General features: G+C 34.5%; 2 protein-coding genes, 1 long non-coding RNA gene and 1 pseudogene across 8 annotated transcripts; 2 read left to right on the top strand and 2 right to left on the bottom strand.

Annotated features, from left to right (window-relative positions):
- Positions 1-20,768: 20,768 nt before the first annotated feature.
- On the top strand, positions 20,769-28,633 carry LOC132184094 (Eukaryotic translation initiation factor eIF2A family protein). Of its 4 annotated transcripts, none has more exons than XM_059597605.2 (15): positions 20,769-20,858; positions 21,003-21,170; positions 22,012-22,089; positions 22,160-22,514; positions 22,736-22,922; positions 24,204-24,438; positions 24,518-24,586; positions 25,226-25,327; positions 25,504-25,544; positions 26,414-26,547; positions 27,247-27,310; positions 27,395-27,491; positions 27,592-27,710; positions 27,999-28,021; positions 28,127-28,633. In XM_059597605.2, exons 3-15 carry the CDS (start codon positions 22,050-22,052, stop codon positions 28,212-28,214), a joined length of 1,554 nt encoding a protein of 517 aa, XP_059453588.2. In that variant the 5' UTR covers positions 20,769-20,858; positions 21,003-21,170; positions 22,012-22,049; the 3' UTR covers positions 28,215-28,633. The 4 variants fall into 4 exon arrangements, with proteins under 4 accessions (XP_059453588.2, XP_059453572.2, XP_059453580.2 ...); XM_059597589.2 differs by having other exon boundaries at positions 21,997-22,089; XM_059597597.2 differs by lacking the exon at positions 21,003-21,170 and having other exon boundaries at positions 21,997-22,089.
- A 2,671-nt stretch (positions 28,634-31,304) lies between these two features.
- Positions 31,305-44,669, bottom strand: EMB2777 (Sas10/U3 ribonucleoprotein (Utp) family protein). Of its 3 annotated transcripts, XM_088513932.1 has the most exons (18): positions 44,626-44,652; positions 44,555-44,590; positions 44,336-44,453; positions 43,873-43,961; positions 43,389-43,488; positions 41,821-41,969; positions 41,462-41,617; positions 41,112-41,239; positions 37,691-37,778; positions 36,699-36,878; positions 35,366-35,536; positions 35,164-35,241; positions 34,897-35,036; positions 34,675-34,813; positions 32,456-32,709; positions 31,949-32,009; positions 31,788-31,856; positions 31,305-31,700 (listed from the first exon to the last, which is right to left on the bottom strand). In XM_088513932.1, exons 3-18 carry the CDS (start codon positions 44,439-44,441, stop codon positions 31,569-31,571), a joined length of 2,040 nt encoding a protein of 679 aa, XP_088370058.1. In that variant the 5' UTR covers positions 44,442-44,453; positions 44,555-44,590; positions 44,626-44,652; the 3' UTR covers positions 31,305-31,568. The 3 variants fall into 3 exon arrangements, with proteins under 3 accessions (XP_088370058.1, XP_059434763.2, XP_059434762.2); XM_059578780.2 differs by having other exon boundaries at positions 44,336-44,474; positions 44,555-44,669; XM_059578779.2 differs by having other exon boundaries at positions 44,555-44,669.
- Positions 44,670-45,761: 1,092 nt separating this feature from the next.
- LOC132167593 (uncharacterized) lies at positions 45,762-47,722 on the top strand. The gene is made up of 2 exons (XR_009438693.2): positions 45,762-45,901; positions 47,439-47,722. It is a non-coding gene; the product is annotated as an uncharacterized LOC132167593 (long non-coding RNA).
- Positions 47,723-57,349: 9,627 nt separating this feature from the next.
- LOC148587676 (uncharacterized) lies at positions 57,350-61,588 on the bottom strand (annotated as a pseudogene).
- Positions 61,589-72,089: the final 10,501 nt, after the last annotated feature.

The raw sequence follows: 72,089 nt of genomic DNA, 5'->3' as shown, positions 1-72,089 counted from the left end.
GAAAAAAATGACCTATGGAAAAAGGAAGGACCCACGAGTGGGATCATGATAAGTGTTGAATGTTACACATTCAAGCCCCTTAATCCGCATATGTTAATCTCTTAATTTTGTTATAAGTTGATGTTTTGTGTTGTTTTTGTGTTTTCTTGCATTTTTAGGATTTTGAAGAAAATCAAGCATTTCTGACAAGTTCCATACTTAAAAGATAATTTGGGAAAAAGCTGAAGGAGGTGTGCTTGATCGCCCAAGCCATTGGGATCGAGCGCAGTCATACGCTCGACCGCCCAAGCTAGTGGGATCGAGCGCAGTAATGCGATCGAGCACCCAATCCTATGATCAAGCGCAGCCATGCACTGGAGTAGCAATGAAGTTGGCAGACACGGTTTGGCACGGTTTGGAAGTCTATAATCCAACTCCAACTCGATTTTTGATTTGTTAGGCTGCACAAAAATGTCTAGGGTTGTTCCAAACTCTATAAATACTCCATCAATTCATCCAAATTGGAGGGGAGAAGAGAGAGAAGCAGACACAAGCCTGGGAGAAGAATTGAAGGCTAGATCAAGAAGAATTTTCAGTTTTTCTTTTTTTCCTTATTATTTTCTTATGAAGATGATTTTCATCTGAATTATGTTCAGCTAATACCTTAGTTAGGGCTCGATTGAAGCCCTAATCATGTCTCTTTAGGATTTCAATATTGGCGCATTTGCTACAACTCATATTTTGGATATTTAACTTGATTATTTCCGGTTTAATTGAATTCCTCACATGAATGTGCTTAATCATCATATGCATGTGGTATGAATTTGTTATTTAAGTCAATTTGGATGATCGAGTCTTGAGCTTATTAGAATGACAGAAGAACCTCATCACATGTTCTTGGATTAATCAACATGGAGAACTGATAAGTGCTAAAATATTCATATTTTCAACCCTTAACTTGCATGTTTTAATCCTTTGGTTTTGATAAATTAGGTCATTTTAATTCCTTTTTGTGTTTTTCATACTTTTGTAGGCTTTTGGAAAAAAAAAATGAAGTAAATCTAGATGATTTGGGCTCAAAATAGAGAATATGAAAAATTGGGAGCTCTCTAACACTGCGATCGATCACAAGGTACCTGCGATCAAGCGTAGTACCCGAGAAGACAAAGCACAATCCAGGCCAGGAGCGATCAAGCGCATGCCAGAAGAAGATCGATCGTAGACCTGCGATCGAGCGCATTTGGGTTGCGATCGATCACACCCGTGCGCAGGAGACATATCAAGTGGCGGTTCAAATGACTTACAAAATGTGTCATGAGCAAGACGTCTTACGCTTTCGTAAATACATTGCTAATACTAAATAAACCCCATAAGTATCTTGACGAACTCACTAAGGCATCCTCGAGTTGTTGCTTGATTTGCATGGGCTCAAAGGATTTTCAACATGTAGATTGGGGCATTTTGACGTATATCGGCAAGCCTTGTTTGCAAGGTCGTCGGCAGCCCGTCTGAACGAGCCTCAACCTAAGATCCTTTTCTATAAGCTCGTCCAGAGACCGTCCGAACGCCTATGTTATTTTTGTGTTTTACTAAAATTGGCATCTGATGACTTTTAATAAAAAGGTCAAATCTAGCGTTTTAGACCTCTGATTGGAGTAAGCTTTACGGCACTAGAAAGCTAACTCAAAGATCTACAAAGTCATGTTTCACGAGATTTGACTAATTTCGAAGTTTACTATGTCAAAACGAGCTGCAAAGGGAATATTGGAAAGCTGGACGACGCTATGTTTAATTTTTGCACTTTTATTTGCCCGTCCGGATGGGCCTCGTAGAATTATAAAACTGAATCTATTTCGTATTATTTTTAGGTTTAGGGTTTGGGGGCCTATAAATACATGTTTTATAGACCCTAGAACGCAGTTGTTGATTATATTTGAGTTTGTTTAATAAGAATTACTCAGAGTTGAGTTTCTTCTCGATTTTCCTTCAAAACATATAGAGTATTTAGCGTATTAAAAAAGATTTCTTAAATCATTTGATAGAATCAATATCTAGAAATACCTATCCATTTTATATTGTTGTTATTCGCTGCAGCTCACTAAGTCACGCTACTTCACATTTATCTTTACTTTTTATAAGGATCATTAATCATGATTGGTTGGAGTGTTGAAGCCATTAGAGTCATTCCTATACGTTGTCCTTAGGTTCCTTTGTTTTCATTGTGTGCTAAGATAAAATTATTGTTGTGAGCTTCGGTTGTTAAATCTTTTGGAGAGTTTTTCTTTAAACCACCCTATCCTATTCACCATCAACAATCTCAATCTAATCGGAGTTCCGGTTAAGGAAAATCAAGTAGAAGAATTATTCAAAGATTCTAAAAGAACTATTGCAGTAAACAAGCAAGCAAGTCACTTGTTCAGTGCAATAGAGGCTCATCTACAAAAGTTTTGTAAGTATGGTTGTTATAAACTTCACATTCTTATATAGTTAATTGAATTATTGGATTTGATTGTCTGAAATGTTTTACCTTTAAAGACTTATTTAAAGGGTTTCACTTTGTCACTTGTGCTGATTGTGTGAATATTGATTTTTTTTTTTTTTTTTTTTTGGTAGTTTGATTATTTGAAATATTGTGCTACTAATTTTAAAATTGTCATTGTTATTGCACATCACATATTTACTCCCCACCATATTATTTTGGGGTCAAAACTCGTTTTTTTGATCAACCTAGTAAAAGAAAATAATTATTTCAATTTCAAATAAAATGAATAGTATCCAATTAATATATTTTAGAAGGATAAAATTGTCTAAAAAATTAAAATAACAATTTTGTCTCTTAAAATACAGTTTCAATGTTCCCATTTTGCAAGACAAAAATGCCCATAATTTTATATATATATATATATATATATATATATATATATATATATATAAAGACATTAAAATATTGAGGAAAAAAAAAATGACCTTACCAAACCCATGAAGTTGTTGTGGTTCACCAGATGACCCACGGGCTCACGGCACTACCATAGTTCACTAGATGACACACGGCATTGTGGGTTAGTTAGTTATTTGTATTTAATGTTTTTTGCTTCTTCTTTTTTTATGAGTATTTTTGTCCTTTACTTTTATGAGCAAAAGGGAAACATTACAATCTTAATGATAAATTAGTTATATATATATATATATATATATATATATATATATATTAAGAAAAATGTTAAGTGTTCTTCCAACTGTGATGTGACTTTTAAAATCACCAATAGATTAAGTCAATAATAATAATCTCAAATTCAACAATAATTTTAAAAGGCACATTAAAGTTGGGAGGACACCAGAAGAATACTAAAAGAACATTTAACATTTTCTTTTTTTTAACGTCAAAGTAAAATCTAAAGCGGGTGGTATGCGCAATTAGCAAGTTGTCTCACTCAATGAAATATGAATCAATAGGCAATTAGGCAAAGCATATGTGTTTTTTTTTTCGAGGCCATAGGCAAGCAAGTTTTTTTTTTTCTCTATTTTTTTTTAAAAAAATTTCATTTCGCAAGCAATATGCATGGCAAATTAATTGGATTAAGAGTGTGTTTGACATTGCGATTTTATAGGCAAAAAAAAAAAAGAAGGTGATTTTAAACAAAATCACATAAAATAAATTGTTTGGAATTGCGATTTGAAAACACAAAAAAATCTGGATTTTCAAATCGCAAATAAGGATTTTTTTTTATTTTTAAAACTCACAATTTTAAATACTAAATTTCAATTTTAAAGATTAAACAAAAATTTTGCTAAATCCTTAACTCATACATTCTAAAAATATTTATTTTTAAATTACATTTTTTAAAATCGTAAACGGCTCTAATTACGTTTTCTTACATTGTTTTTGACTTATTTTCCATATTTCGTAGGCTTTGAGTATATTCTCGTACAATTATTCTCTCTGTATTTGAGAGACATTGTGATTATTTGGTTGATACGCAACCCATTTATCAAAAAAAGCAGTGATGAGTTGTCCTATTCATCATAGGACCATCAGTTAGCTACAATATTGACAACACAATACTGTACTTTCAATAAGGAAATTATAAAGGGTTGAAAATTAATTACTTTTGAAAATTTAAAAAAAAAACAAAGGACACGCTTTTGACAATTGAAAACTAATTACTTTTGACAATCGGTGCCTCTACCAATAAAATAGAAACATAATTTAATAAAAAGACTTCTTTGTTAGTTTTGTCAGTGAGAAAAAGAACTTTCTTTTTGACAAAATTGGTCGGAATTTGTATTTTGTCACACAAAGTTGAGCATCTCTCTTCTTTCTTTCTTTATTTTTCTCCGTTATTTTTGCCTTTTTGATTGCTTTGAGCAAAAGCATATTCTTCTACCACTCATCACATTTTTGTTAAAAAAAAAAAAAAAAAAAAAAAGAAAAAAAGAAAAGAGGAGAAACATGTAAATATATGAAAAGTATAGATATTGTAAGGTTGAGAGTTTTGGATTTGGAGTAATGGAAAATATTCAACTCTGATTATACTTTTATTTTATTTTGGCTAACGTGATAGTGTCTATCAGTTCTTAGATTAGCTTTTATTAAAATAAAATAAAATAAAAAGCAATTGAAGAGTGAAATAAGAGGTGGGTATTATATAATTACCCTTAAATTCAACTATAGTAATAAATATTAATATAAAATATAATATAATATGAACTACTTAATCTTCGAACAGTAATTTAGATCAGAAAAAATTACTAGACAGGATATTATGAGAATCTTAAGATGCTATTTGTTTGTAACATAAAAGCTAAATCGCCTTTAATTACAAGTTGCAGCAAATTGACTTGCATAGAATGAATGCCCAATGAGACATCTCACCCGGGCTCATCTTCGGTCTGCATCATAAATCGACATGTGCGGTTCCTTTTTTGGCTTCTAGTCCAATAAACATCAATGATTTATAAACACAATAATGTGTAATTAAGGGTCTGATTGAGATTGTGTTTGATGAGTTTAAAAATGCTTTTAACATTTAAAAAGTTCGTTTTTTTTTTTTAAAAAAAAGTACTCGTTTGGTAAAAAAAATTAAAATGCTTTTAAGGGTCCAAAAAGCTTAAAAATAACTAAAAAATGTTTTTGGCAAAATCTTAAAAATAAAGCATTTGCCATGAATTAAAAGCTTCATTTTTCAAACGCAATCCCAAACAAACTCTAAGTCTGACGTTGTTTTCTTATTAGTTGGAACTGAACTTTATAATTGATTGTATAAATGTTTAAACTGACTAATTATTTTGAAGTAATAACGCAGATGTAATTAATGTTTTTCTTGTATTATATTTAAAGATGTTAAGTTGTAACATCACTGTTACAAAAAAAAAAAAAAAAAAAAAGTTGTAACATCACGAATTGAAATTGAGAATACCGAATTTTCTTGAGTCGTTACAATTGGAGGTTTGCAATTATTGTGAAAAAATAGTGTCTATCTTTGGAGAAATAATTCAATCAATCAGCTGACGTGGAAGAAGAAGAAACAAAAAATAATTCAAGGAATCAATCAATGGATTAAACCCCTTTCACACTTATTTCATAATTTTCCTCAAAAGGTTCACTCAAATTTCTCCTTCCAAATTCCACAATTTAGGCTTGTTGTCCAAGCGGCGCGCTGGCTCCAAGTGAGTTTGAGCCGAGACTCGAACCCTGCAGTGCCTTTGGCTCCAACTTCCCTTTTGTTTTTTTCTATTTTGTTTTTTTGTTTTTGTTTTTTTTCTTTAAAAAATGTTTGTCTGCTTTTTGGCGGGAAATCACTGTCAGAGCAGTTTCCGCATTCAGGTGGGCGGTTTTCTGACATTGGGTCCCACCGGACCCCACCATCTGCCTCACCTTTGATTCGCCAAATTCCCCACAACCTTTTCCACTGGCCCTTATAACGTACCCGTGAATTTGAATTTATCGTAACAGGAGTTTCTGACGATCTACTCGCTGCCTGCAGCCTCCACGTGTCAAACTCAGCACGTGCCATTATCAGGAGGTGCACGTGCCAAGTCACAGTCTAAGGATCGGGAGTAGAAATTAGTTGGGGGAGATTTTGTGGGCGTGGGGTCCACACTACACTGCGGCCGTGCGCGCAAAAGTCCACGGGTGGCGGATTTTGTCATCGATGGGACCCACGCGGTTTTGATCTTCGTCCTTTTGGGAGTAGTTCCTCCGTAGGAGACTATATTGTACCTGACACATGGTATGGGCTCCTGCATATAAATTATAATAAAACAAATGCTATATTTTAAAATAATAATAATAACGACACTATTCTCCTACATGAATGAGAGAAAAATGAAATGAAAAAATAGCACTCCTCGAATTGTTATATTAGTTTGGAAAATGTTACATTTTTTTTTTTTAAGTTAATTTTATAAAAGCTCCCTAAACTTTCATGCGTTAGAGAAGAATTTCTTTCACGTGTTTAGAGAAGAATTTTAAAAGTTCAAAAATTTTTAATTTCACATCTTGAGCTTCTAATTTGATGTAATCTACCACATCTGTTAGGATTTGTCTTTAAATCCTAACCGATACTATGAAAAATATCAAAATACCCTAGACTTTTCTTCTTTTTTTTATTATTTTAATTTGAAAATTAACGATAAATTTGAAATTTTGTAAAATTTTCAAGAGTATAAATGTCATTTCATCAATTTTAACATCGGTTTAACGTCAAAAGCTAAAATAGTAGATTGCATCAAATTAAAAGTTTAAGAGGTAAAATTTAGAGTTTTTAAACTTTATGGAATCTTCTCAAAACTCGTGGAAGTTCGGGGACATTTGTAAAGTTTCTCCTTATTTTTTCATTCTCCCACTTTTCAAAATCATCATTGGATATGTAGGGTCCATGTGTCACACGAATCCAATAGTAATTTTGAAAAATAAAAGGATGAGAGAAGAACCTTGAAACCATTCACTCAATGTAATAGTATTATCTTAATTTTAACTTTTTAAGTAAAATGGAAAGTAACTATTTTGCCACTCATATTTTATTTTGTTATATCTAGCCATATATATAGTGTAACGATATTTAAAAAATTTAAATGTTATAACAATTTGTTTATCATATGGTAATATATACATTATTAGATATGTAAAATCTAATATGGATTATGAAATGGTTCTCAGAACTCGCTCAATAAATTTTGAGACCCCAAGTGATTAAGACATTTTCTTATATTTAAAAAATTAATTAAATATTATTTATTATAATTTCTATATTATAATTTTCTTTTTCTTTTAAAATCTATTATTCTCGTTTTATGCTATGCAAAATGAGAAGTGTTAGGAAGTCAAACAAATGACGAATTAAGTTTTTCACTTGTTTGGCTCCTAGCACTCCCATGCAAAATTACTAATTAAGTTTTTGTTTGGTTAAATTGTTGTAGACTTTAAATTTCCCACAAGTAAAAATAAACTGCTAAAATTAAAAGTTGTCACACAAAGAGAATGCATAAGCTTGAAGTGTGGAAATTCCTACACGAGGAAAGACAAAATGTACTCACAATTTTCACTTGCTAATATTTGAAAGCCTTTTTTTTTTTTTTTTTTTTTCTTTTTTGTTAAGTTTCTTCTATGACAATAGGCTAGATGGGAAACAAATTAAGCCGATCATGATTATTCAAATGGAAAGGATGCTAATCCTCTCCACTTAAAATTTTAATTATTCCCTTAAAAATAATAACCCACCTATGTAGTTGTGATGCCCCAAGATTTCAAACCCTAATAAGAGCTTATCACCGTTTATAAAATACTCTCTCGAAATTAAGGAGCTTTAAAACATTTTCTTTAAGAAAAAACTTTTATTTAAAAGGAGTAGCCCAAGCCTAGTTTTCAGCCTCTGGCTGAACGTTCAATGGGGGACCACCAAACGTTCGAGCCCAACCTTTAGTGGAAACGTTCGACAAGGGACCACCCCAAACGCTCGTTGACCCATTTGAGAATCCTTAGGTATTGACCAAATGTTCGACTTGCAACCCTAGAGCCACTGTGAAATAGTACACCGAACATTCGACCATAATATTGAACAGTCGGTGACAGTCTGAAAAGTAATTTTAACTAATTCTCCACCTTTTTCAAACCAATCTACGCCCCTTTCCCTATAAATACCACCCTCCTCGCCCCAAACTCCACCCCTACACCATAAACTCTAACCCTAGAGTGAGAAGAGATTATTAAAGAGAAAATGAGGAGATTTTAAAGTGGGAGACCATCTTTAAGGTAAACTCTTTTGTCCTCAATTAGTTTTCATGTTATTCTTGTGATTTTCATACTTCTTACAAGTCTTGAAGATACTATGATGAGTTTGTGTTATTATTCTTTTTAAAAAGTGAAAGGGTTTTCAAGCGTTTTAAAAACACCTATTATTTTCCCAAGTTTTCATGATGTCATAGTATATTATGATTGCATGTACTCATTAAAAGCCAAAGATGAGATTTGTTACGTAGTGGTTTGAGGATAGAAGCCCTGAATGCATTCTAGCATCTGATCGAATGTTAGACTTAGACCTCGAGCCCAAATGTTTGACCAATATACAGAATGAGTGGAATTAGGGTTTATGACATTTTAGCTAGATTGCTTGTCGATTAGGACCTTATGTGTTTATAATAGGTTATCTAGTACTGCATATAACGATAAGCTATTTTTCGTTATAGAAAGGGTTCGAAATGTCTGAGGAATCAAGTGAACGTATAAGGTAAGTAAATACTTACGACTGTTTTTCTTAAAAACGTGTGATATGTCAGCTGACTGAACACGCGTATGTTATGAGCATATTTTGGGTTAGGAAGTGTTAGATGACAGTTTGTAGCCTTGGAACCAGCTTAGGACTGCTTAAGATATCGTTGGACCAAATGAGGTTCTACTTGAGTCTCTTTAGCCGAACGCTCGGCATCGAGCCCGAGCGCTTGCCCAGGAGCGATTTCATGGGAACGACATTTTGGCCAGTCGCTCTATAGCCATTGTTTTCGTGTTCTAGGTTCGTGCTAGCTTGAACTTAAGATTAATGATAGGTTTTTCACAGATTTAGGGAGCTCGGACCCTTTGAATGAGTTTCCGGAGGATTTGTACGACCTAGGTGAGTACAAAATCACATAATACTAGCCAATACTTTTCCTGCATTGCACGACTATTTTGTGTACCAAACATGTATTTTACAACTCTTATGAAATATATTTTTAGTTGCATTATGAACTCTACTATTTGTGAAATATATGCTATTAAACAAGATAATGAGATGATGAGATTTTGTAATAGCATGCATGTAAAATACGGATAAAACTAATTGCAGCACATGGTACACTGGTACATGTGGAATAACGGACATGGGCTTACTATACATATTAACTCTATGGTCAAATGTGTATGTGTGTGGATATGATATATAAGCCTTGGATCAAATGGTTATTTCGTGACTAGAACAGCCTTAACGAGCGGGTTATCACAAGATGTACATCATTAGTAGCGTAGGCCATTTGAGGTTGGACTCTATCGTGCTGCTAGTGTTATGGACGGTAACGTACAATGATCAGGGCACCGGCATTTTATTACAGGTCCCTCGGGACAGCGCCGACCCTGCTGAGAATGGGTAATATCTCGAGTAGACCATACTATTGAATTATCACTGATTCTCATGATTATAGCATATACTATGTCTATATTGCATTCATGAACAATTATCATACCTGAAATGTTGCATACTTTACCAAATGAAGTTCATCACTAAATGGCATGGGTATTATGTGCATTATTTCTCACTAAGTCTTTGAACGTACCACTTTTATTCCCCCCTCCATTATGTATAATTGCACGGTTTAGCTAGCATAAAGGAGGATGGATACAGACAACCAATTAGTGGTGGACAAGGACCTGATTTGGGTCATTTTTTAGGACATGGACCCAATTTAGCTCAAGTCCATGTGGGATGATGGAGGATCCATTCGGGCGGAGATGATTGAGATTGTCATCATGCTAGCACTATTTAAACTTAGGCGTTGATCTCGGTATCTTTTTTTAGACAATTATCACGGGTTGTAATATATTTGATGATCGGCCTTTGACTAGCACATTTGAGGATCTATTTATGCTATGATGTTTTATCGTTACTCTGGTTGTTATGATTGTGGTATTTAGTTATCACTTTCTTATTCCTGCGGTTGAAAGTCTTCCGTTGTATTCTCTCTTTAGGATAGATTACAATCACTAAGTTTTGTTCTGTGAGTGACAAGGCTCGGAGGCGAACCATAAAGTCAATTACTAGTTAATTAATTTCTACAGGGCGTTACAGTTGGGGAGGAGGAGGAAAGAAACAAAGTTATTCTCTCCTCCTAGAATGTCCATTTTGAGTGGAGTTGGTTTTTCCTATTTTGTAAAATCAAAAACTTTGACATGAAGATATTCCATAAGATACAAATAAATTTTCGTCTACTGTAAACAAACGAATAAATAATAAATTGTGTAGGTTCAATTTAGCTCAGTTGTCTTTTGCCTATTATTTCAGGCACACGGCCACAAATTTTAAATTTTTTTGGGAGACAAACAAATATATCATTTTTTAAATATTGTGGTTATTCCGTAGGAATATTATGGATATTTATAAAATAAATTAAAGGAAAAATTGCAGTTTACCCCTCCAAAGTTGCCAACGTTTTTCAATTCAAACACCAAAGTTTCAATTTTTTTTTCAATTCGACTAATATTATCCCAAAATTCTCATATTGCCCCTAATTTTTATTTTTTATTTCTATTTTTTATATAAAATAAAATAAAATTAAAAAAAAAAACCAAACAAATATGGGAGTGCAAAAATGGCGAGATGGCCAAGCCACCTCGAAATTTTTTTTTTCTTTTTATAAAAAATAAAAATTAGGGGCAATATGAGAAGTTTTGGATACAATTGGTCAAATTGCAAAAATTTGGAACTTTGGGGGGTGGATTGCAAAAATTGAAACTTTGGTGTTCAAATTGAAAAACGCTATCAACTTTGGGGGGAGTAAATTGTAATTTTTCCTAAATTAAATATAGATTTGGGGTTTATGTCTTTTTTTTTTTTTTTTTTTTTTTTTTTTTTTTTTTTTAAGTGAGGTTAATGTTTGTTAGTGTGTTCAAGTAGGTGTTTTGTTTTAGTTCGATAACAAAAAAATGTTTTTACGTGACATAAAAGTGAGAAAATATTGGACTAACATTTGATAAAATATTTTCTATGAGATACAGTTACTCATTTGGGTTAATAACCTTTTTAGTACCTAGGTTTTAATTCATATCACTGATGATACCTTATGGGTAAATACCGATTTAGTACCTTTATAACCATTCTCTCAATCAAACTAACGGATTGACATGTGTCGTAACAAAAACATTCCATGTGTCATAACCAAAAAAAAAATCATAAAAATAATCAAAATAATTAAAAAAATATATATCAAAACTTAAAATTAAAAAAATTATAAAATAATTATAAAAAAAAAAAAGACAATTATGGGGTGGCCCAGCCACCCCATTTTGGCCAATGAGGGTGCCTGGCCACCCCCATTTTGGCCATTGAGGGTGGCTGAGTCACCACAAGACCGGAATGGGGTAGTCGAAATCAATTCGGCTGGCAAAATGTGACAAAGGTACTAATTGGTTTTTACCTATAAGTCAAGTATTATTTGTGATACGATTTGAAACATAGGTGGGAAAAAAATAAAAAAGTGAAAACCTAGGTACTGAAAAGGTTATTAACCGTACTTATTTTGAAAAAACTGTACATTAAAATATATACACAATACATTTATCATTTTGTTTCTTTTACATATAGTGTACATCAAATGCTTACAAGCTTAACTCTTGAGTCGAGCGCACTAGCTAGGCAAAAGGTGGGGTAGTATTCCGAATAGTTGAGGGTTAAGTGGGGGAGTATACTTAACAAATCAACCATTAGGTTAGGGAGTATGCCGAATGACCGAGTGTTAAGTGAGAGAGTACACTTAACAAAACTACAAATTAAACTAATAAAGTAAAGGTACAATAAAGTAAATATTTAGTTAAAGAATATGTTTTCAGATTTTGAATATATATTGTTCCATGCGCATAATCTAATTTTAATAATGTTTTTCTCATTATTATCGGTTAGCAGATGAATTGAGATATATAAACATATTATGCTTCGATATGATTATGAACAAGAAAATGTTTAGGATTTCTAGTTTTAGAATCTAATACAAAAGAAAATTCTCTCTTTTATGTAGGATTTAAGAAATGAATTTTACATTAACGTTTGGCAAAGGTGCGTTGTCACGATAGTTTTTCTAAAACTTTGCATCTATTTTGAAAGAAAAAGTTTACCTTGATTTTGAGAACCAACTTTTATTATAGCTTTGATAAGTAAAGAGAGAATTTTTAAAGTAAATAGGGGCTCACGTGTAGTGACCCAAAGCTTAGACAGCTTGATTAGAAGGTTCATTTAGAGTTTGGGTCACTAGGGACACCTGGAGGGGCATTTTTGTAATTTTGGAGTTTGTGAGCTATAGTACACTAACGCTCAGGGGGACCACACGAGCGCTCGTGTGGGGACTAGGTTGAGCGCTCGTTGACATTTTGTTAACTGCTAGTTTTTGTCTGCGCATGCCGCTTGTAACAAAAAAACCATTGGATAAAAAGTACACGAGCGCTCAACACTGTAGTAAACAAGTGCTCGCACCTTTTTAGGATTTCTCTTGCAGCGCCCTCAGCTTTGTTTTTTCCCCTATTTAAACCCACCCCCATATGACCATCAACCTTCATTTCAGCCCCTATTGCCGTAGAGAAACTCTATTGGTTTGATTTTTGAGAGCTTATGAGGTTGTGGGTGTTCTTGAAGAAGAAGGAGGTCATCTTGGAGAGCTTGCTGTGTTGAGGTAACCACTGTCTTTCCTTGGTGATTTTGTTAGGTTATTATGTTAGTTTCTTGTTTACAGTAGCTTAGTCATTAGCATTTAGAGGCTTAAGCGTTAATCTTGTTATAAGCTTTTCCATTCCATTAGACTTAATCATTGTTACTTGGAGACATTGTTTCGGTTAGGAGATGTTAGAAACCCTTTTTGTAGCCTTAGGACCAGTCGAGAAGGCTAGGGATTACGTTGGACCAAATAAGGTTCTACCTGAACCTCACTGGCCGAACGCTCGCCCAGAGATGTTCCAAGAACCATCATCTCGGCCCAACATTCTACCACCCCTGTTTTCGCATCTTAGGTTTGTTTTAGTTGGACTTAGGACTAATAGTAGGTTTTCCAAATATTTGGAGAACCTAGATCACTTGGAGGAGTACTCGGAGAGTTTATTCGACCCTGGTGAGTTCTAACTCACATAATAATCGCCATTTATTTTCTTGCATTGTACGACTATTTTGTTTACCAAACATGCATATTTACAACTCTCACGATATATTCCTTGCTGCACCATGAACTGTATCATTTGCGAAAAGTGCTACTTAACAAGATAATAACATTAAGATTTGTAAAAACATGTATGTAAAATACGAACAAGACTAATTGCATTGTATAACATGGTACACCGATACGTGAGGGATACCGACTATGGGCTTTACTATACATGTTAACTTTATGGTCAAATGTGTATGTTGTTATATGAGCCTTAGATCCAATGGTTATTTCATGACCAGCGCAGTCTTAACGGGCGATTACCACAGGACGTACATAATTAGCAATGTGGGCCACCCGAGATCGAACTCGGTTGAGCTGCTAGTATTATGGATGGTAGTGTACAGTATCCGAGGCACTGATATTGTATTACATATCCCTCGGGACAGCGCCAACCTTGCTGAAAATGGGTAATATCTCGGGTAGACCATACTATTAAACTATCACTGATTCTCATGATTATAGCATGTACTATATCTATATTGCATTCATAGATAACTGTCATACTTGAAATGTTGAATACTTTACCAAACATAGTTCATGTAACGACTTAGGGAAAAGCGTTAGCCACATCTACGCTATCACCCTAAAATGACTAGTCAATTTGGAGTTTTCCTATAATTCATTAGAAAACCTAGTTTCACCTAATAACTAGGCAATGTGGGGTTTAATACTCATGACTATCTTTACAAACCACCCACTCTATGTGGGCTTTTTTTCTTCTTCTCATTTTTCTAATATAGGACCATGGTGTTACAAACTCCCCCTCTTAAATTCTTGACGTTCTCGTCAGGGCCACGTCATGCAGCACTCCAATACCACATGACCTGGCGTTACTAGGTGGCTCTAATACCATTTGTAACGACCCAAGGAAAAGCGCTAGCTACATCTGTACTATCACCCCAAAATGACTAGTCAATTTGGAGCTTCCCTAGATTTCATTATAAAGCTCAGTTTCACCTAGTAATTAGACAATGTAAAACTTAGCACTCATAACTATCTTTATAAATCACTCACTTTATATGGGCTTTTTTTCTCATCTTCCCAATATGGGACCAGGGTGTTACAATTCATCATTAAATGGCACAGGTATTATGTGTATTATTTCTCACTAAGTCTTTGGACTTACCCGTTTTATTTTTCCCCTCCATTATGTATAATTGCACGGTTTAGCTAGCATAGAGGATGATGCATTCGGACCGAATCATGGTGGTTGCTCAGCACTTGATTCAGGTCATTTTTGAATATATAGACCCAGTATGGCTGAAGTTCACGTGGGATGAGGGAGGAACTATACGAGGGCAGAGATGATCGAGATTGTTATCATGTTAGCACTACTCAAGATTTGGCGTTGATCTTATTATCTTATTTTCAGACAATTATCTTTTGGTCAGTAGTATGTATATTTTGATGACGGGTCTGTTGACCAGTGCATTTGAGGATTTATCTATGTGATGGTATTTATCTTTACTCTGGTGATTATACTTGTGGTGTTTAGTTATTACTTTCTATTCATGTAGTTTAAAGTCTTCCGCTGTATTCTTTCATTTAGGAGAGGTTAAGATCCCTAAGTCTTGTCCTGTGGGGGATGTAGGCTAGGAGACAAACCATGGAGTCAATTATCAGTTAATTGATTTTCATGCGGCGTTATATCACGTCACACACAAGAATTCGTTGAACTATTTTTCTTACTGATTTGTGGACTCACCATTGCCACCAGTAAAAATTACTTAATTTTACATATATAGCTTATGTGGGCGAGAAGGAGCCCTATGGTCATATAAAATAAGTACTACCCTTAGGGTTTGGGAAATATTTTAGCTTTTTAGGCAAGTTGGGCTTTTGTGGAGAATCCCGAATTTGGGGCTTTACCATTAGTAACAACCCTTTTTTTGAAGGACAAAGTTTTCCTCCAAATTCGGTTGGAGGAACTTCCTTCAACCAATTCAATAAAAGTAGCATGTGTCCAATTTTTTAATAATATATGAAATGCACATGAGTTTTTAATAAAATTTATTCCAACTTTGTTCATACTATTAAAAAAATTTGTGCATTTCATATCTTTAAGGGACACGTGTCATTTTTATAGACTAGGTTCAAGAAAATTTCTCTAACCTATTTTGGAGGAAAATTTTATCATTTTTTGAATATGCATAAAGTACTAGCCATTTAAGGAACAATATAATGTTAATAGTATATTATATATTTGAAAAGTGTTTTATGTTTTGAGTTATTTATTAATGTGTTTGAGAAAAATGTGTTTATCAACTTGAGAATTAAACAGTTGGAGATTACGTTGGCAAACATGCATAGCATGTACTTTTTTCGAATTTTATGTTTCAAACTTGAATTTTCAATTTGGCTAATTTACTACATGAGTTTACAAATATTTTAATTCTAAATTTTTTTGCTCATTTTTTTCTCAAATAAATAACAAAAATAACTTGAAAAAATTATTATACCCTTTTCATTATTTTTTTCTTTTATATATATATATATAACAGTGACGGACCAGGGATAAAGAGGTGGCACCCCTGACCCAACTAACGGGTTGGCTTCAAGAGAGGGGTGGCTCAATAGAAGTAGTAGCTTTTAACCACTCCCAATTGAGGGGTGGCTAGTAGCCCTTAGCTTTTTCTAAAAAAACTTATTATTATTATTATTATTTTTTTTTTAAAAAAAAAAAAACTTTTTTTTTTTAATGAGAATGGTAATAGTTTTTCTTGTTATTTTAGATATCTTAAATTTATTTATTTATTTGTAAACTTAGCTATTAAATCGTCTAATTAAAAACTTAAGTCTAAAACATAATTTTTTATAAAAAATATTTGAGATAAATGAAAAGCAACCTGTAGCTATTAAGAATATTTGGAAATTGGAACCTAAACACCTACTAATGGCGTCATGCTTAACTCATAAAAAGTGACCAAACAACAGACATCCTGCGAATCCCCCTACTTCTTGCAGGGGTTGAGAATATATGAGCATGATGGTCACTTCAATGGAATTTGTTTTGAAACTTTACCTTTTAAAATAGGGAGGGTAGCTTTTTACATTTTTTCCAACAATTGACTCTTCCTTTTTACCCACCCATCTTTCATCTCCACTATTTTTTTTTAGAGGTTCTTATATATTTTGCCAAAAGATTGTTAGAGAATTTGAGTCTTCTAGAAGCATCTCCTAAAAGACTAATAATAGTTATATTTAGTAATAATTAATCAGCAATTTTTTTCTTTGTCTCTAGCAGAATAGTCATTCTGACTATAACACATTCTATAATTATTTTAATCACTATTCTCTAGCAGAATAGTCCTTATTGTTAACTAAAATAGTCACTATTGATGAATATACTCTTATCTAAAAAAAAAACTCTCTTAAATTTATTATCTGAATTGCTAAAAATCAAAACAATAAAAAGACAAAGGATGGTTTGAACCCAACTTCATATGCTTTTTAAGAGTGAATTCTAGCTATCTTTAGATTATATTTATATATGAAAAATATTTATTTTAATTTGTATTTTATTGAGAACTTACGCTTGGTAGGTGGTCAGTCTCATTTGACCTATAGGGCCTCCTGGAATTAAGCCAGAAAACTGGGTTTCAAGGCCTTGTATATTGGATTGAAAAAGACATCAAATCTTGAGGTTTGCATGGTTTAAGATTCAATGATGGGGAACTCATTACATTAATATAATCATGAAACATGCATATAACACAATCCATAAACAAATATATTAACCTTGAATGGTCAAACAAATTAACCTTCATTTTCAACCCATTTGGTGGAGCATTTATTTTTCTTTTTTGAATTTGTTGAAGTATGATGAACCCTTTTTTTTTTTTTATTATTTTTTTAATTAAATGGACTTCAGATCTATGTATCATATGTTTATCAAAAGTAATGACCAGATCAAATCAAATCAAATCAACAGATCATCTTTTCATTTTCTCTTGTGGTCGTTTGATTGCAAGAGAATGTGGAACTTGGTCCCCATCTAAAAATTGGGTGATGCTAAACATCACGCCCGGCGTGTTGCACGCCGGGGTGATTTATTATTTTAATTATTTAAAAAAAAAAGAAAGAAGAAGAAAGAAGCCTGGCATGCATGAACAGTCATGCACGCTGGCGTTCTTAGAATCATGACCCCTAAAAATTATATGAGATTATATTAGGATGAAGAATTTGAAATTTTCAAAATTTAAATTGATATGAATTTCAATCTATTCGATTTAAATTTCTATTAGTTGGATGAAATATATTTTTATATTAAGAAATTTGAGTACTATAATAATTATTAATGAGAGAAGGACTTAATGATGGTGTTGACCGTTGATAGTACAATGACAGTAATATTGGTGGGAATAAAATGGATTGAAATTGAGGGGAGCCTGTTAGACAAAAAAAAAATGTTAAAATTAAGACAAAATTGTTGTTGTCTTTCAAAATTAAGATAATTTTGTCTCAATTTTTTGCCTAACCGGACCGGGTTAATATTGGTGATGATGGAGGTAACAATTTGTGGCTACAAAAAGAGAAATACTATGGGTCAATAAGTTCTCTATATTTGATTTATATTTTCTTATAAATTCAATAAACCAACTATTAGATTTGTGGTTGATTTATAAAATAAGATGGGCCAAATATGTGTTAGGTGGTCTTGGACCTCTCTCACCCTAAAAGTTAGCTCAAGAGGTAATGTTTTCCTTCACACTTATACAGTAACCACCAGTCCCTTCCACAACCGATGTGGGATAACTCCTAACAATCTCCTCCTCACACATTGGGCCTTGAGTCGGAGGAACGATAATCTGTTTCTCCCGTGGATTGTTGGACTGAGACTTATTGGTAAATCTGGGCTTTGATACCAGTGTTGGATGGTCTTGGGCCTCTCTCAACCCTAAAAACTAGTTCAAGATATGAGACTTTTCCCTATACTTATAAAGTGACCACCAGACCTTTCTACAATCGAAGTGGAATAACCACAACAATATAGAAAAAATATTGACCCCTAACATTTTTGGGGATAAAAATGCTAGTGGTAATGTGAAAATGATAACATTAATGTAATTTGTATAATGACACATTCTTTATAGAATTTGAATTTAGGATTTGGGTGTTGTAAATCTTAAAAGATCTATTATGCCCTTGCGTTTACTTAAACAAGTGAAATAAATATTAAATATTTTAAAATTAGAAATTTAAACAAAATCTTTCCTCAAATTCTTTTTCATCTAAATACCACATTATATTAAATTGAGGGAAAGTTTTTTTTTTTTAAAAAAAAAAGTATAAATTAGAATTTCCATGATTCAATGCAACTGGTAAATAATGTAAAAAGGTTGGTGGGGTCAACATCTCCCTTCGGTGAGTTCAAAAAGGCTTCTTGGAGGTGCAAAATCATTGTCAAGGTACGTTGGCTTTTCACAAAGAAAACAACCGACACCCATTTGTTCTTTTTTTCATTTTCTTAATGATGTGATGAGATATACATTCAAGAGAATCACTATTCTATAACTTTTTCTAAATAAAAAAACATTTTTTTTTTCTTTTCAAATGACAATATTAGCGGCGGATTACGTTGATGCTTTTTATTTTGTCGGAAGATATTCTGCTAATTTTGTTTAATACAAATATCTTTGGTGGACAATAAAAGGTACTTATTAAAATAAATGCCTTATCTTGTTTGAGGGAAAGTTCCATCAATCAAGCTAGCTATCTTATCCTTGACAAAGAACGCCAACATATTATATTTTCACCACAGTTTTACAATAACTGGTTAGTTTTACTGGTTATCAAGGGATCAGAACAAGTTACGCGTGGTAATTTGTATTTACGTGTTAAATTTACATTGTATCGAGGTATGAATAACATTATAGCGACACATTTAATTAAATGGACAAAATTCTTCAACTTTGATTCGCTAATTTCGTATTAGGTTTGTGTCAAAAATTACTCACCTTAAATGTCACATGTAGGGTTCAATTGTGTTGAGGCATATGTCAACTTTAACTCGGCCTATTTAATAAAACAAGTCAGATTCTTCAACCATAATCTACTATTTTTGTGTTAAATTCGTAGATCATTTCAAAAATTGATAGTCCTACAATGAGTGAGAATGCTTCCAAAATACCAATAAGAAGCGGCCTATTTGGCAATTTTTTTTTTTACAATGCCCATTGGCAATTTGGTGTCCCTATAATTAGCACATCTTGATATTTTAGTAGCTTGCAATACATGTATGAAATGATCGGGTAAATGTGCCCAAATAACTAGCTATCTTATGGGCAAAATGACCACCATCGAGTCACCTAAGATAAATTTTTTTTTTTCGGAAGGACACATGTCATTTTTATAAATTAGATTTTAGGATTTTCTTTCAACCCAGTTTATAAAAAAACTTTGTCCACTACAAAATTACGTATAGTAGCTAGCAATTCCAGCCAAAAATATTGCCGGATCCATGAATCGACAACTGTTTGACACTGTCACAAGCTCTCACGTGCCAAAACTACCCTCCATAAACAGGAATATGATCCTCTCCATTTCATTTGATATAGAGACTATCAATTTCGTGTAAAATGAGGGGTACTATTGTAAATATTGTCTTTCAATTTAATGTTAAGACAATACTACCCGTAATTTTACATTAAATAGATACTTTCCATTTTAAGCCCAAAACACCAAGAGTTACTAACTACCTTATATAAAAAATCAAATACCAAACTAACATAAATAATTATTTGTCAAGAAGCCACAAATATATCCTGCTTCCACACTTTGTGGTTTCAACTTTCAAGCCCATATTAATTTCTCTCAACTACAGCACCCTTGTTCCATTGTCTTAGCCAATGAAAATGATTGGAAAGAAAAGAAAGTCTCTAATTAATATGAGAAATGATATTTAGTAGACTTTCATGCGACTACTATATAACTATGATGATGTGATATTGAATATCAGCTATTAATTTTTATTTTTACAAGCTTTTGTCGATTCAAGTGTTGATTTTTACCACCACATCATCATAGTTGTATGAAAATCGTATAAGAGTCTACCAAATGGCCTGTTAATCACGTTAGAGAACTTAAAAAGCTGTGCCAAACAAAAATTTAGATGTTTAGTAAAAAAAATTCAAAAGTATTTTTTTTTTTTTTTTACTTTTTTATTCAAAAAATGGCCAAAATGCACTTTTGAAAAAAGCTTAAACATGAAGATTTTGCAAAAAATATTTTTTGACTTAAAAACTTTATTTTTCAAACGTAATCCAAACATGCCCTAATGCGTTTGCTTGTCGACCTTATTCTTTTCTTTGGGTACTGGGCTGCCTTCTTTCCAGGTTTGAAGCCCAATCCATACACCGCCCATTTATAGGTCCGCCTACCCGAACACGCCCAACTCGCAGATCGCTTCTATTTGGGCGACATTTTCTCCGGCTACATCCTCCGACCCGGTAACTCTCTCTCTCTCTCTCTCTCTCTCTCTCTCTTAACCCTTGATGTTCAACTTCTAATGATTAAGCTCCGTTTGGTTGCCGAGAAAACGTACGAAAAGAAAAAAGACTAAAAAGTTTGCATATTGAACATTTCATTTTCAGTACCCGAGGATTGAAAAGCTCAAAAGTGATACCATTGAACCCTTTTAGCACAGTTCATTGTTTGCTTGTCTATTAATTAGAATGATGTCAATTAATCTATTAGTAGCTGAGAGATAGCACTGGCAGATTCCGTGTGATTTTACGAGCAATAACATAGAATCCCAACAGGTATATCTGCTTCCTTGTTGTTTGTATTTAAAGGATTGTTTTGACGCTGAATGTAAGTTACTTGTCTGATGCTTTGTTTTTCTATGTTGTTTTATGCAAAATTGTGCTCATCAGATAATTGAGAAGGTATTTAGATTATAGTGGGCGTAAAACAAAAAGAAGACCAAACAAACGATGACATAAATCTTAATGCATACTTATCAATCTAGATTTTACAGCTGGGAAATGTGTCACTTTTGCTGTTTGAGACACTGCAACTTTACTCGAGAGAAGTTGCATCATATGTCTTTGAAGCTCGGAGATGGCAGTATATCACAATGAGCTTTAGCTCTAGGATAAAAATTAGGGTTAAATGCCTTTTTGATACTTGGGTTTTAGCAACTTTATTTTTTCTTACTTAGGTTTTGTTTTGTATCATAGATGGTATATGTCTTATGGATAAATACGGAGATAGTACCTTTGCTCAAGCCACCCCTCAATTTTTTTTTTTTTTGTTGACATGGAGATCCTGTAGTTTCATGGACGGAATATAGACGGAGGTACTATCTCCGTATTTACCCATAAGATATGTACCATCTATGATACAAAACAAAATCTAGGTGGAAAAAAATAAAGTCGTTAAAATCCAAGTATCAAAAGGGCATTTAACCCTAAAAATGGAAAGAACGAATAATCCCTTCACAGGATAATACCCAGAAATTTAAAGGCATTATAATTTATCTAGCATTTGTTTGTGGGCTTAAGTACTTCAGTGGCAAGCTTTCTAGTATTATCTTGCTGAAGCAAAATTGTTCTTGTAAAGATCCGTCCTAACACTCTTTTGCAGTCATTTTATGAACAGGGTAGCCTATCCTTCACATATACCTCTGTCAGCCTGCTATGGCGGCCATTGACCCCTCACCATCTTTGGAGATCTTAGGTACCTAATTGTAGTTTTCTGTATTATCAACTGTATATTATCTCTCTTATTTTTCTTTCTCCTCTCGCAGTTCGGGGACCAGAAGGGTTCTCACTATGGAACGGGCCTCCATTCAGCAATGGTCAACCTGGTATTAAGATTGAAAAGGTTCCTTGCTCGAATGCAAAGTTCAGTGAAGATGGATCCAGACTCATGGTGATGAAATCTGACAATGTGCTTAGCATATATGATTGCAGCAGCTCCAAGGAAATCAGATCTTTTCAACTCCCCAATCTAGCTGCAGCTTCCTTGTCCCCATGTGGGAATTTTATTCAAACCTTTCAAAAAGCTTCAACACCACAGGAAAAAAATTTGATCGTATGGAAGACGGAGACTGGTGATGCTGTCTATCATCAATTCCAAAAGAACATGACAAAAGCCACATGGTATGTCTAGTAATTTTCAAGGCCTCATATTTTGGTAAATTTGAAATTTTTTGACTAGTTTTGACCCTTTCCTCGTAAATAATTTATAGTATACAAGATGATTATAATATGATGCCTAATAGAGAATTTAAGCTCAATTGTCTGGAAAAACAGAGGTTTATACATGTTTTAATGGAGGTTCTTTTTTTTTTGCATTTTTAATTGTTGGTTGTTCTGCTCAGGCCCTCAATTCAGTTTAGCTCTGATGAAACTGTTGCATGTCGGCTGGCAACTAATGAGATCCAATTTTTTGATGCTGGGGATTTCTCCAAAGGAGTTGTCCATCGGATTAGAGTTCCTGGAGTGGCTGCAATTGAGCTTTCTAAAGCCCCTGGGTCCCACGTGGCAGCATTTGTTCCAGAATCTAAGGTTTGTGCTCCACAGACCCTGGCTGATTCTGGGGACTGGTTTGTGTTTTTGATATAAGAAGTGATAGCTTGGAATTACATGGGAATGTTGGTTGCTGTTTAATTGTGTCCCAAGTTTATAACATTCTGCATATCCCAGAGATGTGGGTTGCAGACCAGACTTACTGGATCCCCTTACCCACTCTACAAATCCAGGACCAGATCATGCATCCTGAATTATGGTACTTTGACGTTCCAATTCTCCAAAAATAGCTACCCCAATGTACTAGGCCTGTTAATCCTTTTGAATAAAGAAGGGATATTTGGCTAAAACGTCATTACATAAGTTTTTTGGTTAGGTGTTTTTCTTGTCTACTTCCTGTTTGCTTGGGTAGTGCCCTTTCACTTTTTAATGAATTTCTATATCTTATAAGAAAAACTTCATTACATAGGTTGTAGTATATGTTGATGATAAAGAGAAAAAAGGACATGTTACTAATAAATTTTCCGTGTTTATAAATGTATATGAATGTACGTACATAAGATTCCGTGTTTGTAAATATATATGAATGTACGTACATAAGATTCTATTCAGATAGTTGTATATAGGTATGCATATATGTACAAATCATGCCAAAGCAAGCCAAATAAGCTTTATGATGTGAACCACAACCTCAAATAGCATATCAATGAAGCCTAGCCCGAACATAATATATAGATGGTTTAGGAACCTATCATGTCCTCATACCCATACGGTAAGCCCCAACGCACCACATTCTAGGCAACTTTGTTGCAGACTAGAGTTTTCCATTTTTATTTCACTTCAAAAAGTTTTGACTTCTGTCTCTTTTGATCACAACAGAAATTGAGATAATACCCGATTGCTTGGCAGACCCATGTATTTGGGGTTAAGGATTGGTTGAGTTGTTTTTTCGAAATTTTGTGAAAGAGAAGGTCAGAATTGGTAGAATCTTTGAAATGCAGAAAATATTGAAATTAAATTCATTTGATTCATGCGATCAATCATATGTAATTGTGTTATCTACTTGGGAGTATCATACACAGTTACGAATTTGTTTGACTAATTTGTCAACATAAGTAGTGGTTGGAGGTTCAGCAGATCCAATGGGTGGCCTAGCGTCCATTTAGGCTAGAGACATGAATTCATTTTCTGATAACATACAGGCATCTAGAAATTCGACTGATGTTCAATTTTCATATTCAAGGTTTTCTTATTAGTTCATGTTCAAGGTTTTTCGTTCATTATTAGTTTGTTCCGATGATGAACATTCTACCTATGTAGGGGGTTCCTGCCAGTGTCCAGATATTTGCCTGTGGAAAAGATTCACAGAGTCAACCTATTGCTCGTCGGAGTTTTTTCCGATGTTCAACAGTGCAATTGAATTGGAATCATGGCTCTACTGGGCTTCTAGTTGTGGTGCAGTCTGATGTTGATAAAACCAACCAAAGTTACTATGGAGAATCAAAGTTAATCTACTTGACAACAGATGGGACCTATGAAGGAGTCGTGTCTCTTCGTATGTTCTAAATTTTTATTGTAAATCAAATATTGGTGTTACCTGCCTGTGAGCAACTGATTGTTGAATAAACTGGCAGGTAAAGAGGGGCCTGTTCATGATGTTCAGTGGTCATCTTCCGGTTCAGAATTTGCAGTTGTTTATGGATGTATCCTTTTTCTCCGTTGCATTACATATTTCAGGGAGACAACTGCCCAAATAAGCAGATGTTTCTAATGGTGACTCGTGTTATTAGGATAAGCGTAACCTAGGGACAATATCCTGGATTTCTGGAATATATTTCACAAGCATCTATATCTGGGGCTGGTTCATGATATTCAGTGGTCATTCTGGTTCAGTATTTTTTATTGAGATATTCTAAAAAGATTCCTGGTCAGACATATCAATTCATAAATCTGTGTATTGAGAAAACACTCTGGATTTTTAGTTTTTGACTTCTTAATTGTATTTCATTATGGTTACTTCTTTTTTTAAAGTCTGATGGGACAAGAATAATAGTCGGAGTGGGGCTCCTCCACTAGTGGATCCTCAGTCACTGAGCATGTGGTAATGATTCTCTAGTGTCAATTGTGATGGACCAAGGTTTTTTAATTTCTAAAAAGATTTTCCTTTTTCTTCTATTTTGAATGCTTATTATTGCTATGCATAGGTTTGATTGGAATTTTAGTGGATTTTGAAAATGAAATGCAGATGATTTTGCATCCATATGTCCTGCTTGTAATCTGTTTTGGATCTTTTTTTTGCAATGGTTGGCATGATTATTGCACTGCTCCTTAACTAATTTTAGTTATGCCCGCTAGAGCAACTGTGTTTGACAAGAAGTGTAATCCTCTACTTGAGCTTGGAACAGGCCCATACAATACTCTCCGGTGGAACCCAAAAGGGAAATGTATCCTCTCATTTCTTTTTTCTTTTTTTGGATGAGCAGTTAAAAAAATTGATCTCATACTTCTTCAGAAAAGTAAATTCATAATTCTTCGATAAAAATGCTTTGACTATATATATGTATCTAGAAGAAAAGAAAATTCTTTTTACATTTGTGGCCTTAATTCTCTTGTTTTGTAGTTCTATGTTTGGCAGGTTTCGGAAACTTGCCTGGTGATATGGTATGTTATTTTAGATGCTCTTGCTTTCTTTTGTCTTTTAAAAGGATCATTACCTAGTTTTGGTCCCACTTAAGTGGAATTCTGGGAGGGTGGCTTCTCGGATACAGTCTGACCCCTCAGCATTTTTTTTAATTATGAAGTAGTTACTCTCAAGAATCCGCACACTTGTGCTTGGCAGCCCGAGACTTTTGCTTTGCACCAGCAATGGCTCCTTACCTCTTTTGTCTTTTGTGATTAAAAAAAGGAAGTTTCAATTTGGTCCTACTATGACTATGACTCTCATCTTTCCCCCAAAAAAAAAAAAATCAGTTGTGATTTCTTCCGTGTTGGAAAATTGTAAAATAGAATTCTGCTTGTTGATCAACATAATCAGTTAAGTTGTTGAATGTGGTTGGTCAAAAGTTACGTCATGTGCTTGGTCAATAGTTGGACACTTTTTTTATTTTTATTTTATTAAATCTCTTCTTGGGAGCCTTTCTGTGTGAAAGGATTGCTAGATCCTTTTACAAGTCTTTGTTGGAGATATTGATATCGCAAGATGTAAGGTGAGGTGAAAGAATATTGTTGCACTCGGTTTCTGAGACTGACAGTTCTACTTGTAGGAATACTTCTCAGGTTCTTCATCCGGGGACTGGGACTTTGGGACAGATAATCAGTTGCTATTTCTTCTCCTGTGTCTCTCTTGCTCTTTTCCCACTCTGTGGAGCCTTTCCAGCTTTTTCCCCACTCTTTGAATTAGGTTTTTCCTTAATGAAAAGTTGAAGGAAAAAGAGGTTGAAAATTAAGAAAGTTGTATCTACAAATGTCATAGCTTCTTTATCGAACCAACATATACTGTTTCTCATATCTGGAGTTCATTTATACCCTAGGCATTTTGGGACTATGTAGAGAAGAAGCAACTTGGAACAACCAAGGCTGAATGGTCTGTGACGAGTGAGTGGTCCTCAGATGGACGCTATTTCATGACTGCTACAACAGCTCCAAGACTACAAGTCGACAATGGGTAGGTTAATCCTTCTTATATTTTAACATTTTGTGCGGTTGGAAGCGAGGGTAAGTAGGTAGTTGGTGCATGTCAATGGTGTATACTAAGCCATTTCGACATGTTTACCTAGAACTGTGTTTTTAGGCTTAAATCCCATTTTGATTGATTGAATACCTTTTCCAACTAAATTTTGATTCACCTTACCATCATCCCAAGCTAAGTATTTGTCCATCCATGGGCGCAAAATTCTGTTCTTGATGTTAAAGATCATTCAGATTGCCCACCTTATATCGATTAAATTGTTCCATTTGGTTGGATTTTTTGATGTTCTTGACTTAATATTAAACCGATGGGAATATCCTTACTGGTTGAGTACAGTTTCAACTTTTGTAGTGTATATTTGGTTCCAATTTCGCTACCAAAAGTTAATGATGCTTAAACTACAAGGTGTGACTTAGCGCCTAAGCATATGTTCCAAGTATTGTGATAGTATGTAGAAAATAAGTCCTTTTGTGACTTGAAAGGAAACCTTGAATTATTTATACTTGAAAAGCATCAAATGGAAGTCTTAGGATATTTATATATTTTTCCCATGCTATATTTTGATGGTTTATATAAATTAAGTACCGTAAGGAGGATGGGATTCAGTCTAATGATTTGTTCCTGGGAAACTTATTCCAAATGAATCATTTTACGATTTTCCTGTTCTTATTGTAGGATTAAAATTTTCCACTACAACGGAACCTTATACTTCAAGAAGATGTTTGACAAGTTGTACCAGGTCAGTGTTGACCGTGACCGTTCTTCGAGTGTTCTTATATCAGCTTAGCTTACTCGATTTGATTTTTTAAGAATCTGTATACAGGCTGATTGGAAACCAGTCTCACCCGATAGGTATGGTGAAATTGTTGAACTCATCAAGTCTATTGACTCCTTAAAGGTCGAAGAAACCAAGCCACAAGGTTCTGTCTCATAGTTAGTGTTTTGAATATTTATTCGTTCCTGGATTGATCACTTGTATACTTTTTTATTTTTTGACTGGAGAGACTGAACTATTTTCAGGACAAGGGTCAAAAGCTTCCCAGGCTTCCACAAAAACCACCTCCAACAACCCTCCTGCACAAAAACCTGCAGCATATCGCCCACCACATGCTAAGAATGCAGCTGCTGTTCAGGCAGAGGTATAAATGATCTAGATCTGGTTTCTTTATCATTATTATTATTATTATTATTATTATTATTTAAATCAAGGGCCGAGTCCATCATTTAGATGCGTTTGGCACGTGTGCTCAGACCAATTTTTTGTGTGTTCAGATTACGCATGCAATTATAATTGTTTATAATTGAGATGAGTTTATTTGTATTTGCTGAAATTAAAACAAGTTTCCAATTTGCTTCGACTGAGTTTCTGTTGGATTGTATTAATTGCTTTGTGCTGTTTTGATGATTTGATGATTTTGTAATGGCAGCTGTTTGGGGAGAGTCCTAACGAGTAAGTACACTCCTTATTTGTTCATTTGTTCTTTATCTTCATGGATTGGATTTTTATAAAGCTGATTTCATGATGAACCGCTCATCAATTTGTTGATTAATTTAGAGCAATGGGCAAGAATGCATCGCGTAACAAGAAAAAAAGGGAGAAACAGAAAGAGAAAAAGGCTGCCGAGGCTGCCAGTGGTACATGATTGAATGCAGGAATTTTGTCCCAAAAAATGGATCCTAAATCCGGCATAGACAATCGATGGGACTGACTTTGAGGCTTCTGGTGTGAATCTCACTGCAGTTGAGACCCTTCTTGATCAGGTTTCAGCGTATATTATTTCTTGAGCAGGGTTTTGGGTTGGATTCTCAAACAATTTTGAGGTGACCAAAATAAAAGCATTAGACTATAAGCATGTAACATGGGGACGATGTTTCAAAAGATGTGTAACATTATAGGATGGATCATACATCTAGTTCTTTTCAGCAGTACCAAGGCTGGTTGGTACATAATGAATTCAAATTTAAGCTGCATTGATAAATGATGGTTTTCCATCCAACCTTGTGGTGTGATTTGGTTCCACTTACTATATAACTGTGGTTTTCCATCTACTTCATTTCAGAATTTACTATATAAATTCCAAGTCTCTAAAAATCGTATAATCGTATAGCATGGCAGCAAAGTTGCAATGACCCTCTCGGTGCGGTTGATTCTTGTGTATGGTGATGTTGGCTTGGTGCCCTAGTCATACAACCTCATGGCCAACCACCAGATGTATTCTTTTTTCCCAATGCATTCCTTAGTTTGGTTGCATGTAGAAGTAGGGGTGAAAAGACAGTTATGGTTAGCAGTTAGTGGTTAAAACCTCATGACCAACCACCGTAGGCTTCTGAGAAAGATATAAACCAAAAATGTTAAGAGTGATCACCTTTTAGAGGTCAAATTGGGACTATTGGCCCTGATTGTTGCAAAGCCATCAAGACTATTAATGAGAATTGATAGAGTATAATGTTTCCTCACAACCCCTTCCCTCCATTGCGTAAGAGATTTTGTGTGGGAGATGCACCATGAAGCTTCCACTTATTCTTTACCTTACTTCCAACCCTAGTTTTCAGAAAAAAAAAAAAAAGGATTTGGACCAATTTCAATCAAAGAGTCTACTTTGCTGTTGAATTAATAATTTCAATCAAAAGATACTCCTAATGTTGTGAAGGTGTTTATATGGAGAGCATGTCACAATGTTCTAGCTACGAAATCAAATTTGTGCCGATGAAAAATCACAGGATCCTTTATGCCCCATTTGTGGCACAGAGTTGGAAACTACGGGGCATGTTTTATGGAGCTGTCTAACTACACTGGACATATGGAGTGGGTGTGCTAGACATATTTAGAAAATGAGCGTCAATCACAACGAATTTGTGTTTATATGGGAGGAGCTTCTAAGACTTTTGAGTAAGGAGGACATGGAATTCATGGTGGTGTTGCTCAACAACTATGGCTACGACGTAACACCTTTGTTTATGGGAATAAGATCAGCCCGTCTAGCACAGTGGTCGGATGTGTCAGGGAATCGTTGAAGACGTATCATGCAGCAAATTCTCAGAATGAGAGAATTGTTATTAGGGGGAATATAAACGATCTCAGATGAGAAGCTCCCAATAATTGCTTTGTTAAAGTAAATTGGGATGCTACTGTGGATAAACATAGGATGAAAATGGGTATCAGTGTTATAGTTAGAGATGGGATGGGAGAGGTTCTGGCTACTCTATCGTCACCAAGAGATCATATTATTGAGTCAGATATTGCAGAGGCAATTGCGGCATTGAGAGCAACCCATCTATGTCGTGAGCTAGGGTTTTACAGGGTGGTTCTAGAAGGCGATGCTCTTCAAGTGGTGCAGGCACTTAGGAAAGATGGCAGGAGTTCGAGCCGTTATGGACATATTATTGAGGAAGCTCGAGGGATATTAAGCAGTCTTCATAGCTGGAAGATTAATTATGTTGGATGATATCTTAACAGTGCAATCTATTGTCTTGTGAAAGAAGCACTTTCTCTCACTATGGAACAAGGTCTTATTGAAGAAGTCCCTCATTGTATTTCAGATATTATCTCTGTAAAGTGGTGTGCTTAATTTGGTTTTTCATTCTATAGAAATCGCTCTATTCTCCTAAAAAAAAATAATAATAATAATAATAATAATAACAATAACAATTTCAATCAAAACGACTCGGACCAATTTTTTATTTTACCTTTTTTTTCTTCATCTTGATATATAATTGCATTTTCACGTTATTTGTAGAATAAATTTGACAGAAAAAATAGACAGAAGTGTTTGATTGGATATAGTCCACAGTTCCAATCTTAAAATAAATTAAAACAAAACTGAGGCAAAGTGAGATGTTTGATATAATTTCCCACAAAAATAACACTCAAAAATTTGTGTCGTTTGTCCTAGGTATGGACTTAAACCCCCAACACGAATTGGGACAATGGCGGATCCTGTCTTATATCTTTAGTAACTGAACTCATTCTGGTCAGCCAAAACAGTGAAATTGGACAATATCACCAGATTCCATTTTTTTTGGTCATAGGCATCCACACTAGTTCTTTTTTTTTTTTTTTTTTTTTTTTTTTTTTTTTTTTTCAGTCATAGACATTCATACTGTTTAAAGACCACCTCCATTATTTTCTCAGATTAATCCTCCATGATTAAAGTTTAAGTAAGCAAGTTAATAGCATGTTAAAAAATGTAGTAATTTAAGTAAAATTTAAAGGAGAAATGTTTGTTTTCTATCTTTTGCTCGTCTTTTGTCTATTTTCGTATAAGAAATTGGTAAATCCATCATTAAAGATGTGAGACCAGTATAGATCTTACAAATTTAATAGTGAATTTGCTAAAAAAAAAAAAAAAAAAAAAATACAAGGATAAGAGATGGATGTATAACACTTCTCAATCTAAAAATCCATTTACCAACTACCATTGAAAAATTAATTTTCATGTTTAACAGAAGAAATTCTTTAACAAAAGCCAAGAGGCACCAAAGTTTGAAAGACAAATTCTAATCAAAAGATAAAATAACAAAATGATAAAGATGATAGGCACTGCCCCCTACTGCAGTCTGCAGATGACTAAAGAATGCTACTCCAGTCGCGGGCCTTTTATTCAAAAGAATAATACTTCATCTCCTACTTATGAGATAGACCAAGGAAAAAAAAAAGGAAAAAAGAAAAAGAAAAAGATGGACCAAGGGATAATCTTATCCTAGTACCAACAGATTTTGATTACTATTCAACGGATAAAACGTAAAATCATCAATAATGTTTAAAATAACCATGGCTCAATTTTTGAACCCTTGGGCCTTTCCTCTTGAAATATTTAGTATACATATATATATCATATCAAAATTTGGATGCGCAAACCTAACTTCATACCTGATCCAACAAAAACTATGATCTCTATGGAAATTTGGATGCGCCAACACTAACATGAGACATGATCCAACAAGCAAAAAAAAAACCCACTAGACGAAGTACAGAAATTGTACCAAAGAAATCGTAACTAGTTCTTGAATCTGGTGCTCCGGCTGGTTCCTACATTAATTCCAGTGGTTTCCCCACCATAAGGACCAGCAGGTTTCCTGATCTCCTGCACCTGCCCCTTCCGACGATTCAGCTTTTTCTTGTGTTGTTCCTGCAGATTTTGGGTGAGAGAGAGAGATTAGTAACTAATTCAGAGGATGACGCAATTTACATCCAAGCAGAGTTTCTGGCGTAATACCTTGTACTTCTTCCTTGGATTTTTGGTCTGCTTCTTGCGACTACGAGTCAGCCCCCGGTTCTTCTCCATCTGTGGGAAATTTGGCAGGAAATATATGATGAGTCCAAAGACTGATTCATGGTGAAGATCTAACAAGCCAGTGAAAGTGGGGGTGTGCTCACCTGATAAGTAATCAGCCGTTTTCCATCTGAAGTTTCAGGCAATGATGGGATTGCTGAGGTCCTGCCGAAGAAAGCATGTTTGAGAAGGCAACCACGACTAAGGGCTCGATTGGCACTCACAAACCATAAAAATAAAAAAATAAAAAAATAAAAAAATTGCAAGAAACATAATAACAATGAAAAAAGTACCTAGTTACAATGAAACACATGCACAAGAATATATATATATATATATATATATATATTCTCAAGTGCTATAGATCACTCTCTCTCTCTCTCATATATATATATATATATGAGAGAGAGAGAGAGAGAGAGATCTATAGCACTTGAGAATAAACCTAAAGCGTATAATATATAGCAAAGGAACTTGGATGAGTTATCAATCTTATTCTTAGATGTACTAGGAAATATAAATCCCTAGCAGAGAACATAATAAAGCAAGCAACCTTACTAAAATTAATAGGAGGAAGAAAAAAAGTAACTAATCAAAGTGCAGAAACATACCTTGAATACATCTCTGCTTTGGCAGCAAGTTTTGCAGCCCGTCTTTTTTCAACTTGTTTATAATACTCGACTTCTGAATCTTCTATATCACCATCCTCCATGTCAGCATCCCCACCAGTATCAACATTGCCAACTTCATCCTCAATACCATCCTCAGATATGATTCCGGCTCCAGCCAAGACTCTGAGCTCATGCTTCCTCCGCCTTGCTCCTATATCATCCCTCTTAGGTAAATCATCATCACCAGAGACCACCTTCCAGAAAAGATTGCTTGCAGATGTTATTTCAATAGTGATAGTTATAAACTTCTCAACAAAGTCAACTAGCTATCATGGTTTCCCGAAGTCGTTTTTTTTTTTTTTTTTTTTTTTTTTTTTTTTCACTTTTAACTAGTAGTAATAGGAAATTTTATCAGAAAGAGGAAGAACCAATATTCAAAAGAGTACATACGAAAGATTTTCCTATAGATCACAACCAAAATATCTGCAGATCCATTAATCCCTAGGCTGTGATTAAAGGTAAAAACTCTAGACCACAACTGACCAGATATAATCATCCACACAAAAAACCTGAACGCTAACAGATAAATAGTCAAACAAACTAGAGTTGTAAGTTGCAGGAAGGCAGGAATTACAGCTCGTTGAAATCATTCAAGGTATGAGAGTCAGCGGTTTGATAGTGACTAGAATATTCATTTGAGGACATATTTAAGACAAGGTAGGTCTTTAAGATTTCATGTACAGTCATGCTCTAAAATGGGGAAAGAAAAATTGAATCTTGCAAATAGTGATTTTGGTGCTACTAAGATGTGACACCCAAGTTAGTGTTAAAATATAATTAAATGATTAAATTCATATCTTCTTATTAACTAGAGCTTTTGGGATAAGTGGTGATTTGACATAGTATCAAAGTTAGAAGTCATGAGTTCGAACCTTGACTCTGTCAATTCAACATCCATTTAAATTAAATATTTCACGAATATAATTAAATGATTAAATTAAGCTCTTCCTATCAGCTTAAACTTTTAAAATAAGTAGTGATTTAATACTTAGTCTCAACTGGAAAAATGAATTGTCCATATTGAGTGAGTAAGACAGGGCTTTATAGATGATTCTTAGAAACTCCTATTGCAACTTGACTAGTCACTTTGGGATGATAGCACATATACGACTAGTGATTTCCCTAAGTCGTCACAAATGGTACCAAAACATCGTAGTAACACCATGTGGCACTAAGGCACTACATAACGATGACCTTGACGAGAAGGTCAAGGATTTGAGCGAGGTAAATTGTGATACTCAAGTTAGTCACACATTAGGAAGATGAATTCCACACATTGAGTAGGGATTATAAAAAGTGTTCATGGGTGCTAAGTCCCACATTGGTTTCTTACTAGGTAAGATTAGGCTTTATAAGTGATTCTAGGGAGTTCCAATTTCAACATGACTAGCCCTTTTAGAGTGACTGCATATGTGGCAAGCACTTTTTCTAGGTTATTATAAATGGTATTAGAGCAACCTAGTAACATCATGTTTGACTGTCAAGGGTTTGAGTGGGGAAGATTGTGACACCCAAGTTAGTCCCACCTTGGGAAGATGAATTCCCCACATTGAGTGGGTAGATTATAAAATGTGCTCATGGATGCTAATTCCCACATTGGTTTCTTATTATGTGAGACTAGGATAAGTGATTCTAGGGCGTTCTAATTGCAACTTTATTAGTCATTTTGAAATGATAGCGCAGAGATGGCTAACGTTTTCCCTACTTGCTACATGAGAAATCTTAAGAACTTGAAGAGAGCAAACAATTGAAGCAACATGTTCAAAATTAATTAATTTTTTCCATCAAAACATATATTCCTAAGGAGTAGTAATTAATGATTAGACATGTAAGGGCACTTTCTTGTCCCAACTAAATATGCAGGGGTAAAAAGGAAGCATGAAAGTCAGTATCATGCTCCTACCTTGGAGGAATATCCAACATGGTTTGCAAAATTGACACCAACATGAGCGAGCAAATTATGATGCCCATGTTCAATGTTTTCAAAAATAAAAAAAGTATTAAGAAAAATATTCTTTGAGTAGCTCACAGATACTATATCAAACAGATCAACAGTATTGTTTTTGACCAGTGGCTATCTTTTATATGCAGGCTACTCTAAATTGAAACATAAACTCCCCTAAAGACATACCAAGAGGTAGTCACACCAAGTTTTATACCTTGGGCTTACTCGGTTTTGCAGTAACAATTTGGGAAAGTTTACTTGAGCTCAATGAACTAGCATGACCATTGCTGAATCTAGTGGCCCCCACAACATCTATAGCATCATCATCAAAATCATCATATGTCACAAGCTGACTGTTACATTCCAAATTCACTCAATTAGTCCTCACAATGTTAGAAACAAGCAAATAATAGAGAGCCTAGGAGGAAAACAGTACCCATTGACTGGTTTCAGATGTCTCTGGGCTTTATCAGGCTTTGGAGTTATGGAACTAAGAATACCCTTCTGTTTCAATCTTTCTTCAAGGGCAGCTCTTACTTTTAACATTTCCATGCTCTGTCCACCAACTTGATCACTCTGCCATAAATTAACAGCTGTGCATCAGCAAAATTGCAGCAACCAATATGGCCCAAGATAGGCCGAGTAGTGTAACATGATTTATGTAGCCAATCCCAATTACTTGGAATTAAGATTTATATTTCACCTGATGTTTACGTTTTCCTGCTTTGTTCTCATTAACCTTCAAAGACTCCACCTTTTCCAGCTCAGCTGTGTCACCCACCTGCAGTATTAAAAGAAAGTTAAAAGATAAGCATAAAGAGAATCACTTAAGAAGCACATATTACTGAGACAAAGTAAAGAAGTAACTGCTCAGGGGAAAAAAAAAAAAGTCAAGAAGTAACTACCACTGTTGCTCCCTGGGTTTCAGCTGAAGGATAAGGCTCCTGATCTTTTGTGAAAGAATCAGAAGCCAGTGCAGTTTTCTCTGTACCCAACTTTACTAACATTTCTACCTCTTGATTGTTGTTCAGGAACTCCTCAAGCTCAGATGGAAGATTCCCATCAAGCTGTTTTGTCTGTTTAGTGAAGCAAACATTAGAAAGTTGCAAGCCATGAGGGAAACTAACTCCACCTATGAAAGCAGGGCACCACACCAAAAAGTACTATTGTAATAATCTTTGTGCTCAAAATGAGAGGAATACAATGGGCAGAAAACAGGTACTTGTATGGTCAAACAGGTTATAAATTGTCACATATAACTAATTTGAAAAAAAAAATAGTAGTAAACAGGCAAATTACCAATTTGTTTCCTGTTATTAACCAACAGACCTGACCAATTCATAATAACAAGCTTAGGCCTCATCCAAATTCTCTCTGCTTTTTTCTTACCAAAAGAATATGGCAAACAATACCAGAAACTGCTTAGTTTTAATAACCATCTGGCAAATATGTTGACAATTTTATTTTTGCAAATCAAACGCATTTTCATAATTTTTTTTTTATAAAAAAAAAAAAAAAAATCATTAGAATAGACAAATGTAAAAGCAAATTACAGGAAATCATTCAATAATCATACTTACCTAAGGGGGGAAAAAAAAGAGTAGATAAATCTTAGTATGTCAAAAAAGTTGGAAAGCTTTAGATATATTAATGTTTCATGAGCAATGCATACCTATCTAGCATGGTAACTAATCATAATATTTATTTTCTATTGGTATGGATCATGAATCCACGACTTCACCCTCCATTCCATTATAGTGGGAAGAGGAAGTTCCATTTAAGGTAGAGCTCGTTAGCTACAATAAATCTTAGTAATGACCAATATTAGTAATATATTCTGAAAATTCTAGTTATTACAAGAAAGGAATTTCCAAACTTTTAGAAGAGGATGAATTAGTTTTAGATTATTGCATTATAATTTGGATATTTCAAGCAGCACTCTTAGTATAGGTCTGCTACACTTATCCAGGGAATGATATTCACAGATAAACAGCCATGGTGCACCATTGAACTGATTTTATACATTATCACCAAGGGAGGGCAACCTGATTTTTAAAGAGGGCACAAATGCACACCATGTACACATTATCAGCAATGGTGAAAAGTGAAAACATAAGCTACATGCACACACATACCCACCCTTTTCACAATATTAATGCAAATCAAATTATTATTTTCAAGGTAATAAACTTCATGGATATAGAAGAAAATTTAGCCTTTTGAACGAGAAGAGAAGACCTTATCCAATAAGCTCTTGATCTCTACAAGGCGAGCTAGCACAGGATGATCACGAACCGGCTGCCCTTCAGATTTGAGAAGGAGATAGAAAGTTATAGCTTGGCAATAGGCTAGCAAAAGAAGCTGCTTCACCTCCAAATAGCGGATTCCTCCTTCCATCATGATTTCCCCCTGTCTCACCTTCACACAACATGAAAACATTTACATTGCTCAATACCAAGAAATGATCTAAATGCAGTTTTACATCTTACAGACCCTTCGGGTTGTGGGGCAGGGGTTAGCACAGAAGCCACAAATGAAAATTGGTCATGCAGACTCCAGCACAATACACAAGAAGAAAAGTAACAAACAACAATTATACTTTTTATTACTTATTAAAAAACTTTTGTATATTATATTGGATGGTTGTACAACCTAACCAGCCATATATACAAGCATCTTAATATCTAAATGTTATAGAATCAGGCTTGTCTAATTTTTTTTCTTTTTTTCAAATGGGAAGAAAACTCACAAACAAGATGTTTTCAAATGTTTTCTTTTATCCTGAACTGGAAATAGAAAACAGTTTTAGTACACATAATTTTGATGCTCTCTTAAATCAGGCTGTTATAAAAACAACATTTTGATATTCCTTCAAAACATACTAATTCTCTGAAAACACTCTTTTAAACACGTTTGCTATTTGCATTGCTTCAGTTTTTATAAACAGGAACCAAACAGACCTTTAAGAGCATGTTTTTAAAAACCAAAAAGATACAGCACATACACCAATCATATCAAGTCAAAATCCCAGGCGGGAAATATTATCAACCCCGAGCAGATGACACAGATAATCAAAACAAAATAAAACAGAATACCAGCACCTCTAAAAGGATTGATTCAGAAGTCAGAGAAAAATAAACCCATTTCCTGGCACATGCCATTTAAGTCATCCTCATTGGAACACTGCAAATAATACCTAATAAAACGGTAAAAGAAGAACAGATAAATACCTTGCTTAGAAGTGGATTCACTTTGCTTTCAAGCTGTTCAAGTGAATCATTCAGCTCTGACAGCAAACCAACTAATTCTGGGGCAGAACTGTAGGATAAAAATATTGTTAACCAACCACACAGAAGCATTAGACGTGAACTGCTATTGTTGGTGAAAAACAGAGACATACATTTTCAACAAGAAGCCATCATTAGGGGCCAAAAAAAAAAAGACCAGCAAAATAGCGTATTAGCATTTGTAAAGCAGCAATAGCTAGAGTAAGAACTTGTTTTTAGATAAGTAATAAACCAATACAAATAACAAGAAGAGCATGTATTTTTACCTACCACCAATGTAACAAACTTAATGCCTTCTTCACACAAAAACAATCAAATATATTAAACACCTCCCATCAACACTTAAAAGGGGCTCTGAATCAACAACCAAAAATAGATGCTGCTGAACCAGATGATTCCACAGAACCAAAGCCAAACTAAATATGATAACACATTCTGCCAAATGTAAGTTCTGTTTCTAGTTGGCTGTCCAGAATTCAGGTAGCCTTCCGTGCTGGAGGTAGTTTAGAAGGTTCTCGCCAATCTTCTTTGCCCTCTTCAGCAGTTATCATGTTAACTGGCTCCGCCTGGGTGATTTCGCGGAGGGCGTGCAAGACTCTTCATTCCCTGACCGTGATAATCACAATCTTTTCAGACAGGAGAATCAAAGAAGCTGCCAACCATTCCACGTCCGGTCCCCCTATACCTGATTGTCCCTTCGGGGAATGTTGGGGGGCCAACCTATCTACGAGATCGCGATAATGCAAGATCTGTTGGAAAGGATGACCGCCTTGATGATGAGTCAAGGATGTCTGAATGATGGGTGTTCTTCATCCAAGAATAAGAAACCTTTTGCCAATTGTTTCCCCATGAAAATCCTTGTTTGGAATTGTAGGGGGGAAGGGAATGCCAATTTTTTGCGAAGCATTAGAGATTTGATTGTCATGTACCGCCCAGTGGTGGTCGTGCTAGTTGAAACAAGGCTTGCAGGGGCCAATGCTCAGAGAATCATCTCTGAGATTCACTTTGGTGAAAGTCATGTGGTGGATTTGAATGGTCGGTCAGAGGGTATTTGGCTTTTGGGGAAGTCAGACCTCGTGGAAACGACGATCCAGCCACCAAAGAAAAAGCCTATCCTTGTGTAAGCACATACATGACTGTGTGTGTGTGTGTGTGTATAACATGATTTGATGTATATGTGGTCTGCCACCTTCTACATCCACGATCTTTAGATAGTTAGAAAAGGAGAGAAAATGAAGGGAGAAAAATGAAACATTCCCTCACATTCAGCCAAGTTCCACAGTCCTTGCTCAAGACGAAACAAGTAAACTTGATGATGCACCTCCTTAATAGCCCCCTTGACAAGCTATGGTTCTTATACTACAAACAGAAAACCTAAAACTCCTACACCACTAGTCCTTACATGTACCCATCCCAGTCAGTGTAAAAGAAATTAAAAAAAAAAAAAAAAAAGTCTTTTATTGGTCTGATATTGCCACCCTCCTAAAGTCCCCACCTTGCAAATTCTTCTCTCAAGTGCATTTCACTAACTAGGGCTGTAAATTGATCAAGTGCATTTCACAGTTTCAAATCTAAAATATCTTTTACCCCTACCCGACACACCACAACCAAACAACAAAGGCAAAATGATCCACCAAAATTCTAGCGAGTCTCCCTTTAGAGACATCAAGAAATTGTTCTTCCCATTCCAGAGAAAGAAGAAACCTATCACTTCTAGACCATGATTGAGAATCACGATTATCAAACCATATAAAATCCCCACTTGCAAGAGGGATGTCCATAAGGCCTTGGTCAAAAATGAATCCCGAAAAGTTCAACATAGCCGGTGACTGTCTTGAATTTGCCTAATCTTTCACTTGGATAACGAACCACATTAAAATCAGCTCGATACACCACAACACCTCCCACCAACTCATAAGGCCAACCAACTCACCCCAAAGACCTTTCCTCTCAACATCATCATTTGGACCATACACACCCGCAAACACCCATTCATGATTATCAATAACATTTCTAAACAAACACACTACCGAAAAATTCCCCGCTCAAGCCACAATCTTCTCCACCAGCCGCTCAAACCCCTCTCGATCCCAAGTACGACCAATCCACATGTTGTGACAACCCCATCAACTCTTAATCACCTCCCTAGAAATATGCTCCAATTTTGCCTCTTGTAAACAAACAATATCCACCTTCCAATCTCTAAGAAGACCTCTAATCCTCATCCTTTTATTCATGTTATTCAGCCCTCTCAGATTTCAGTATACTATCTTAGGTTTCATAAGGGAGTAATGCTACACACTCTCCCATTCTCACACTCCCACTTCCTGATGTGGCTTTTAAAATTACTATTAGATCAAAATCTAATAATGATTCATCTCAAATCCAATGGTAATTTTAAAAGCTAGGTTAAGGAGTGTGAGCGTAGGAGTGTAGGAGTGGGAATATGTGTAGCATTACTCTTCATAAGGCACAATTAGAACTTCTCCCCTTTCCTTTCAACAGAATTTGGGCTAGGAAAGAACAATTATAGGGGAACCCCTGATTTGAACAAAGGAGAATAATACAACAAAACCACCAGGAAATATTATTGTGGTCATCATAATGTGGTATTTTTCAATTAGGAATAGTGGACAAGCAAATAGAGTTACTCCATTATGTTAAAAGAGGAAATGAATCTATCAATTATGAGGTTTCCAATCGCTGTAAAGGCAAGAGGGTGTAGGTCTTTTCGGCGGGGTGTCGGGTTTGTTTTGTGGGTCTTGGGTTTTGTCTGTTTTGGGTTGCTTTGTGGATTTTGGGTCCTTTTTTGTTTTTCTTGCGTTTTCTTTTTCTTTTTCATTTTCTTGGTGTCCTTATGTATACTTCCAGTGTACTTTGGGGCGCCTTACGCTATTTTTATAAAGCTCTTTGATTATCTATAAAAAAAATAATTAAAAAAAAAAAAAAAAAGGAAATGAATCAATTAAGCATCGTGCATTAGTTTCCTTCATCAGATTTCTACATACTCTTATTCAACATTAGATTTCTTCTAAGCGAGCTAGAGTAGCTCAACTAGATAAATTTCTATGAAATAACACCACTTACTAGATTTCTTCTCAGATCAGATTGTTTTAAGTTGCTACTTCTCTAAGACAACTTTTTCAGCTCTAGAATGGTGATTACATCCTCTGCTACAAATCCTCCCTCCCAATAATTCTTTTAAGATTTCTACCCCTTTTAGTTTTGATCAGAATGGAACAGCATACTATTAACTTATATCACATATCTGATAGAATTGTCATCAAAAGATATAGTTCAGAGATATAAAACACCAAACTCCATAACTATGATAACTACCAATATAGAAAATGAAAAGCCTCACCTGTATAAAACATCCATCTGTTCCTCCCTTGATAGCGCATTTAGATCTTTCTTAACCTCTTCATAAGCTACACCCATGTCATCTGTGGTTTCTTTTCTATTTCTGCTTCTTCCTTTGGTCGAAATTTCCTGTACAAGCAGAGAAATTGGGTTACATGTCATTCAAAATAATTAATAGCTTATATGTCCAATTTAAACTAGCAAGTAACAAAATGAACTACAGCAGCACAAAAGGAGATAACCCAAGTTCAAAAAGGCCTAAGAAAAAAACAGAAAAAAAAAACAAGACCAAAGGATTAACTGACTTTCGCTATCAAATTATTTTTAATTGACGAGAGAATTGAACCTCACCTCTAGAGTTAATTCCCTATCACTCTCATCACTCCCATCTTCATCAATATCTTCAAGGCCAAAGTCTTCAACTGATAAAGATTTTGCTTTTTGCCTCTGCAATTTCAAAACCTCTTTCTCCTCTTCCAGAGGGCCCTCATCATCGCTTGATTGTTGCTTCATCAGAAACCAAGAAGTTAGAAATAACCTCAATTACGAATTTGCTTATGAGCATCTGAATGTACTAAAAAAATGGTTTGTGATCAAGATGGTTGCCATTAAGGCATTATTTAATTGTTACAGAAAATATATACCAAATATAGATGGAAAAAGAAGGGAGGGGGGAAGATAGGACAGATAGCATATAATATTCAAATCACCTCAAAATCACGATTATCAGCATGATAATATTGGTTCATTTTTCCCCAAATAAGCTTTTGCTCTTCTTCATCTTCTTCATCATCATCTTCATGCATATCATCCTCAACTCCGCCAAACTTTTCCCGTAAAAATTTCTGAGACCTAACAACTGCAGACAATATGCATAATTAATTAAAAAAAAATGTATCTCCAATCGCTGTAAGAAACAAAGGAAATATTAAGCAAGAGTTCTTGTCATGAAGTATATAGACTGAGTGATTTAGAAGCACAGCAAACTATATGGCAATAAAGTAAATGAAGTGATTGGCCAAACGTGAAATACTTTGCAAGGCTCAAAATCGATGGGTGTTCTTTGCTAATGGGTTATTGTTGCCATTGGTGGTGTTGTAGTGATAAATATGAGAAAACTATGCTTATTAGAAATAAAGTATATGATTATGGAGTTAATAACCATTTTAAATGAAGAATTATGATCAATGTTGCTTACTTGAACCAAAGAGTACTGAAGTTGCAATATGATATATAAGGGAGTTGTTGATTATATGAAGGAATGAGAATTTTTTTTATTTATTATTGAAATGAAGGAATGAGAATTATTTGATAGGACAACAAAACGAAAAAAATATAACAATATATCTCATGTGTTAACAATCATATTTTACAAACAAACAACAAACCTTAAATGTGACAAAATAATCCATGCTAGTTCTTAAATATTACAAACTATTTTACAAAATTGACAGATACTTTGAATTTGTGTAAAGGGAAACTACAAAATAATGAATAAAATAAGTGCTATAAGTAATTCAAGAAAAGCAATATATTATCCTTTTTTACAACATCTTTCTGCCACACACGATCCATTCTCAGACATTTTCCCAAAATTATAGCATAAGCATATCAACAGCATGGATAATGCAGAATTACTGCAAAGAGTCATTTTTGGCATCTAAATTTAAAACAAAGGGGGAATCATGCCCGGATCATATCCAAAGACTTCTTGGATCATTCTTCCGGACAACACCCTGTAATATTGATGCAAAGGTAAATGATGAATGTTAAACAACAATTTAACCTCTTCAAATTACAAAGTTGACTGTAAGTCTCCAGTTCTGAACGATGGCAATACAAATTACTCATCAAAAAAAAATTCTCAGTAAAAATCAGTGTTATTGCTAATCATTCCTAACTACTCCATCTCTACTTGTGTTCCATGCACATTTCCATAACTGGTTAGAGCATATTTTCCTCGAGCTATTTGCTGACTCTTTTTGCCCAGAATGCAGCAAAGTTCAGAAGATGCGCTAAGTGTGACAGGTTGTCACCTTTCTTTCCAGCATTTCCAGTGAAATTCACGTATTAACTTAAAAAGGTATCAGCATATGTGGGTGTTAAGATGATTTATTGATTTGATCTTTTAGTTTACATTTTCTCAAATAAAGTTATGCAATTGTTTTCAGCAGAAAATTATCCAAACAAACAGCTTGAGCAATACTCTCATAATAGGAGCCAATCAAAATTATGAAATGCAACAAAATGCATTGAATCACAAGCCATTTTTCCTTACTTTTTGCAGCAAAGCCAGTTTCTTGGGTGTCAGCATTAAAATCGTCATCATCCTCATCATCCTCATCATCCTCTTCATCATCCTCATCATCATTGACACCCTATAAGCAAATAGTGTTAATGGGTGGGGGAAAAATTACAGGTACAAATGGAAAACGCTTCCCTTGTTCAATGCTTATGCTCATCCAAACAAACTCTAAAACTAAAGTAGAGTTGTGAAGAACACATTTATATGTTTTCAACCCAAAAAAAAAAAAAAAAAAAAAAAAGGATGTTTAAAAGTACAGTTCCAACTCTTAGGAATCCATCACTTCTTACAATTTTTTCCTAGATTCTTGTAATTTAAAAACAGTTTTGTGCATATCTTAAACAAAATAAATCATTGGGATTTATAAATCCACACCAAGATTTTCATTCAACTAGGTGAATACACATAATATTTTCAGAGCAACTATTGCAATTGCATATAAAAGGGCAAAAAAAACCTTGAGATCAAAGACAGGCGCATCATCTTCATCTGATTCCCCAACATCGCCATTCACATCTAGCGGAACAACATCCCTCTGCTTGTGAACTGCAAAAACAAAGCAACTCTAAACACTTTCTTCTCAACTTTCAATAGTACCAATGTGAAGTAAGTGGCTCAAATTCCACCTTAATGACTTTTGTAAAAAAGTCACCATCAATCCCATGAAAAAAACAAATTATGAAAAGCCTATTAATCTTTTTTTTTCCTAACCTAGAATAGGAGTAAGACAAGATAAGCTAATCATTCATTCCATGACATTGAAACTATTGCAACAAAGAAACAACCAATCAAAAACCACTAAGAGCAGTATCAAGCACCAGCTTAAATTTACTATCATGTATTTGTATAAGAAATTGTTATCAGTACAATCAAACAATAATTACACAAATAATTTAGAAAGAAAGAGTGAATGAGCTTACAAGCATCAATTTCGTCGTCCATGTCAAACGACGCATCGTCGTCATCACGGGCAGTTCTCTTAGGGAATCTGGTGTCTATCTTCTGCCTCTTCCCTCTCTTAGCCATTGCCTTATAAACCTACAACGATTCAGATGAAACCTACACCGTAAATTTAAGGATCCAAATCAGGAAATAAAATAAAAACAATAAACCCACACCGACTATGGCCACCACCGCACCTCTCTGTTCAGTCTCTCACACGGTTTCTCTCTCTCGTTCTCAGCTCTGTCTCTCTCTCTCTCTCTCTCTCTCTCTCAATGCACTCTCAAAATCTCTCTCGCTGTAGTGTGGAACGAAACCAAGACGAAAGGGAGAAGAAGGGTTTATGTCAAGGGTTTAGACGGTTTGAGCCCACTGCGATCTCAGGCCCTACCTCTAAAAGCCCGACGGGCCAACGTATTCAGGCCGTAAATTAATAAAAAACTTCATTGTAATTTAATTTTAAAATTTAAACGCATTTTCATCATACTTTTTTATTTATATATAAAAAAAATATTTCACCTCTTAAAATAATAATAATAATAAGAGCAGAAACAAAACTAAGAGAAAAAGAGAAACGTAGAGGAAAGAGAGAGAGAGGTGGAGAGGGAAAGAGAGATGAGGTATTTAAAATATTCCCGAAATATTCTAGTATGTACGAAGGTATTTCTAGTATGTACGAAGGGAGTTCGGTGCTTTTAGCAGGCACTTGTAAATTGTAATAGCGAATGAGTACCAGATGGATACCTGAAATTCATTTCCCAGAGAATAAAAAGGTAAGGGAAAATCTTGTTCTTGGCATCTCATCAAGAAATTGGAACGGATATGAGGGAATCGATTGCGAACGCTTGCAACTTTGATTTTTAGGGTTCGGCATTTTAGGGGAAAAAGTAGAGCTTTCACTTCATTTTGAGTAGGGCTTTAATTAAGCCGGTATTAGATTTCCAGGATTTCCAACTCTATTTACCTATTTACCTATTAGATTTCCAACTCAGCTCATTTTAATAGGTAAATAAACGAGCTGAGCTGGAAAACCCTTGCAGGGCAATTTCGAGCCGAGTCGAGCTCGAGCAAGGGTTTTCTAACTCAACTCGAACTCGGCTCGTTTATTTATCTATTAAAATGAGCTACCCGGCTTGATTACAGCCATATTGGAAAGTAAGGCATAACAAAAGAGTTTCAGAGGCAGAAAAATGGAGTTGTGCAGAACGAAATGCATGGAGTTGAAAGGACGACAAAGGCTATGACAAACCGACTAGATCATTAATTCACTAAGGGTAAAATAGACATTTTATCGTGCACAAGAAAAAGACCTACGAAAAGATAAAACAACATGCAATGAAACCGTTTGTGCCTCGCCAAACAAACCGGATCAGTAAGTAATCAAGTACAAAAGAGTCATTTTGAAGTCAAATAAAAACTCATTGGCTATTTTTATATAGCTTTAAAAGGATAGATTTTGGTTTTTTTCCCTATAAATTTTGCTCCCACACTCTCTCAATCTACGCAGCTGTTAGCTTTTGCGAAGTTCTGGTCTCTGGCTCCAGGTACGCCGTCGTTTCAACTTCCGATTATCTTGTACAACTTTATGGATTTCTTTTAGCCTTTGTTTGCTTCATCGGGCTCGAGTTGTATTTTAGGTTTTTACTTCTAGGGTTAATTTCATATATATATAATTTTTGATCAGCTACTTTTCTTTACTATTTAGATTTTAATTTAGTTTTGTTTGGTTTCCGAAAAAATTTGACAGAATATGAGAGACTGAAGAAGACTATTTAGATTTTATATATATATATATATATTGCTCTTCTCACAGTTTATGCTCTGTTCGGGTTTGAGAGACTGGAGAAGACTTACGTTGTCAGAGCCAAATAGTTGAATTAAGATCAGTTTAGTTAAGGTTTTCCCTCTCTTACTCTGAATCAATAAACTCTTAGTCTCACTTTGGTTGCAAAGAAATTCATGAATGCTAGGGCATGCATTTAATCAGAATGTTAAAGTAATTGATACAATGATATTACTTCAACCTAAAATATTTTATGTATCAACGTGGTTTAAGATAAGTATTTTTATAAATAATGCCCGAATTTGTACTTAATCATAAGAATTATGAATATGAAAATAAGAGTTAGTAAATCACTAAATTCATGAATTAGATAAATATTCTGAATATAAAACCAAATAGCCTTGTAACTCCAAATTTCACCTAATTGAATAAATAATTGTTCGAATTGTTCAAAAATAAGAGGCATCACTATCAAGTGAAGTTCAAAACTTACTGTATGTAGAGGTATCAATCTGCTCTGGAAGTTATTTTATATCCACCTCATCAGAACCTGCAATCATCCAACCATGAAAGAAAAATTAAAGCCAGCAACAAAACATTGAAAATTACATAAGATAATCTCATACATTATTGAGAGCAAGTCAGAAGCAGATGAAATGAATGTAATCGCAAGCCCTTTGGTGCCAAACCAACCAACCTTACTAACCTGTTAGGAGTAGTCAAAAATCTCAAGAATGATAATATAATAGTACCTAATTAATTAAAAATCAAAATTAATTGAAGATAATGAATATACCTGATAAAAAAATTAGAGATTTTCAGGCAATATAAAATTGGGTTGCAAATCGGGTAACCCGGTACCCCGATTCCAGTTTTGGTTTTTGGCACCCAGTTATAATTGGGTAACCAGGTGCATATATATATATATATATATATATATATATATATATATATATTGGCTTAAAAAGACAAATGGTGCACATAGGTCATTTAGCTGAAAGTGCAAAAAAAAAAAGTTAAAATAGTTGTATTTGTTCAAAAAAAAATTTTTGATGTGAAAAACAAAAATTAGGTTTTGTATATTTTATGTTCTGAGTTATCACTAAAGTATATTATGCTATGTTTGTCAATTGGTTAGTAATTCTCATTAATGAAATATGCAGAACGAAGGTAATTGTGGTTGTGATTATTTTATCTGGGTTGACGAAGAAACTATGCTCCCTGTGTCACAGTTCAATGCCCAAATAGCTTATTAGAATAAGGGTTTTGAGACTGAATTAGTGAAATTGACATTGCAGATTGATGCTGAAAAGTGCAAAAACACTAGCATGGAAAAAAACTTAAGGATGTCATTGGCCACTTGTTTGATCTTAATATTTTTGTTGTTGTCTTGTTTTGTTAGTGATAGGAAGAAACATCATTGCACTGTTAGTGAGGCAATGTTTTCGTGAGAGGGAGAAACCTATGTAGTTTAAAGACTTTTATTTAGTGGCATGTATTAAAGTGTGAAAATAATGTTGTCTATTAATTTTTGTTGAACTTCTTCTGTTGATGCAGATATTAATGTATGGACTTTTAGTCACCTTGCTATTAATTTGCAAAGCTATTTCTTGTTGATGGTGTTGGTGCAACGGCATGTTATGATTTGTACATGATATGGCAATGATAAAATGCATCTATATATCCTCCATTCTTGAGCTTATTATTCAACTGGCAACCGGATAAGATGAAAAGAGAAAAAACATTTATTAATCATATCTCAATAACACAAGCAAACAAAAACACATCCAAAATGATCAATTGTTGCATTCACAAGGTAAATGTGTCTACGATTAACCATATATATTACACATCGAACATGACCATTAGTTGCTTTCACAGTCCCTTTCTTTGGATATAATATTTTTGCCAATATGACTTCTTTTTTTTTCTTGTTAACCTCCATTACTGCAATTGCCTTCTCCACGGTTGGTACAATAGTTTTACCGCTTCTTGCAGGCATAGATGTACATGCAGTAGTACGTCCCAATTGTGGTTGAGGAGGCTGAGAAGATCCAATTGGTTGAGTAGACCCTTTTGGTTGCGATGTCCCATGTTACTGCGTCTACAAGTGTATGCTCACATTAACTAACCATCAAATTCAAAGGAAAATAAAATAAAAGAAACACTTATGCCTCGTTTGGTTCGCGGATTGTCTAGTCTATTGAAAAAGGATTAGCTACCAATGGAAATAGATTAGCTATTCATATTCCTTTGTTTGGTTGTAACACTAAAATAGACTACCTAATCATATTCCTTCGTTTGGTATAATGCAATATGTTGGTGACTGGAATCGTATTGTGATCTTATTTCCTAAAATACCCTTATAACACAAATACAATTTATATTATTAAGGACCCTTTTTTTTTTCTTCAAAACATAAACAACTATACTATAATTTTTTTTTTTTTTAATTATGTCATGTATGTGGGATTTTTTTTTTTTTTTTTTTTTGCAATTATGCTACAAAACTAAAATTATTTATATAAAAAAATCACATAATCATCATATCACCATATTTTATAATTAAAACTACAAAAACCACATTACTATCTTGATATCATTTTGGTAAGAACTCAATTAAAATGGTATATCAATCGTTCTTACTTAAAAAATATATAGCACTAAACATCTTAATCATAAAAAAATGGCATAGCAATCGTTCTTAATTAAAAATGTAAACATGCAGGCAAACTAAAAATATTCGATTTTCTACAACTCCTCAAGCGTCATTAATAATTCCATGCACCAATTATTCCTTATCATAATTTGGAACGTTGAAGAATAAATCCATTATCTCATGCTGACAAACAATCAGTCTTGCTGCTTTGAGACGATCCTTATTGCTAAGACCAATTATTTTTGATAGCTCATGATTAACTTTTAATCTACTCTCTTGTTCTACCAAGCCTGTAACTGCCTTGCTAAGATTTTCTGATGCATTAATTAAATTCGTCGCAAGTTGGTTACCAATTTCAAGAAACGTTTTGGCGATGTTATCTTCGGTACTCTTATTAGGCTTTTTTCTTTTCTGACCTAAAAGTCCTCCTCCATTGCCATTGGTGGGCAACTATGTGCATGACACGCACTACAAGAAATATGGTCTTTAGCAACCAAATTATTAGCGGCCACTCAAAAGTTGCCGCTAATGAGGGGTCATTAGCGGCTACTTTTGGAGGTTGCCGCTAATTGCCTCCAATTAGCGGCAACATTCAAGTGGCCGCTACTTTCGGACGCTAAATATGAAAATAATTGATATTCAGCAACAACTTTAATAGCGGCAACTATTGTTGCCGCTATTTACTACTCATCAGCGGCAATATCCAAAAATCGCCGCTATTAGGCATACAATAGCAGCCATAATCGTTGCTGCTATTTAAACACCATTAGCGGAAACACCCAATCGCCACTATTAGGGGCCAATTGACCAGCCAAATAGTGGAAAAAAACAAAAAAAGGCCTTATTAGTGGCAACACAAAGTTGCTGCTATTAAGTGCTAATGAAGGGTCAATAGAAACGAAAAAAAAAAAAAAAAAAAAAAAAAAAAAAAAAAAAAAAGGCCCTTATTAGCGGCATCCAAAGTGGCCGCTATTAAGTGCCTAAAAGCGGCCACTTTCAAACAAAAAAGGACTTAATAGTGGCAACTTTAAGTTGCCGCTAATTGACCTGACAGAAAAACAAATAAATAATAAACCTTAAAGTTGCCGCTATTAAGGGTTAATAGCGGCAACTTTCAGAGTGGCCGCTATTAAGGGTCAATAGCGGTAACTTTAAAAGTTGCCGCTAATGGTCTGGACAAAACCAAAAAAAAAAAAAAAAAAAGGCCTTATTAGCGGCAACTTAAAGTTGCCGCTATTAAGTCCCTAACAGCGGCTACTACAAAAGTTGCCGCTATTGACCTAACGAAAAAACAAATAAATAATAAACCTTATTAGCGGCAACTTGAAGTAGCCGCTATTAGGGGTTAATAGCGGCAACTTTCAGAGTTGCCGCTATTAAGGACCAATAGCGGCCACTTTGGGTTGCCGCTATTCAATGAGAAAAAATAATTTAAAAAAATTAAAAAGTTTATTAGCGGCGATGCAGTAGTTTGCCGCTAATTAGCGTAAACAGCGGCGACTCTGGCGGTTGTCGCTGATGAGCGGTAAATAGCGGCGACTTTTTGTTGCCGCTATTGACCCCTGAAAAAAAAAATTTTAAAAATAAATAAATATTGGGGCGATGCTATTGACCCTACATATATAATGAAAAAAAAGTTATTTACCAAAAATTCACCTCCGATAATAGGTCATTATTTCTTTTATATTAATTATTGGTGATTTTTTTCTATTTTTCTATTCTTATTTTATTTAAAAAATAAATATTTACTTTTTTCTTTTAAATAAAACAGATTTTCCTATTAAATTAAAACGCTTAGAAAAATTAATTTTTTTATATTATTATTGAAGTTTTCTATTTCTTATTCTTATTTAAATGTTTGATTGATCGGGATATGATCAAAGATTCGATCAAATATCCGATCAATCCTAGTGAATTAGTTCGATTAATCGTGATAGGATCAAATGTTCGATCAAACATCTAATCGATCTTATTGAATTAGTTTGATTGAACCTAATAGGATCAAACATCCGATCGATCGTAATAAATTAGTTCGATTGATCATGATAGATCAAACTTCTGATTGATCCTAATGAATTAGTTCGATTGATCATGATAGATCAAACTTCTGATCGATCCTAATGAATTAGTTCGATTGATCATGATAGATCAAACTTCCGATCGATCCGAGTGAATTAGTTCGATTGATCGTGATATGATCAAATGATCGATCGAACATCCGATTGATCCTACTAAATTAATTCGATTGATCGTGATAGGATCAAATGTTATATCAAACATCCAATCGATCTTATTGAATTAGTTGGATTGAACGTGATATGATCAAACATTCAATCAATCCTAATAAATTAGTTCGATTGATCATGATAGATCAAACATCCGGTCGAACATCCGATCGATCTTAATGAATTAGTTCAATTGATGATGATAGATCAAACTTCTGATCGATCCTGGTGAATTAGTTCGTTTGCTCGATCCTGGTGAATTAGTTCGATTGATCGTGATATGATCAAATGATCGATCGAACATCCGATGGATCCTATTGAATTAATTCGATTGCTCGTAATAGGATCAAATGATCCATCAAACATCTGATCGATCCTGCTGAATTAATTCTATTGATCGTGATAGGGTCAAATGATCAATCAAACATTCTATCGATCATAATGAATTAGTTCAATTGATCGTGATAGGATCAAATGTTCGATTGAACATTTGATCGATCCTGGTGAATTAGTTCGATTGATCGTGATAGGATCAAATGATCGATTGAACATCCGATCGATCATAATGAATTAGTTCGATTGATCGTGATAGGATCAAATGTTCGATCGATCATTGTGAATTAGTTCGATTTATATATCATTATTAAAATTTTCTATTTTTTATTCTTATTTAAATGTGAAGATAAGAGCAAATGTGAATATATATATATATATATATAATTTCCTATATTTTTGTGTATATGAACATCCGATCGATCCTAGCGAATTAGTTTGATTGATCGTTATTTTTAATTTAATTATTGGTGTATTTTTTATTTTTATTTAAAAAATTTAAGCTATTAATAAATTATAAAAAAATATGTTGTGAATTATATTTTTCCTTAAAAATGACTTTTATACCCTTATAAATGTTATAGAATTTCAAATTTACCCAACATTTTAAATTAAAATTATTTTTAAAAAATTAAAGTAATTAGCGGCGACAAAAGTCGCCGCTGAGGTGAGTGCGAAAACTAAGGCGCCAACCAGTGGCGCGGTTTCTGAAAATTTCAGACAAAAATTCCATACATCACGTCTTTTTTTCCGCCAACCCTCAAAACACCAAAATCCCTAACACCCCCTCTCACTCGATTACCTCCCTCATCACTCTCACTCTCAATCTCACTCTCACTCTTGATCTCTCTCCCTCAAAAACACCCCCTTCTCACTCCTGCTTCTCTACTGTCTTCAACGGCGTGAGTTTTCTTGATTTTTGATTGGGCGATTTTTAACACTGAACCTTTCTCCACCGACTTCAATTTATAATCAATCCCAGAATAAAAACCTCACGCTTCGGTATTCAACGGGCGCTGGCGAGAACCAACATACTTCTCATTTTTACGCAGCCTTAATTCCAGTTGTTAATCACCCATTATCTTCCAATCGGTACTATGCAGTAAAGACACGAGGGAGCCATAAAGGGTATGTCTTTTTATGTTTTATGTTTTTTTTTTTAAATTATTTTCTCCGATATTCCACTAGTTTCTCTATTCATGGCTGCTTGATCATCTGACATCAGACACAAGTTTGAAGTTTTCATTTTGGGTCTTAAAAACAATTTTGTAATCAATCTCAGTCTCTAGGTTTATAATCAATCCCAGTCTCTCTAGGACTCTTCACCGACTCCAATCTCTATATAAGTGATCAACCTAGGTTTTCCCCACTCTCCACCGTCTCTTGATCTCAGGTTAGTTTCTTTAAGTGATTTTGATTACTGAGAAATATATATATTCACTTTGAATATATTTTCAGAGATGGGTTTTATATATTAAATTTGTATTCACTTTGAATTGTATTCGCTTATGTGATTGTCTAAATTCACAGCACATATTCTTTAATCAAGTGTTCTTACTCTGTTTTTCTAATGATTTTTATGTTCGAGGGTACTCTTGTTTAAATGTTCTTTCGTTTTCGTTTTCTCTTATAAGCTTGTGTTTACTTGTTTAGAATTGCATACAAGAATTCTGTCTCTGTCATCAGAGAAAATTTCTGCAAGAACGTTATTTTCTTTTTTTTTGCTATTTTGGTCATTCTATGGAGAAAATTAGCAGTGGGTTATCATATCATTTGATTCTGTGTGGTGTGTTCACTTGTGGGAGTTGTTGGCCGGCTTAGGGGAAAAGTGGTTGATCTATTATTCCTCAGTACTACAAGGCACAAGCATTTTCCTTTTTACACACTCTGTTTACTCAGCCACTCCGTCTGTCCTATGTGCTTTAATTGGGTTTGATTCGTTTCCATCTCTTGGTGTACTAGTTATTTTCATTCATAATTTTGGTGCTTGTTGACACTTTAGAGACCCAACCATGTGTTCAATGTAAATGTTGATGGTTAGCCATGCTAGTATCTGATAACGTTGATTCTAGTGCCATAAAATGCAAAGCAGGTGGCTTTGTGTATATTTTGTTTATGGTAACAATTTTCTAATACTAAAATCCTTTAGTGCAATGCAGCTCTCCAACATTCAATACCTATGTCGAAGCTATATTCTTGGTTCACTCTTGTTGTGTCACATATCTTGCATTGCATGTGTTATAACTTAAAGAACATATTTTATAGCTTTGGATGTCTTTGTGGAACCAGTCTACTGCAGAATTTTGTAAGAAACCTATAGGTGATGATGTCTCTTCTTTTTGTCGTGAATTTCCTTAATATTTCTGTTACTCATTTTGTATATGTGTTATCTGTTGAAGATTTCATGAAAATTTCCTTGCTGAAAGCAATTTTGATTAAATTGTTTATAATTCTTGTAAAGAATGAGCTACTGGTCTGATAGTTGGCGGTTTTCAATGTGCCTGGATTCCATCTATACATATCTCTAATGAAAAAATTTGAATGAGCGAAAGCAATCCAAATTTCCATTAATAGTTTTTTTTTATTATTATTTCTTTTTTGGGGGTGTCAATACCCAGCCTAGTCTATCCGAATTGTCAAAAGTTTTTAGTGTCTGAGAAGAAGAAAGTCAAGAATAGCTAATCTCTTATATATATACATCCAATAGATACATGAAAGTATATAATATGCACATCTATAAGAAATACTGTTTTCTTCTGCTGGTGAGGTCATAATTATCATTTCTTTTAGGAATAAATGGGCATAACAGTTTTAGGGCGAAGCTTTGCTACTTATATTTTATTTTTGGTTTTTCTTTTTTAAAAAATTGCCCACTTATTTGCAATTAACTAAATTAAGTATATGAACAATTTTTTTTGTCCAAACTATTTAACATGCAATATTATGGTTATATGATTGATCCGCATTTGTTTTGTGTTGTTTGCAGATCTATCATAGCAACTAGAAATGGTGATAGGCCAAAGCCAAGGTCATGGCCGAGTTCGAGGCCAAGGTCGAGGCCTGTGTCATGTCGAGGACCGTGACAGGCCGACTCTAGTTGATGCAGTTGACGATATGGACATGCTATCAATGGTGCCCCCCGACTCGGCGAAGGCCCATCCTTCCGAAGAGCCTTCTGATCACATACACTCATCAGGAGTTGTACCCACCGCAGGCTGTAAGTGAATATACGGTCTTTTTCTTATTACTTTGTTGCTTACACTTTGCAAACAACTTTACTAGATACAACTAACTACGTTTCCATATTTTGATCAATAACTAGCACATCCGTTAGACAGCCAAGGGGTAAAAACAAGAATTTGAGGTTCAATGCTATGATAAATAAGGATGGTCCGCTTACTTTGGAATTCAATGATAAGTATCGGGTACCTGTGGGTGAAAATGTGGCGTCGTGGTCGAGGATAATTTCTACGATTGTGTGGGATCATTGCGACCTCCATTATGATTGTTGGAGCAAGGTCCCGAATGTAATGGTGAAGAACTTGGAAGAACGTGTAAAGGTATAAATCTGATTGTGTATTATGTCGCTACAAATAATGCGACAAACATTTGACCATTATTTTCGTAATTACTATGTCTCAGGGTAAGTTTGCTTTGGATATGGGGCTAAAGAAGCACAGGGATTGCTTAAAGTATCAATTACGTTTGGCCTATAGGAGACATCGCTCCGATTTGCACTTAGATCACTACAAAATTCATTTTGAAAATGTGAACAGCAAGGATTTGGCAGCGGTGGCCAATGCTAAACTTGAGGCGAGGGCCAATGTTCCAGAAGGTATTTCTCTAGAACAATGGCCTCTTATATGTGATTCATTCGAAACTGTCTCGTGGAAGGTAAATGTGTCTTATTCAAATAAATAGTCAATTATTATTTCTAAGATTTGTATTCAGCTATAAAAAATGAAATGAATATGTTTGGTTGAATTTTTACAGGAAAAATCTGAGCGAAATAAGAAAAATAGAGCAGAGATGCAAACAAATCATACCGCTGGCACCTCGACATTCGTCAATGTTATTCACAAAAAGGTAAGAATATATAGTGTTAAGGTTTTACAGTAATGTTCTTCAATGTACCAGCTAATTAGGTGTATTATGTGCAGGCAAAGATTACTCAGTCCATACCCAATCACATAGAAATCTACAAGGAAACGCATGTTAGAAAAAAGGATGGAAAATTTGTGAGTGACTACGCTGGGAGTAAATATGTAAGTGAATGAAATGAGTACTCATGCTGAATATGTCTAATGAATTTGCATGACTTATTTAGTTGAGGTTTATATGGCTTGTGCAGGATGAAATGAAATCAATAGATTCCTCCAATTCCGACAACATCAGCCAAGAAGACATTGTCTTGAAGGTGCTAGGTGGATGCCGCTCAGGACATGTTAGAGGACAGGGTTGTGGTGCCATACCTATCCGGTCAAATTCCTCATCAACACAACACCATGATGAATGCTTGGTTAAACAGCTAGAAACTGAAAAGAAGCTAGCTGAATCACAAGAGAAATGTGAAAAGTTGGAGGAAATACAAGCTACTATGCAGGAAGCACAAGCTGCTATGAAGGCTGAAATAAATGAATCAAAAGCATCCCAAGCTACTTTGCAGGCACAAGTGAATATGCTACTAAAACATTTCAGAGGGTAAGAGAATTTTGCCTGTCACTTTTTTTTTATTTAATTTATTTAATTTCACACACACATATCAAGCAATTGTTAGAAAGATCATTGATTATGATATGAATTCTATTATTCCTAGGCTTGGAGGGAACTCTCATGGATCTCAAGCTAGCGAAAGCAACGTCTAAGGGAGCTTTTGTTGTATTTTGTTTAAGACTTTGTTTTGATATTATAATGACTATAACAATTTTGGTTTGTATTAGAGGGTAAGAACTTCAAATAGTTTTCTGTTTAAGAACTTGGAGAGAGCTTTTGTTGTACTTTGTTAAGAAGTTGTCTTAATATTATAAAAATTATAACAAATTTGGTTTGTGTTAGAAGGTAACAATTTCAACTAGTTTTTTGTTTAAGAACTTTGAGTTAGTGAACCTCTCTTGACATGTTTATCTAGTTTAGTAAACATTGCAAGAGAGTAATATTGTTATATAACAATATTTCATTTTTAAGTGCATACAGGATGGCACGAGTGGAAGATGTGTAAGGAGTTGTGGCGCTAAAGGACTCAAATAACAATGGGTAAGTTAAATTCAATTTAATACTAGAATTGTTCATAACTTATGGTTTCAGGTTAGGAATATGCTAATTCATTTTCATTTGTTATCATTTTGTTACTAAAATATCAAAGCATTAAAGACGATACTTGATCAAATTAATTTTCTGTTTTGTGCTTGTTCAATTTTCTCTGGAACTGGTTGATCAACTAACACACCCCCACAACCCCACCCCAACCCCCACCCCCCCGGCGCCCCCTTCTTTCTTTCTCTTCCTTTTCTTTTGTTCCTTTTGTTAGGTGATATATTTTAGGGATCATTGTTTAGTGACCTGAGAGGACCCTTGAAGGCTGGTTGGCACACTGCTGCAATAATCCATGAACTAGAAGTATGTGTTTTGCTAGACTTTTTTGTTTTGCCAGACTTTTTCAAGTTGTCCATATCGAATTTTTCATAGGTTCAAATTTAAAATCTATATGATTAACACAATCTAGAAAACTTGCTGACTTGATCGCTCAACTTTGAAGAATAAGCACTTAATTCAAACTGACTGGATTGTACAGGGCAGTGGAGTGTATCCAACCCTCTATTTTCATCACATCCTAATTATTGTGTGCCTTTATTCCTGCTTGTTATGTTATAACTTGCTATGTCTCACACCTTGCCATCCATGTTCATGACACTTTCCCTTTAGTTTGTCTCTTATGTCATGTTTCAATCAGTGGTTAGCATCACTCACTGAGGAGGTAGGGTCCTTCGAATTGTCAATGAGATGGGTTCTTATCCCTCAACTTGTTATAAGTGCTAGGTATATTCCTGTACTGCAGTAATGCAAATTATAGATCTAGGCCTAACAGGTTGCTTGGGCCAGCGGTAGTAGACCAAACTCCTTTTTTATTCTTTTGCCATATTTTTGTTACCTGCTGTAATAGGCATTAGCCTTCATCACTTGATCAAGTTGTATGGCAGTTGGTTCCAAGCTCCACATCAACTGGTTTCTTTAGCTACTGTAGGTTAAGATATGGTATTGCTGTCCAACATATGTATGAGGTGTCTTTATGGAAAATTACAACAAGTATGAAGAGAGGTCTAGGTTTGGTGTTTGACATTGGTATGAGGTGCCCAGTTAAGAAAAGATGAGTGTCATAATTGTTTCACAACGTGCATTCTGGATTGTGATATGCAGAAGATAGTCTTTAAGGAGTTTCACATTCGGAATTTAACTAATTTTGATGGTGAATGAGACTGCATGAATAAGGAAAAAATACAGTAAATATAGGTTGTTTTGCAATGGACTAATGCAGGCATGCTGTAATACAAACTTTCAAATGCCAAAAGAGATAGATTTAGCCAATTTTGAATGCATTTTTGTGAGGGAAAAAAAAAAGGATAACAACCATGTTTGGATAACGTTACATTGCTAGTAAGAATGGGCCTGCGGAAGTGCACCTATAAATCCTATTTTATGGATGGGATATTGTTAGAATTGATTTTTGAATATATTGTAGTTTGTATTTATGTTGGGTGTCATCTCCCCTCCTCCTTTTGTTTCCTCTCTAAGGGTGTTTTCTAATTAATGCAGAGTGAAATACATATACAAAATGAGGATAGCTACCGTTTTGAACAGGTATTATATTCTGCACATTTTATTCTTCTTTTTTGACATTTTGTTGGTGGTCTTACTTACACTATAGATTTTTTTTTTTTTCACAAAGTCTTTTAGGGGAGCCTTCGTTGTGGGTTGAATATTTGTTTAGTTGAATAAAGTTTCTTGTGGAGTGTTTATATCTGTTGAGTTTTTTAGGCAAGATTAAGTAAAGACTTATTATTATCTCAAATCTTCTGGTCCCCACTCCAAACCAACTAATCAAATTTTATTTTTGTACTTATGAAAACAAATTCTATCTTTTGGATAAATATTTTAGAACTATGTGATACATTTCTAGTGATTTGGCTTAGATTTTGAATAGGTCATCTAAATGATTTGCTAAGATTTGACCAAATCTAAAACAATCGAAGGGTAGTTTACAAAATTGACAACTTGAGACAGATTTGGTATGCAGAAGAAAATTGTCATTCAATTGTGAGTTTATGTAAAAGCATAAACTGATATGTGCACACAGAAATCCAAGAATTTGCAAAAACGAAAGGGAAAAAAATCAATTGCGTAAAGAAAATTGGTTTATGCTGATTTGAACTAGTGTTTTAATAACACTTGCCAATGATTTAGCTAGGTACTCTTCATGTGATTGGCCCTACTTTAGAAGAAAGTCAGCACATAAAGTTCTCTCAATTTTGGCCTGATATTTGAATTATGTCATCAAGTTGACTAAGAAATCTCATCCATGTCACCATCAAAAATTGATTGGCTTGGATGTCATCATAGACCCTTTCTATAGCTTGATCAAATATTCCAACAATTAACTTTAAGATGAATTCTTTTGAATGATGTATGACATTCAGCACATATTCTACTAGGAAAATTATATGCTATAACTGATGAGATTATGCCAATTATCCAATTTTACAAACTAGTAATTTATGATTTATTAGAATTTGATTAGAAACTTTTTTGTTTTTTAGCTATTATATAAATTTTCATTGACAAATTGAACGAATTTCAAGTTAAAGGAGCATTGGACCCCTCGACACTCCCCCCCCCCTTCTCTCACTCGACCACCTTTTCTGGTTGTTGCAAGCCACATGTATAAGTGGGAGAGTTTTTGCTGGGTTTGACTCACATCATGCTGTTAACTAACTCGTTTCACATGAGTTACGGTTGGCTTTGGTTTTCGGCTTGCCAAGAAATGAATCCATCGAAGTTCTTAACGTTTTATAATTGGTTTTTAAACTGATATAACTCGGATCATAAACTATTTGTTTAAATTAGCTATAAATGAATATTCTGTTGGTTGTTGCTCATCAACATGATTCCATTGTATTTTTCTCAATTAATGTTTAGCAGAAGCTGAAAGGCACTCAAGGTATTATCCAGATTGAAAATCCTAATTTGGTAAAGCCATAGTCCTTGAAAGCCAGAGATATCGATGTAAGCTCCACCAAATTTTCTCATGCATTCTTCATTTATTAACTTATGCCAAAAAAAGAAGTAATGTTTTTTCTTCCTGTGCAGTTGGGGAAAACAACTGAACTTTCAAGGCGTGAAAGGTTTGTTAATGGTCACTTTTGTTCTTCAAGAGGACAATTTATGTTCTACTTCGAAGTGGGAGTCCATATTTTATATTTTATATTTTAAATATATCTTTGTGGTTTTCTTTGATTCTTTTTCACTCCTATGACACAAATCTTCTGTGGAGATAAAACTTGTGTGTGTAATGTAGGTGATGAATATTATTTTTAAAGATACAGATAAAACTTAGCTTGTAAAATTATTTTTTTTCATCAAATTACAAACTGATAAGATTGTATTGTAGTCACAAATACTTTTATTACCTCCTCCTTTCATGCTTCTATGTTGCTTAAAATTGACTGAATCTTGATTGCTGATTGACTAAGATTAAATAGAAAGTTGCGTTCTTCTACTCCATGAGGAGGTATATAGTTGTTTGAATAGGACACTTTTTAAGTAATATATTTTTCTTGTATTCTTGCTTTTGAATAATGTTATTCTGGAGTTTTTTCTTTCCTGATTCAAGTGTGTAGTGTTTGCATATGAATATATATATATATATATATATATATATATATATATATATATATATATATATATATATATATATATATATATATATGTTTTTTTTTTTTTTTTTTCAATAGCGGCGACCTTAGGTCGCCGCTATTGAGTTTCTATTTTTTAATTCATTAGCGGCAACCTAAAGTTGCCGCTAATGATAGAGGAATAGCGGCAACTACAAGTTGCCGCTATTGACCTTTTCCAATTTTTTTTTTTAATTTTCTTATTACAAATAGCGGCAACCCATAGTTGCCGCTAATGATAGAGCAATAGCGGCAACTCCAAGTTGCCGCTATTGACTTTTTTTTTTAATTTTTTTAATTTTCTTATATCATTAGTGGCGACTTTATGTCGCCGCTAATGACATACAAATAGCGGCAACTTAAGGGTTGCCGCTAATGATATACAATAGCGGCAACCTTAGAACCATTTTGAACCATATTTTCCGGCAAAAAAAAATGTATTAGCGGCCACTCTAAGTGGCCGCTAATGACATATAAATAGCGGCAAGATAGAAAGTGGCCAGTATTTAGCTTCACCGTCCACTGACTACCAACCACCAAATAGTGGCCACAAGTCGCCGGTATTTGTGAATAGCGGCAACTTTTTCCTCATTAGCGGCAACTTGGAGTCGCCGCTAATGACCATAATTTTTGTAGTGACGTCTTCAATAAACTCTTCAAACCCATCTTTCTTGTTCTGGCCAATATTGTTTTCATCACATTTTTCATTTTGTAAATCTTCACAAATGTCAATTGGTGTTTGAGCATCTCTGCCAGTAGCATTGTCTTTTGCATAAACAATGCAAAGATCTTCATATAAGGGAAAAATATTTATTTTTAAAAGCAGCTACCCCTTTATGACTCTACAAAGCCATTAAATATGATAATGTCCAATTAATATATTATGCACATAATAAGATTATAAATATATCAATTGCAACATGATACAAATTTACCTGCACATACGCTTGCCACACAGCATCTTCAGCAACCACACATTTTCTAACATTGTCCCATCCAAATCCACTTGCATCAGGACCACACAACATTGCATGAATTACTTGAAATTTCGTTTTCAAAGTTTTTAGTCTTAATTCTATAAGTGGTTTTGCTTTGATTCCAGCATTTGGTAATGTCTTTGAGAGCTTTATCTCCAAGATTCTAAGATAACCTGGTTAAAGCCTAGTCTCTTGTCTATCATTTCTTTCATTGTACTACTCAACCAAAGCCTGAACAGGTTTGATATCTTCTTCAAGAGCCCATTTTCTTCTAACAGAATCTTGAGAATCCAATGTGGATGAATTCATATCTAAAAAAAAATGAAGAACAATGATACATAAAGTAATAAAACTATAATTATCAAGGAAAATATGCATACCAATATGGCTAACATCAACAATAGAGACCAATTACCAACATGTAAAGAAAGGTTTCAATATATTAAGAAAAAAATTGACCCATAACATAGTACATCTTAACATGGTCAATTGCCATCTACACATAGCATATTTAAATACGTTACATATCAATCGCTACGCCTAATTCCCCTCCACGCATTAAACATTTCATTTGCCATAGTTGTTCTCAATGCACTCCATTCATCTGAAGCCTCGATATATGTTATTGGATCATTAGTATTTCCAATATGTGATTGCTCTTGTTGGTCCAATTCTTCCTCTAACGGATCCACAAGCATCACCATTCGTATGTAGTTCTACAGAAGACAACATGCTGTAATAATCTGATTACGTTTCTTAATTGGATAAAATGATGGACTCCTTAAAATTACCCAACATAATTTAAGCAACCCAAAACATCTCTCAATAGTATTCCTAGCCGACGAATGTTTCATGTTAAAGAATTCTTCTGATGTAGTTGGTTGATGTCCAACTCTGAAATCATTTGCAAGAAAACCCTTGCAATTTGTGTAGCCAGCATCAACAAGATAGTAGAAACCTATATATGTTTTTTTTTTTTTTTTTTTTTTTTTTTTTTTTTAAATGGCTTTAGTACAACGAAGGATTATTAAAATAATGAAATTGGCAAATGTATTTTTCTTACCGTGAGGTACTATCAATCTGTTTCTCCTATTTATAGCATCTAGAAGCACTCTACTGTCTGCAGCGACGCATTCCCAACCAGCTAAAATGTAGATAAAATGCATGTCTTGTGAGCATACGCTTAGTACATTTGTGGTGATCTCTCCATTTCTGTTGTGGTATCTAGGTTTATCATCTGAAGATACCCTTACCCTAATATGTGTTCCATCTAATGCACCTAAACAATTCTTTATATATATAAAAAAATGTATATATATATAAGTATGTAATATCATAGTTGGATGACATAAACTTAGCAAAAAGCGCATTATAATATACCTTAAACCATTTCCATCTCTCATTTGTAGAGTTTTCGGGAACTGGCTCCGATTTCTTAAGAAACTCTACCTGTAATCATATAACCGCATGTAATACGCTTTTGAAATGCCTACTAATTGTCTCTCCTGAGAGCCTAAATTGACGTTTTATAATTCTATTTTTTATGTGATGAGCTAAGATGTATAAAAACATTGCAACTTGTTCATCTACTAGCATGTGTTTTGTGGCTTTTAATCCACCTCTTGCTTCAAGTGTATTACATAAATTTTTGAATGTATTTCTATCAATTCTAAAATGGTTATGGCAAGTTTCATCATCCTCATATATTAAACGGTAAAGATCTCATTGCCTTGAATAAATATCAATAAAGTATGTAGCTCTCAATGATTTCTGTCGAATATGGTCTTCTACCAAAACACATAACAAATCAAAGAAAGCAACAACAGCCGAGAACATATCTATCCAAAACATTAACACCAAATTCTTTCTCTTCTTTATCTTGTTCCTTGTAGTTAAATTTAATCGTGCCATAACTGTAAACAAACAACACATGTCAAATTTAAAGATAGGGTCATCACGTTCAAAAATAAGTGCCAACTTAGTGTCTCATATTCTTTTAAGAACATGTTAGGATTATCTGTCGAAATGCAAAAACCACATGATTACAAGCAAGTATGATCTCATCACTATAAACAGACATAGGATAACAAACTATCCAAAGATAATAAAATCATTTAGGCCTAGTGAGTCAATCAAGATTATGTAAAAGTCCGAGTAAGCATTCTTCAGAGAATCAAAAAGTTATTTTCCTAACCAGTAAAATAAGACACAAAAAAAAAAAAAAAAAAAAAAAAAAAAAAAACAGAACAGATACAAAAGCACCAGAAAATTATCAAAATGCTTGCAAGCCATTGAACTCAAAAGTATTCATTCAATATATAGAGGGAAAAAATAAACTACATCAATTGGAATATGAATGGTACGACAAGCCTATGTAACTAAATAATATGAAAAAAATATATATATCAAGACAATGGCACTAAAAGGTTTGCAACAACACAAAAAGATAAATTAAAGAACTACTAGTTGATTCATCTATGTAGTTGCTCCTATTTTCTCCAATCTTGTTATGACCCTTTCTACATCATGCAATTTGATTAACAGCAATGTTAGGACCAATCTGTAGGGCTTGGGGTAAAAGATACAAGCATGAAAAGCATCGAGGCCCCTGTTTTAAAGGCACAGTTGATTTACCAGACTCATAACTATATTAACCACCAAATAGAGTTTAATACCTGACTTGAGTTTGGCAATACTCAACATAGCTTCTTATTAACCAACAAAATTCTAATATAGAAAAAAAAAAAAAAAAAAAAAAAAAGAAAGAAAAAGGGTAGAAGACAAAAATAAAACTACAGACCACAAACTGCGGTTAAAATGGCCATTTACCCTCCACGTTGTGGCTGAGAAGCCAGTTGGACAAACCACAGTGACAGTAAAATCTGATTCTATATTAGTTTTACCTTCTAAGGATTGGTTACAAGAAGGTACCAGTAGGCTCAGTATTATCTCAGGAATTTTCAGGCAACCATAAAACAAAACAAATAAGGGGTAAAATCTCAAAATCTGTAGTTTTTCCACCCAATCTTTCACAGCATCTGATGAAATATGAACTAGATTTTCTCAACCAAATAGGAGCAATTCAAAAACTCCAAACCACAATCATTTATAATTACAAAAAGACAAAAGAAAACCACACGCGCGCACAAATTGTTGTGATAGCAACCTAAAGATTAACACACCAATAATCTACAAGGGAATCACCAAGCTGACAACTATAACACTAAAAACCCCAAAACAGGTATTTATAACCTGTGTTCAAACTGAAGGAGAAGTTACCAGTTAGAGTTCTCAATGAACAAGATATCAAGAATAGGAAATAACAATAGTTGAGCGTACATATATGTATATATACATAATACATCAATAATCAAACTCAATTGAGAATTCTAATGTCAATCAATCCCAAGTGTGCCATCTCTTATATATGTTACAGAGAAGAGAGATGAAAAAAAAAAAAAAAGAAACTGTGCAAAAATCAAAAAACAGAGAGACGAAGAAATTGCCATTGTACAGAAAATCAAAAGAAATTAAAAAATTGAATTAAAAATAAAACTGAGAAACGTTATAGAGAAAGAGAGATGGAGAAACAGAATTAAAAAAAAAAAAAAAAACTAAACAGAATCAAAGAGAAACGATACAGAGAATCAAAAAATAAAAAATAAAAAGAAGAAGAAAAAAAAAATCGAGAAACGGTACAGAGAAAAAAAAATCCAAGAAACAGAGAGAGAGAGAGAGAACGAAATAACCAAGAAACAAAGAAGAGAGATTGAATAGAAAAAAAAAAAGGGAGAGAGATACCTTGCGTAGAGAAGAGAGAACGTTGCTCGCTTTGAGAGACAGAGATCGTTTTGCAGAGAGTCTCTTTGAGAGATGTGGGTGCTAGAAGAGTGGGGTTTTTGTTGGCAATTGATACGATAATTTTAATCCCACAGGAAAGGATTAGCTAATTTTTTAGTGGCTTAACTAACACTGTGTATATGGAATTAGTAATCCCATGGAAATAGATTATTCTCAAGAATAGAGTGTTACCAAACAAAGGACTAACTATGCTTAGTGTTAGCTAGTCCAATCCAAGGGTCTAATCTGCAAATCAAACAGGTTGAGGAGGTTGAGAAGATCCAATTGGTTGAGCAGACCCTTCTGGTTATGATGTCCCATATTCCTGTGTCGACAAGTGTGTGCTCACATTAACTAACCATCAAATTTAAAGGAAAAGAAAATAAAAGAAACACTTAGGCCCCGTTTGGTTTGCGGAATAGACTCTTGGATTGAACTAGCTAACACTAGGTATAGCTAGTTCTTTGTTTGGTAACACTCTATTCCTAGGAATAGTCTATTCCCATGGGACTACTAATCTCACATACACAGGGTTAGCTAAGCCACTAAAAAATGAGTGGCTTAGCTAATCTTTTCATATGAGATTAAATTAATTATGTAAATTGTCAGAAAAAACCCCACTTGTAGGATTAAATTTTGTTCTCTCTCTTTGATTCTTCTATATATATTTCGTTCTCTCTCTCTCTCTCTCTCTCTCTCTCTCTCTCTATATATATATATATATATATATATATATATATATATATATATATATATATATATATATATATATATCCGTTTCTCTTTTTTCCGTCTCTATATTTTGTTCTCTCTCTTTTTTATCTTTCTTTCTATTTTCTTTCTGATTCTTCTAGTACAGTTTTTCTGCAAGTGCAAATGATTTTTTTTTTCTTTATGCTCTCCCTTCTCTATACCGTTTCTCTGGTATTTTTTTTTTTTTTTTAATTATGTTTTATTTATTTATGTACCTTTTTTTTTATTCGGTTTCTCGGTATCTCTTTTTTCTTAGTTTTTTTTTTTTTTTTTTAATTTTTTTTTCTTTGACGGAGAAACAGAATCTGCAAGGTTTTTATAAAATACAAATATATAATCTGTTTTTTTTTATTTCTTTTGATTCTCTGTACATTCTCCAACTATAGTTTTTTTGATTTTAAGATTGAGTTTAATTCTGTTTTTTCTAACTACTTTTTTTTTTATATAAATAATTTTGTAGCATAATTACAAAAAACAAAAAAAAAAGAAAAAAGAAAAGAAAAGAAAAAGCCACATACCTAACATAATTAAAAACAAAAAAGTAAAATAAATTATAGTAAAGTTGTTTATGAAAATCCTTTATAATATTAATTGTATTTGCATTATAAGGGTATTTTAGGAAATTTGATCACAATATGATTCCATTAACTGACATATTGCATTGTACCAAACGAAGGAATATGATTAGCTAGTCTATTCCAGCATTACAACCAAACAGAGGAATAGGAATAGCTAATCTATTCCACACTCTTTTATTCCCAATAGTAGCTAATCATTTTCTGATGGACTAAACATTCCGCGAACCAAACGAGGCCTTAGTGTATGAAATACTCATAGTAACACTAGCATTGCTCTGAGACTGTGTGGGCTGTGTATGAGGAGGTCCATACAACCGTATTGTGTTGACAGTACCCTGAAACTATGTAACATTATAATATTAACTTTTCATTCAAAATTAAAATGCACATTAAATTAAATGGACCACAATGAAATAATATTATAAATAGCTTGCTCACACTAGCATTGCTCTGAGAATGTGGTGTTTGATATTGAGAAGGCTCATACAATCTGACTGTGAGGACTGAACCCCGAAATTGACCTCTACCTCCACCCCTAATTCTTGGTCCACCTCTATGCAGTCCAGTAGGCCCTCCTCTATTCCTTGGTCCATCTCTTTGCAGTCCAATAGACCCTTTTGGGGTAGGTTAACCCCTATCCCTACCCTTATTACTCTTTCTACCTCTAGAAGATGCATCAATAGCTTGCGAAATCTGCAAAGATGATGTAAACTTGGTAAATCAAATGTAATGAACTTCTTGCAATGAGTAATGACATTTAAACAGTTTGGAACTTATTGTTTTAGTATCAGTGTTGGCTGGGGAGTTAAGGTCTGACCATGTAAACTTGGACCACTACCATCTTGTACCTAGGATAACAAACTTGTCAAACATTAACATATAATTAAAAGAACAAAAAAAAAAGAAAAAAAAATGACAAAGCTTTTGCTCACCTCATGTTGTCTTGCACTATTGCTTTCTCCCCTGTAATTTATTGCCTCTCTTCAGTTCTGTGACATGTTCTGCTATTGTGTCCAATCCCTCCGCATTTGTCGTATCTCATCCTAACTCCACCCTTCCTCATACGGTATTGATTAACAGGTTCTTCTGGACCCATTGTCCTTGCTTTTCTAGGCTTCCCTAGTTGTATTCTACATAGAGGGTCCACATGGTTGTAGTTTGTCTTCACTCATTGGTCCTTTCCACGCATTAGATAAACAATTTCATCATAGGCTTTTTGATACATCTCAACAATATACCAATTATCTATATAATCTTCGGGGTTTGCATTAAAAAACCAAATTGTAGACATTGCATGTGCACATGGGATTCCTATCAAGTCCCACCGTCTACAGCCACAAGTTCTCATCAACAAATTTACAACATACTGCTCGTTATTGTGTGTCACTTTATATAACCCAACTCCAGCATATGTGTCTTAGCAATGCCCAACAACCTGTCCAATTTCATCCAATTTAGCAACAACCCTTGGACAAAACCTACTAGGCATGGTGTGGATGCCATCCCTCTTTGTTTGATATCTCTTCGTCAACTTCTTCCTTATCATTTCTAGCATGGATAGGATCGGCAGGTCATGCACATTAAGGATGTAAGCATTGAAGCACTCGCACAGGTTGCTCACAAGAATGTATTGAACCAAGCCCTGAACCATGAGCTTGGGTCAATCTCTGACAAATAGTTGTATGCATCCTCGCTTATATGCTTCAATCCATCCATTTCCTCATGGAATTCAGCTTTAGTGTATGCTGCAGCCGCATCCTATAACTTGTTCTTCAATGCAAGACCACGATGACCTATGTCTCTGTTGTTCACATACAAATGCCTCACACAAAACCGGTTGTCCCCCTCGGGAAGCACCACATCAAAGACTGGTTGCAGCCGTTACACTTAGTTAGAATAATAAACAACACTTGGTTACCTTTTGATGAAACAACGAAGAACAAAAACAAAGAAACATAATGGAACTTAAAATATAGTTACCTTTTTACGATTAGAAATGTCCATCCTTGTGTTGGGGGTGGCAAGATCTGATAGCAAAGTCTCAAGAAACGATATTTAACTGTCTTATCCATACTTTTTTACTATACCCTCAATCTCAAAAAATGACAACTTGTCCACGTCATCATGCACATCTACCTCACCCCCCACATATATGCACGTAAACCTCCTATTAATCTTACTATCGTAATGCACCTCAAAGACAAGCTCTTGTATAGTCATCCTAAACAAGAAAAGAATTAAAGAAAATTAACAACTCAATAAAATATTAAACAAATCATGCTTAAGTAAATGTCAACTAAATATTAAGTACAATTTAACTTTAACTAATTAATTAAAGTTAGGGGAAAATTCACTTTACCCTTCTAAAGTTTCAGGAGTTTTTCAATTCGAACCCCAATGTTTAAAAATTGGCAATGTACCTCCCTAATGTTTCAAAAATTTTCAATTCAGACCCCCGGTTACTCATTTTCGTCTAATTGGACAAAAATCATCCCATATGCATCTCACGTGAAATTTTGATGCCCTTTATTCCAATTTTGCCCTCATTAAAACCTATGAAATTATATAATTACCCTCAATTTCATAGGTTTTAATGAGGATAATTATGTAATTTCATAGGTTTTAATGAGGGCAAAAATTGGAATAGAAGGAATCAAAATCCCACGTGAGACACACATGAGATGATTTTCATCAAATTAGACGAAAATTAGTAATGAAGGGTCTAAATTGAAAATTTTTGAAACATTAGGGGGTTACATTGCCAATTTTTAAACATTGGAGTTCGAATTGAAAAACTCCTGAAACTTCTGGGGGGTAAAGTGAATTTAACCCTTAAAGTTAAATTGTACAAGGCATGCAATCTAAAGTAGGGGCACATTCAGGGAACACATGTAGACAATATATGGTCATTAATTATGTACACAATATTATATGGGCACATGCAACTTTATATGATCATATGACTATTTTTTATGACATTATTTTATAGGGACCACAAAATTGAATTTGATGGCTCAATTCTAGAATACACTCAAGCCATAGGTATTCCCATTTGGTTAGTGTTTTGGTAACAATTAAGTCCATTTGTTTTACTGTTTATCACAGAAAAAAGGGGGACAACAGAAAAAGGGAAAATGGACAAGCAAAAAAACAAGATATAGGCACCACAAAACCAAATTTGATGGCTCAATTCTAGAATACACCCAAGCCGTAGGTATTCCCATTTGGTCAGTGTTTTGGTAGCAATTAAGTCCATTTATTTTACTGTTTACCACAAAGAAAGGGCAAACATACAAGAAAAAAACAAGCAGACAATTAACTCATCTGACAATAAGCAGACAATAAACCCATCAACCAATAATGTAGTGACCGATAAATTATTTAACAAAAATAATTTAGATTTGTGTGGTCAAATAATATAAGATGCCCATTTTTTTTTATTTTTTATTTTTTTTATATATATTATGGGTCATAGTGAAAAGCCCATTTAATGAGAGAACTAAACTACCCATTTTGAGCCCAAGCATTAATGTCAAGTTTTGGCCCATTCTCCCTCAAATTCATTTAAGCTAGAGGGGCATTTCTGTAATTTATGCATCACACCCTTATCCACTCCCTTGGCTCACATGAACTACACATTGAGCTTACTTTCTTCCACATTTTTAGCTTCTCCTCACTTGAGAAGAACCAACCCATCCGAAAGTCTCCCCCATTTCCTCTCTTCTCTCATTTCTTCCTCCCTCGCGTGTAGGACTGGCAATTTTGACACGACCCAACAACCCGACACGAAATTAGCGGGTTTGGGTTTACGTTAAACTGGTTTGGGTTATAAACGGGTCGATCCGTTTATGATCTATTTATGAGTGCCTAACGGGTCGTGTCACGGGTCGACCGACCAGACCCGCTTGTGGTTTTTTTTAAAACAAATTTATTATTATTATTATTATTAACCTAAAAGAATTAAAGAAAAAGACTAAAAGTAAAAAAAGCACAGCACTGTCAGCACACTCGTTCGGCGCAAGGAACAAGTTCTTGAAACGGTGAAACCCATTCCTCCCTCTCGGCCTCACTCCTCTCCTCACCGGACCTCACGCCACGCCACCGCACACGCCCACGCCACGGCCACGTCACTGCCGGTCTCTCTCTCTTGCCGCTCTTCCACTTGTCAGTCATCAGACTCCTCACGCAGCCACGTCCCAACTCCCACGCCATGCCACCGCCACTCCTCGCCTCCTCTACCGCCGCTCTCTCTCTTCCGCCGATGTCGCATCCGGTATGTATCTCTCTCTTCAGTCTCTTGCTCTCTCAAATCTGATTCTCTGATTTTGTGGATTGTTGATGTTCACTTGTTTGGTGTTATTGTTAACGTATGAGTTAAGGTTAAGGACATAAGGTTTTTTAATTTTTTGCTTTTGTTTCTGAAAATCAAAGAGGATATTACTGATTTGAAACACAAAAACGACTAACACAGTGAACACACCATTCTAATCGGCAGAAACACAAAATCACTTCAAAATTTTCACAACAAACACAAAAGCCTAAAATGAAGCAAAACCCAACCACCCAACCTGTTTGGTGAACAATGAGCTACAACTGAAACAGGGAGGGAGATGGATTTCAAAGAAGAAGGGGAAACAGGGGAGGGGATTTCAGATTTTTGCTTGTGATCTAACTGAATACCCATTGCTTTCTGATATTCGGGCAAACCCACCCATACCCATAATATTTTGGCTAACCCACCCATACCTAAAAAGGTTAAAATCCATACCCATTCTCTCTCTCGGCCTCGTTTAGTGAAGAACGAAATGGGGAGGGGATTTTAAATTTTTGCTCGCATCCATACCAGAGAAGAGAGAAAACGATAGAGACATTGGATAGTTGACAGGTTTTGATGATTCTCCTTGGGAGCTTTCAACCAAACATGGGACGACCGAGTGGGGAATGTGAATCCATGCTTTTGGTAATAAATCCTTCTTGGCTGGATGGGGCAAAACCGGCAGGCAAAAGGGGTCTGAATTGAGTAGAAAAATATTTTTTTAGTCGTTGTGATTTGGGGTTGTAACAAAGAGGCCTCCAATATATATATATATATACTAAGTGATTAAAGCTCCAATATCTCATCCTAGAATACTTATCAAAAAAAAAAAAAAATCTCATCCTAGAACATGCTAGGAGGCCTCCAATTTATATATATATATATATAAAATTGCTAAACACAATTTGACAACAAACAATGTGTTTGATGAATGACAAAGAATTAATGCTTACTTAATTCTAGTTTTGTGATAACATTATTAAATCTGATTTGATTCTTACTTTTGAACTTATCTTTAACTAACTTATTAACGATTATGTGTGTAGGTGATTAACGAAGATTCGGTTGTATTCAATGATGACGTGGTTGAAATAAATACAATAGGAGATGAAGATCCTTCTGTTCATACGAATCCGATGACGAACAAAAGGGTTTAGAAGAAGCGTATGAAGACCTCAGCAGTTTGGACCCATTTTGATAAAGTTCGTTCTAAAGATCCAAATGACTCAAGGATATGGGCAAAATGCAAGTTTTGTGATCATAAATATATAGCTAATAGTTCACATGGAACTGGAAATCTGCAGAAGCATATGAAGGTTTGTGG

The sequence above is a fragment of the Corylus avellana genome, chromosome 2 (assembly GCF_965113065.1).
Source record: "Corylus avellana chromosome 2, dhCorAvel1.hap1.2, whole genome shotgun sequence".
In the NCBI taxonomy this organism is placed as follows: Eukaryota; Viridiplantae; Streptophyta; class Magnoliopsida; order Fagales; family Betulaceae; genus Corylus; species Corylus avellana.
This window is presented reverse-complemented; position numbering and strand designations above follow the sequence as displayed.

What these genes read in the sequence shown, in the direction of transcription:
- LOC132184094 (XM_059597597.2), top strand. Translation starts at nt 22,050, where the DNA reads ATGGCGGCCATTGACCCCTCACCATCTTTGGAGATCTTAG. An exon ending in AACATGACAAAAGCCACATG is followed by an intron (nt 22,515 to 22,735) that starts GTATGTCTAGTA and finishes TGTTCTGCTCAG; the next exon opens with GCCCTCAATTCAGTTTAGCT. An exon ending in GAAACTTGCCTGGTGATATG is followed by an intron (nt 25,545 to 26,413) that starts GTATGTTATTTT and finishes TTTATACCCTAG; the next exon opens with GCATTTTGGGACTATGTAGA.
- EMB2777 (XM_059578780.2), bottom strand. Translation starts at nt 44,441, where the DNA reads ATGGCTAAGAGAGGGAAGAGGCAGAAGATAGACACCAGATTCCCTAAG. An exon ending in AACTGGCTTTGCTGCAAAAA is followed by an intron (nt 41,970 to 43,388) that starts GTAAGGAAAAAT and finishes TATTGTCTGCAG; the next exon opens with TTGTTAGGTCTCAGAAATTT. An exon ending in TGAATCCACTTCTAAGCAAG is followed by an intron (nt 36,879 to 37,690) that starts GTATTTATCTGT and finishes TGTTGTGTGAAG; the next exon opens with GTGAGACAGGGGGAAATCAT.